Below are 72,089 nucleotides of genomic sequence, written 5' to 3'. Positions count from 1 at the left end.
TCAAGGTACTTCCTGCTTCTGTCCTGCTGCTGGTGACCTCATCAGTGAGAGCCTTCATAAGGAAGTGCTGTGCTGGCATTCTGGGCCTTTGCATAAGTGTTATGCTCTTAGGCCAGGTCAGGTTAGTAAGTGTCTGCTGCACTACTGCTTAGCCGCTCTCTGGGTTCCAGCCCAGCTTCTTTCTGTGTCTGTGTCTGTTGTCTGTCTGTGGGGGGTCTTCCCTGCCTCTGTCTGTCTGTGGACTGCGGGTCCTTCCTGGCTTACCCTGTGTTTGGGGTGAAGCCTCTGCTCCAGGCTTTCCCTGTGTTGGGGTGAAGCCTCTGTTCCTGGCTTACCCTGGGTTTGGGGTGAAGCCTCTGCTCCAGGCTTACCCTGTGTTGGGGTGAAGCCTCTGTTCCTGGCTTACCCTGGGTTTGGGGTGAAGCCTCTGTTCCTGGCTTACCCTGGGTTTGGGGTGAAGCCTCTGCTCCAGGCTTACCCTGTGTTGGGGTGAAGCCTCTGTTCCTGGCTTACCCAGTGTTTGGGGTGTAGCCTCTGTCCGTGTTTGTTCTCTGCCTGCCCAAGACCCCTGGCCTGTTCCTCCTGGTTTTCTCTGTCTGTTCTCCTTGGCTGATATTCCTGGTTACTCTGTTTGCTCTGCTGCCTGCCCAAGACCCTTGGCCTGTTCTTCCTGGTTTACTCTGTGCGCTCTGTTGCCTGCCAAGACCCTTGGCCTTTATTCCTGGTTTCCTCTCCCTACTCGCTGTCTGCCTTGACCCCTGCTATTCCTGAACCCTGCTTGTATATCCTGAGTATCTAGCCTGTACCCTGCTTGTATATCCTGTGTGCATATCCTGAACCCTGTTTGTATATCCTGAGTGTATATCCTGAATCCTGTCTCTGTCTAGCTAGTGTGTGTTTCCAGGGCATGGCCCCTGTTTCCTGCTGCTACCTAGCTAGTGGGTTTACCCGCTGGGTATTCCCTGATCCCCAGTCTGCCTTGCTTGCATGTTGCCCTAGTCTTTGTTCCTGCTAGCTTTTGTATGTCTTGTCTCTTGCTATGTCTTCTGGTTCTTGCTAGTGGCAGTGCAGCAGCTCCCTGTCTGAGTTTAGTTCCTGGTCTAGTCCCCCTCGTGTATCCCAGACTCGGGGTGGGTCCTCGGGATCTTCAGTTCCTGCGTATCCTGCAAGTCCTGCCGGCCACCTGCACTTCGGAGCTCAACTCCGGAGGAACGGTGGCTAAGTGCAGGTGAAGCTGTTCCTGTTTCGTCTGTTCCAGTTGCCTGCCTTGTACTACTCCAGTCCAGAGTTCCAGTACTGCTCTTCCGTGTATCCCGTCCCAGGGTGGTCTTGCCTGCCGCTGCCGCTCCTCGGCAGTGGCCCAAGGGCTCACGAACTCCAGTTCCACCTCGAGGACCTGATAGAATGCCGAGGTCCTCGAGAACGCGACAGCAGGCCCTACATTAGGTCAATCTGTCAGTGATCCTGTTTCACGTAAAGGCTAGTTCCACCTTCCGCTTTAGGACTAGATGACATCAAAGACAATGGTAAGCAGGAAGGACAAAGGAAGACTTCAACAGAGCAACGTGAGCAGCAAAGTAACTGACAGAAATGAGAAGCTGAATGGAACAAGCGGGGGAGAGTGGAGGAGAGAGGGGAAGGCAAGCACTGGTGGGGTCGAGAGAGGAGAAAGGATGCTGGTCCTGGGGCCAGAAGAGGATGGTATATGTCCAGGATAAAGGTAATGGAGTCGGGCTGGAGAGGGGGCAGTTAGCAGGAATGAGAAAAATGAAAATCCTGTGAATTTCATGAGTCTGCTAGTTTAGACTATATTTTGAACAGAGTACTTAATTTTGGGTCGTGCGCAGGATTTAACCACTGTAAAAAAGATTGGAAGGATGAATGTCTAGAGAATTTATTTATGCAATAACATAAAGATTCTTATATTCTGCAGCAAACAAATGAGTTCAGTGTGGATTACACTACTACTACTACTACTATTTAGCATTTCTATAGCGCTACAAGGCGTACGCAGCGCTGCACAAACATAGAAGAAAGACAGTCCCTGCTCAAAGAGCTTACAATCTAATAGACAAAAATAAAGTAAGCAAATCAAATCAATTAATGTGTACAGGAAGGAGGAGAGGAGGGTAGGTGGAGGCGAGTGGTTACAAGTGGTTACGAGTCAAAAACAATGTTAAAGAGGTGGGCTTTCAGTCTAGATTTAAAGGTGGCCAAGGATGGGGCAAGACGTAGGGACTCAGGAAGTTTATTCCAGGCGTAGGGTGCAGCGAGACAGAAGGCGCGAAGTCTGGAGTTGGCAGTAGTGGAGAAGGGAACAGATAAGAAGGATTTATCCATGCAGCGGAGTGCACGGGAAGGGGTGTAGGGAAGGACGAGTATGGAGAGATACTGGGGAGCAGCAGAGTGAGTAGATTTATAGGTTAGTAGAAGAAGTTTGAACAGGATGCGAAAACAGATAGGGAGTCAGTGAAGCGACCTGAGGAGAGGGGTAGTATGAGTAAAGTGACCCTGGCGCTTTTTACAGTAAAAAGCTACCATATCTAGGTATTACAGAAACATAATTACCACCTAACATTTTTGGATGTTAATTAACATTTAAGAAATTTCTGCTAAGAAAGCCAGACTTTCATCACAATCGGACTATGACAGTGATATTCGAATCAGATGCAGTGCAGACTTTTCCCACATCAAACAATCCAGCCTGCATGTAGGACTATTTGTTTTGTAATAGTCTCAGACTTCATTACTCTAGAAAGCCACCGTAATACAGCTGAAACATTAAAAGGATCAATTATACCCGTTCAATGTTTCTACCTATGGCCACTTTTATGTTGGAAAGTACAGCAGCTGGAACCTTAAAATTTACACGTCATGTAAAACACCAGTGAGAATGAGAAATCATACAGTAGAGACATGAAATAATTTGCTCCTAAATTCAAAGTAAACAACTTAATTTCATTAGGGGTCAAAATGACGTCTGTGATAGTTTTTGTGTTAACTACGCTAAAATTAAATTTTACCTCACTTTAACAGGACAAACTTCACAGAACAGGAACACGGATTTGTTTTGTGGTCTGTACATGAAAAAGAGACATTTTAAGCATATTAGACAAAATAAATTTAGATCAGAGGTTTTCAACCCAGTCCTCCAGGCACACCTAACCAGTCGGGGTTTTCAGGATATCCCCATTGAATTCTCAGTGGGGATATCCTGAAAACCCTGACTGGCTAGGTGTGCCCCGAGGACTGGCCTGAAAGCCAGCAGCATTTATCAATCAAAATTAGGCCCATCTAGTCTGCCCAGTATACTGCCTTTTAAGCCTATTTGCACCGGGGGCCTCAAATATCCCAGCCATCGCTGGTTCTAATAAATCCTCTCCTTCAGACTGTTTTGCTTTTCAGTTCTCCAGAAGTCGTTACACTGGAAACTGGAAAATTCTAACAACGATGGGGTCAATATTCAGTGTGGTTTAACCAGGCAGTGCAGCTGATTATCAGCTCAGACCACACAGGCCAAACACGGGCAGTGCCGGGAGAGGCGTCATGGAGGAAATGGAACTTGTGTGGGCTCAGCCCCTATTCAGGGTTGGTGCCTGCAAAACTAATTGGCCAGACAGTACTGCACAAAAGGCTGCCTATCTTTTGATGCTTAGATATGGGAGTGCCTGCTGTCTGAGAATTGGACAGCATCCACAAAAATTCAGAGTCGCAGATCTGATCTCCCCAGTCCCCCTCTCAGCTCCCCTAATAACCCCAAGTCCTTGATTCAACTCTTCACCTGGTTTTGATCCCAGCTGCGCTGGACCCAAGCCACTCTCAGGACGTACCCTGATGTGATCCATGGTTTATATTGGGCAAGTGTGAAAACAATTTCCCTGTGCTTTCTTCCCTATATGGCTTGGGGTTCCAAAATGGTGGTGATGACCCCTACCCGTAGTCTCGCAGTACTAGGGCTAGGGGTCCACCTTCCATATAAAAACCAAAGAATCCCCCTCAAAATCTTTCCCAGTAATGAAAAATTGATTATAATTATTGAAAAATCAAGAATGGAACCTGTCTGCATTCCTTTCTAGTTAGATTTAGACATATGGCCCTGAAGCATGACACTAGTCCAGAGCAAAGCTGCAGACTAATGCTTGTAACCATCTGCAGGAGACAGAGAATACTGGGGAGGTGCAGCTGCACAGTATCTAACATAGGGCACAGCTCACAGCTCTACATTCTCTGTCTCCATCTGCTGGCTGATGAGCATAACCCATTTGTTCTGGACTGGTTTGGTGGGGCGAAAAGAAAGAAATATCACTGGAAATATTTGGAGCATTTCATTCTTGATTATTTCTTAATGTTTTAATTAACCTGTAGTTTCCTTATTGCTCTAATTTAAAATCTTACCTTAAAAAAACATTCTATGCAACAGGAACAAGGACTGGAACAACGTCTAGTAAAAAGAGGAACATAGATCTTCTATCACTTCTTAAATTTTATATAATTACAAACAGATTAGGCAAAATCAATTTAGATCAACAAAGCCAGTAGTATTTACATCTTGTCATAAATATTGCCCTAGAAATTCATCGGTCAAAATTAAGGCCCATCTAGTTTGCCCAGAACTTTCCCATTAGCCAGAAAATACCACTGAAAATTTCTACAGACCACCCCAGTGCTTTGCAGCCAATACCAGGGCTGTTGACATTTGGAGCCTGGAAGGAGCTGGGACTTATTGTAAGGTGTACACTTTCTTCTTAGAGAGTTTACATTTTGTATCTGAAGCAATGGAGGGTTAAGTGATTTGCTCGAGATTACAAGGAAAAGTTTAATCCACAGATTTCAAGATATATTGTAAGCTACATTGAGCCTGCAAATAGGTGGGAAAATGTGGGATACAAGTGCAGCAAATAAATAAATAAATTTATATAGATTAAGCTCCTTCCTGGATCCAAGATTCAAGTCAACCCAGTGGCGTTCCTAGGGGGGCGGACACCGAGGGTGGTGCCCCGCCCCCCCGGGTGCAGCACCCCCCCGATGCAGCGTGGACCCCACCCCAGGTGCAGCACCCCCCCCGATGACGCGCGGACCCCCCCAGGTGCACGCCGCTGGGGGGGGGGGGGTGCCGCAGCGCACGCCTGCTCAGAGTTCCCTGACTTCGCGCGTTCGCTGCAGCTCCCTCTGACCCGGAACAGGAAGTAACCTGTTCCAGGGCAGAGGGAGCTGCAGCGAACGCGCGAAGTTAGCAAACTCAGAGCAGGCGCGCGCCGTGGCACCCCCCCAGCGGCGTGCACCCGGGGTGGACCACCCCCACCGCCCCCCCCTTGGTACGCCACTGAGTCAACCTATGGTGAAGAATCAGATGTCATTGCAGTTGCAACTCAAGAGATCGTAAGAATGCAAACCACTGATGGACCATTGCCAGACAGCAGCAGCAAAGCCATGGGTGGAGATTGCTCACACATTACCGGCTGTTCCAGAATTTGGAAGACGGGATGTGGATAAGACACGACAGAAACGTAGCTTCTAGGAAACAGTGGAATATACCAATGTTTCAGCTAAGAAAGCCAGACTTTCATCACAATCAGACTATGACAGTGATATTCGAATCAGATGCAGTGCAGACTTTTCCCACATCAAACAATCCAGCCTGCATGTAGGACTATTTGTTTTGTAATAGTCTCAGACTTCATTACTCTAGAAAGCCACCGTAATACGGCTGAAACATTAAAAGGATCAATTTTACCCGTTCAATGTTTCTACCTATGGGCCACTTTTATCTTGGAAGGTACAGCAGCTATAACCTTAAAATTTACACGTCATGTAAAACACCAGTGAGAATGAGAAATCATACAGTAGAGACATGAAATAATTTGCTCCTAAATTCAAAGTAAACAACTTAATTTCATTAGGGCTCAAAATGGCGTCTGTGGTAGTTTTTGTGTTAACTACGCTAAAATTAAATTTTACCTGATTGTAACAGGACAAGCTTCACAGAACAGGAACACAGATTTGTTTTGTGGTCTGTACATGAAAAAGAGACATTTTAAGCATATTAGAGAAAATAAATTTAGATCAGAGGTTTTCAACCCCGTCCTCCAGGCACACCTAACCAGTTGGGGTTTTCAGGATATCCCCATTGAATTCAGTGGGGATATCCTGAAAACCCTGACTGGCTAGGTGTGCCCCAAGGACTGGCTTGAAAGCCAGCAGCATTTATCAATCAAAATTAAGCCCCATCTAGTCTGCCCAGTATACTGCCTTTTAAGCCTATTTGCACCGGGGCCTCAAATATCCCAGCCATCGCTGATTCTAATAAATCCTCTCCTTCAGGCTGGTTTGCTTTTCAGTTCTCCAGAAGTCGTTACACTGGAAACTGGAAAATTCTAACAATGATGGGGTCAATATTCAGTGTGGTTTAACAAAGCAGTGCAGATGAATATCAGCTCAGACCACACAGGCCAAATACGGGCAATGCTGGGAGAGGGGTCATGGAGGAAATGGAACTTGTGTGGGCTCAGCCCCTATTCAGGGTTGGTGCCTGCCAAACTAATTGGCCAGACAGTACTGCACAAAAGGCTGCTTAGATATGGGAGTGCCTGCTGTCTGAGTATTAGACATTATCCACAAAAATTCTGAGTCGCACATCTGATCCTACCGATCTCCCCAATCCTCCTCTCAGGTCCCCTAATACCCCCAACTCCTCGATTCGATTCTTCCCCTGGTTTTGATTCCTCCATTCCCTTACCCCCAACTGCCCTGGACCCCAGCCACTCTCAGGACTTACCCCGAGGTGATCCATGGTTTCTCTTGGGCAAGTGTGAAAACAGTTTCCCTGTGCTTTCTTCCCCATATGGCTTGGGGTTCCAAAATGGTGGTGATGACCCCTACCCGTAGTCTCACAGTACTAGTGCTAGGGGTCAGACTTCCGTATAAAAACAAAAGAATCCCTCAAGAATCTTTCCCAGTAATGAAAAATTGATTATAATTATTGAAAAATCAAGAATGGAACCTGTCTGCATTCCTTTCTAGTTGGATTTAGACATATGGCCCTGAAGCATGACACTAGTCCAGAGCAAAGCTGCAGACTAATGCTTGTAACCATCTGCAGGAGACAGAGAATACTGGGGAGGTACAGCTGCACAGTATCTAACATAGGGCACAGCTCACAGCTCTACATTCTCTGTCTCCATCTGCTGGCTGATGAGCATAACCCATTTGTTCTGGACTGGTTTGGTGGGGCGAAAAGAAAAAAATATCACTGGAAATCTTTGGAGCATTTCATTCTTGATTATTTCTTAATGTTTTAATTAACCTGTAGTTTCCTTATTGCTCTAATTTAAAATCTTACCTTAAAAAAACATTCTATGAGACAGGAACAAGGACTGGAACAACATCTAGTAAAAAGAGGAACATAGATCTTCTATCACTTTTTAAAATTTATATAATAAAAGAGATTACAAACAGAATAGGCAAAATAAATTTAGATCAACAAAGCCAGTAGTATTTACATCTTGTCATAAATATTGCCCTAGAAATTCATCGGTCAAAATTAAGGCCCATCTAGTTTGCCCAGAACTTTCCCATTAGCCAGAAAATACCACTGAAAATTTCTACAGACCACCCCAGTGCTATGCAGCCAATACCAGGGCTGTTGACATTTGGAGCCTGGAAGGAGCTGGGACTTATTGTAAGGTGTACACTTTCTTCTTAGAGAGTTTACATTTTGTATCTGAAGCAATGGAGGGTTAAGTGATTTGCTCGAGATTACAAGGAAAAGTTTAATCCACAGATTTCAAGATATATTGTAAGCTACATTGAGCCTGCAAATAGGTGGGAAAATGTGGGATACAAGTGCAGCAAATAAATAAATAAATTTATATAGATTAAGCTCCTTCCTGGATCCAAGATTCAAGTCAACCTATGGTGAAGAATCAGATGTCATTGCAGTTGCAACTCAAGAGATCGTAAGAATGCAAACCACTGATGGACCATTGCCAGACAGCAGCAGCAAAGCCATGGGTGGAGATTGCTCACACATTACCGGCTGTTCCAGAATTTGGAAGACGGGATGTGGATAAGACACGACAGAAACGTAGCTTCTAGGAAACAGTGGAATATACCAATGTTTCAGCTAAGAAAGCCAGACTTTCATCACAATCAGACTATGACAGTGATATTCGAATCAGATGCTGTGCAGACCTTTCCCACATCAAACAATCCAGCCTGCATGTAGGACTATTTGTTTTGTAATAGTCTCAGACTTCATTACTCTAGAAAGCCACCGTAATACGGCTGAAACATTAAAAGGATCAATTTTACCCGTTCAATGTTTCTACCTATGGGCCACTTTTATCTTGGAAGGTACAGCAGCTATAACCTTAAAATTTACACGTCATGTAAAACACCAGTGAGAATGAGAAATCATACAGTAGAGACATGAAATAATTTGCTCCTAAATTCAAAGTAAACAACTTAATTTCATTAGGGCTCAAAATGGCGTCTGTGGTAGTTTTTGTGTTAACTACGCTAAAATTAAATTTTACCTGATTGTAACAGGACAAGCTTCACAGAACAGGAACACAGATTTGTTTTGTGGTCTGTACATGAAAAAGAGACATTTTAAGCATATTAGAGAAAATAAATTTAGATCAGAGGTTTTCAACCCCGTCCTCCAGGCACACCTAACCAGTTGGGGTTTTCAGGATATCCCCATTGAATTCAGTGGGGATATCCTGAAAACCCTGACTGGCTAGGTGTGCCCCAAGGACTGGCTTGAAAGCCAGCAGCATTTATCAATCAAAATTAAGCCCCATCTAGTCTGCCCAGTATACTGCCTTTTAAGCCTATTTGCACCGGGGCCTCAAATATCCCAGCCATCGCTGATTCTAATAAATCCTCTCCTTCAGGCTGTTTTGCTTTTCAGTTCTCCAGAAGTCGTTACACTGGAAACTGGAAAATTCTAACAATGATGGGGTCAATATTCAGTGTGGTTTAACCAGGCAGTGCAGCTGATTATCAGCTCAGACCACACAGGCCAAATACGGGCAGTGCCGGGAGAGGGGTCATGGAGGAAATGGAACTTGTGTGGGCTCAGCCCCTATTCAGGGTTGGTGCCTGCCAAACTAATTGGCCAGACAGTACTGCACAAAAGGCTACTTAGATATGGGAGTGCCTGCTGTCTGAGTATTAGACATTATCCACAAAAATTCTGAGTCGCACATCTGATCCTACTGATCTCCCCAATCCTCCTCTCAGGTCCCCTAATACCCCCAACTCCTCGATTCGATTCTTCCCCTGGTTTTGATTCCTCCATTCCCTTACCCCCAACTGCCCTGGACCCCAGCCACTCTCAGGACTTACCCCGAGGTGATCCATGGTTTCTCTTGGGCAAGTGTGAAAACAGTTTCCCTGTGCTTTCTTCCCCATATGGCTTGGGGGTTCCAAAATGGTGGTGATGACCCCTACCCATAGTCTCACAGTACTAGTGTTAGGGGTCAGACTTCCATATAAAAATAAAAAAATCCCTCGAGAATCTTTCCCAGTAATGAAAAATTGATTATAATTATTGAAAAATCAAGACTGGAAAGTAGTTCATGACCTGTCTGCATTCCTTACAAGCTGAATTTAGACATATGGCCCTGAAGCATGACACTAGTCCAGAGCAAAGCTGCAGACTAATGCTTGTAACCATCTGCAGGAGACAGAGAATACTGGGGAGGTGCAGCTGCATGGTATCTAACATAGGGCACAGCTCACAGCTGTACATTCTCTGTCTCCATCTGCTGGCTGATGAGCATAACCCATTTGTTCTGGACTGGTTTGGTAGGGTGAAACGAAAACAATCACTGGAAATCTTTGGATCATTTCATTCTTGATTATTTCTTAATGTTTTAATTAACCTGTAGTTTCCTTATTGCTCTAATTTAAAATCTTACCTTAAAAAAACATTCTATGAGACAGGAACAAGGACTGGAACAACGTCTAGTAAAAAGAGGAACATAGATCTTCTATCACTTTTTAAATTTTATATAATTACAAACAGATTAGGCAAAATAAATTTAAACCAACAAAGCCCTAGATATTTAACAGTCCAAATTAAGACCCATCTAGTCTGCCCAGTACTTTGCCTATTCACCCCATTTGCAACGGGGCCTCAAATATCCCAGCTATTGATGGTTTTAACAAATCCTTACATCTTAGAGCTGTCTCCTTGCCTCAGTTTTAGTACAGTTTGTGATACGACAGAGAGTTTTCATTGATAAGCAATATCCATGTGCTTTTCTATGGTGTCTTCATTTATTTCATGTTTTGTGTAGGGTGTTGGTCTAGGAAGTTTCTCAAAGTAAATTTTTATTGGGCCTAGTCTTCCTGTAGCAGAAATGTTATCAGTTACTTCCCTTGCAGTTCTGTCATAACAAATTGACTTTTTGCTGACTAGGAACATATACATTATATAATCTTCCAATCTCTCCAAGAACCTGAAGAGATTGTCCAAGAACTTGTGGACATCGTCTTCAACAGGTTCTCTTAGATCTATGGGATGGCTGACCACGTCCACACTCACATGCAATTCTGAGGGCCTCAAATCATATCCCTCACTTTCTGAAAGACTGTTGTCACTATCCAAAATACTTGGGTTAGGCATGTATTCCTCATCTCTCTCAGAATCTAATCAACCGTTATCTGTGCTTTTTTCATCTAATTCTTCTTCATCCAGATCTTAGAGTTGTTTTACAACTTCAATTGTACCATGACAACTATGAGGCATGCTTTACAAAAACTAACGAAGGCATGACATGGGTCAAACAGAGTACGGAAAGTTCTATGATGCTATAAACTAATAGAATTAAAGAGCACCTGACAGAAATTTTCTAGTAGAAATTAGCGGTGTCCACTTTTAGTCTAAGCAGAAAGCGTCAAAGATCTCATCATAAACAAAGCCTGGCAACCACTCATACAAAAGGAAAATCTAAGATCGAAAAACAGACCAATCACCTTATTTTAATGCTCAAATTATTCATTGACCTTTTCTTCAAACTGAATAGACAAAGACCTGCTCCCCTCCTTTTCCTCTGGAGGTACTAAATTTATCAGACAGACGACAGTGACTTTTCCCACAGCAGACAATCCACTACGTTACTGTGAAGAAAGCCACAGTAAGATGGGTGAAATGTCAAAGGGGTCGATTTGGTTCCTTCAGTGCTGCAGAGATCTCGGAAAGTACAGTAGCTGTAGCACCTTGAAATTTCCATGTCATATAGAACATCAATGACCATGAAGAGTCATACAGTAGATGCATGAAATAATTTGCTCATAAATTAAAAGTAACCCCTGGAATTTTCCTATTGCTATAAGTTAAAATCTTACCTTGAACTAACAACATCTACAAAAACAGGAGCGGACACTATTCCACATAATTTTCAGTCTGTATATAATAAAACAGATACAAACAGATTATTTTAAGCATGTTAGGCAAAATAAAATTTAGAACAAAGTCAGCAGCATTAACATCTGTTAATCAAATATAGCCCAAGGAATTTATCGGTCAAAATTAAGCCCCATCTAGTCAGCCTAGTACTTTGCTGTTCACCTTTTTTGCACCGAGACCTCAAATATCCCAGTCATCACTGGTTCTAATAAATTTCTTAGTTTTCCAGAATCCACTGTACTGGAAAGTGGAACAGGAACCTGGAAGAATCACTCTGAGGTGGATATTCAGAGACTACAGCCCACTTAAACCCCACAGAGCGGGCCGAGCGCTGACATTTTTCAGCACCTAACTGGGTAGTGCTGCTGTGGAGGGAGAGTGGGGAGCTGGCACTTATGTGGGCATAGGCCATATTCGGGGTTGGTGCCTGCATAGCTTCAGGGTCGCCAATCTGTCCTCCCCCCCCCCCCCCCGATCTCTCCAATCCCCCCACTCGGATCCTACAAACCCCTGGCTTCTTAAACCAATCCCACCCGATATCCTCGATCCCCCAATGCCCCCGGTTCTTATCTTTTTGGCTCCCCCACCCGATCCGATCCAACATGTAACTAAGCTGTGGAATTCACTACCAGAAAATATAGTAAAAGCTATTAGTGTAGCAGGGTTTAAAAAAGGTTTAAACAAGGTCCAAAAAGAACAGCCCATAAACCATCGATAAGATGGACTTGGGAAAATCCACTGCTTATTTCTGGGATAAGCCACACAAAATAAAATCTGTTTCACACTTTGGGATTTTCCCAGGTACTTGTGACCTGGATTTGCCACTGTTGGAAACAAGATATTGGGCTTGATAGACCTTCTGTCGGCCGCAAAGCTTATGCATTTACTACTTATATCATGGACTCCTGGGCAAATTCATTCCAACTGAAACTGAACACTGAAAAAACACACTGCCTCATCCTCTCCTCTCAACATAACAAGTACAAACCCACAACAATAAACACCTCAGGCCTCACCCTCCCTACCTCAGACAGCCTAAAAATACTTGGCGTCACACTCGACCCCAACCTTACTCTCGAGAGCCAAGTCAACTCTGTAATAAAGAAAATGTTCTATTCAATGTGGAAACTCAAACGAGTAAAACCTTTCTTTCCAAGGGAAACTTTCAGAAACCTAATACAATCAATGGTCCTAAGTCATGCAGACTATTGCAACGGAATCTATGAGGGATGCAAAGAACAACTCACAAAAAAAACTCCAGACCGCCCAAAACACAGCAGCCAGGCTGATATACAGTAAAACCCGATTCGAAAGTGCCAAACCCCTCCGAGAAAAGCTGCATTGGCTCCCAATCAAAGAACGGATCATCTTCAAAATCTGTACTCTGGTCCACAAAATTATATATGGCGTAGTCCCAGGATACATGATAGACCTTATAGATCTACCATTAAGAAACAGTATCGGATCATCACGATCCTACCTAAACCTACATTACCCAAATTGCAAAGGACTTAAATACAAAACAACCTACGCATCTGGCTTCTCCTACATAAGCGCAAAACCCTAAAGCTGTGAAAACAATCCATGACCACCTGAACTTCAGGAAATCACTAAAAACCAACCTCTTCAAAACGGCCTACCCCAATGATCCAACGTAAACCCCTTCATCCAGCAACACAGCATGACCAATGATCGTACTGGACAATATACAATCTTCATTCTTTCGACCCTTACAACTACCTCATTCAATCACTTTATAACTTTGTAGTTGTTATCAACCGACTTGGCGAACACCTTTGACGGTACTATGTAAGCCACATTGAGCCTGCAAATAGGTGGGAAAATGTGGGGTACAAATGTAACAAATAAAATAAATATCCCCCCTCTGTTCCCCAACCCCTTCCCCCCCGGACTTACTACGAGGTGATCCTTGGTTTCTAGTGGGCTATGTCTAGCATGGGGCAGTTTCACAGTACTACGGCTATGGGGGTCAAGCCTTTCACACAAGGGAAAAGAATCCCATAATAAAACTTTCCCAGTAATGAAAACATTGACTTTAATTACCTGTTTCTGATTCGTCTCAATCTCCCAGTTCGTCTAGAAAGAAAAGAATAGAAACTAGTTTAGCCTTTGTTATGCTGCCTTTCTGTGGTTACAAAATGAAAGCAGTTTACATATTATCTACAAGTAATTACTTCTGCTGGGAGCCAGGGTTTATAGGTTGTGGCTTGTGATTTACCTCTTGCATAGGTTTCGGTGGTAACAAAAGGCCACATGGGAGGAGGCGGAGGTGGCATTTGATGATAATTGCCCTCACTCAAATCTTATCATTAGTAATTGATTTTATTGGAAAGTACTAGGTGATATATGATTTAAATGAACGTAATATTATTTATGCTTTTCTATTTCCCCCCGGTGGCGTACCAAGGGGGGGGCGGTGCGCCCTGGGTGCCGTGTGCCTGTTGGCTCTGCTGGTTCCTGCTCTCTCTGCCCCGGGGCAGAGGGAGCAGGGCCAGCGGAGCTAACAGGCACGCGGCTGCTCCCAGCAGCCAAGAAGGCACCCGGGGGGGTGTTTGATGCGCCGAGGGGGGAGTTGATGCACCGGGGGGGGGGGGGGTGTCGTGCTACACCCTGGGGGGACAGATGCCACTGCACCCGGGGGGGGGGGGGGGTTGGGAAACGATGATCCGCCCCGCGTGGCAGCCGACCTAGGATCTCCACTGTTTGCCCCTCTTTGTTTCTGGAATCTCTGTTCTTAGTGTAACCTGTGAGTTGTTAATGGAAGACGGACTGCCTGTATATCACCGAGCAGCGAGTGTTTTCTACGAGGTATTTGGAGGACTAGGAAGGAGCCGACTCTCCGATGCCCAGCTTGGTCAAACGAAGGAAAGAGATTTTCCCCTTAGGATGGTGGAGAGTGAGAGAGGCAGGTGGATCTGAGGAAGGTCAGGAGACAGAAGCCACTAAAAGACATTCTTAGAGGCAGCAGGGGCCAAGGGACTCATTCCAATCGTTTTCAGGGAGTCTCCATCTGTAGGTGAGTGGGACAGAAAGGTACCTTCCAGTTCAATGCTTGAGAAGACTGGTTCTGTTTGTCAGGGATCGGTTTCCTAGGTGCATCCCAAGCACTTAGACAGGGAGTGATTTTTTTTTTTTTTTGAAGAAGTAATTTAATGAGTTCCTATTTCTTCTATTGGGGGAGACAGATTTGTTTCCCTATTTTTATTTCTCCCCATAGGAGATATCAGTTGAGGAGTGATTTCAGGACAGAGGGCCGAAGAGAACTGGCAATGGCGTTAAAGATTCTGGATTAGCACACTGGGAGAGTGTTGTGAGAGGGTTTTCCCTGTAAAGTGTTTTATGGGACCTTCCGGAAGAGGCTGGGGTACCCAGCTTGGAAGCCTGAAGGGAGAAAAAGAGTAAGAGTGAAATGAGAGACCTATTGAAGGAAAGGATCCTCAGGAGCTTAACCGAGATTGGATAGCAGAGCCGGTAGTGGGAGGCAGGGCTGGAGGTTGGGAGGCGGGGATAGTGCGGGGCAGACTTATACGGTCTGTGCCAGAGCCAGTGGTGGGAGGCAGGACTGGAGGTTGGGAGGCAGGGATAGCGCTGGGCAGACTTATACGGTCTATGCCAGAGCCGGTGGTTGGGAGGCGGGGCTAGTGCTGGGCAGACTTATACGGTCTGTGCCCTGAAGAGCACAGGTACAAATCAAAGTAGGGTATACACAAAAGTAGCACACATGAGTTGTCTTGTTGGGCAGACTGGATGGACCGTGCAGGTCTTTTTCTGCCGTCATCTACTATGTTACCATCCAGCTTATAATCGAACGAGAAAAACGCCCAAGTTCCGACCTAAATCGGGAGATGGGCGTTTTTCTCACAAAAACAAATAAAGCGGTATAATGGAAAGCCGAACTTTGGACGCTTTCAACTGCACTCCGTCGCGGATGCAGACAAAGTTGACGGGGGCGTGTCGGAGGCGTGGTGAAGGCGGAACTGGGGCGTGGTTATCACCCGAACAGAGATGGGCGCCTTTCGCCGATAATGGATGCGTTTGTAGGTAGAATTTAGGGCACTTTTCCTGGACCCTGTTTTTTCACGAATAAGGCCCCAAAAAGTGCCCTAAATGACCAGATGACCCCCAGAGGGAGTCGGGGATGACCTCCCCTGACTCCCCCAGTGGTCACTAACCCCCTCCCACCACACAAAAATGATGTTTCACAACTTTTTACTTTCACCCTCAAATGTCATACCCTCCTCCCAAGCAGCAGTATGCAGGTCCCTGGAGCAGTTGTTAGGGGGTGCAGTGGACGTCAGGTAGGTGGACCCAGGCCCATCCCCCCCCTACCTGTTACAATTGTGCTGCTTAATGCTACTAGTCGTCCAACCCCCCCAAACCCACTGTACCCACATGTAGGTGCCCCCCTTCACCTCTTAGGGCTATAGTAATGGTGTAGACTTGTGGGCAGTGGGTTTTGAGGGGGATTTGGGGGGCTCAACACCCAAGGGAAGGGTGCTATGCACCTGGGAGCTCTTTTACCTTTTTTTTTGTTTTTGTAAAAGTGCCCCCTAGGGTGCCCGGTTGGTGTCCTGGCATGTGAGGGGGACCAGTGCACTATGAATCCTGGCCCCTCCCACGAACAAATGCCTTGCATTTATTCGTTTTTGAGCTGGGCGATTTCATTTTCCATTATCGGTGAAAAGCAAAAACGCCCAGCTCACACCTTGGCGAATAAAACATGGGCGTCTATTGTTTTTTGAACATACGGTTCACTCCGCCCCTTCACGGACCCGTTCTCGGAGATAAACGCCCATGGAGATAGGCGTTTCTGTTCCATTATGCCCCTCTATGTATTGCACATTTTAAAAGGTACCTGAAACAGGTATACGGGGCTGAGTAAGTCATTGAAATGTTTGAGACTAACATGTGACTTTTTTTTCTGGAAATGAGCTATTATTCAGTATTGATTATTATAAGGTCCTGGAAAGTTGAGCAAACTAATTAATTTTTAGAGTAATGAGTAGAGGAGAAAAGTCACAGCCTGTATTTTAATTTTGTTTTTATGGTACATTTTATGGATTTATTAAGTTTGTCTTGATTTATTATCTTTTTTAATTGTTATCTGCTTAGAATATCAATAAGTATTATATTATTGGTGAGAATACCACTAAAACTATTTCTGTATCTTCACTGGGTCTTACCTCAGGTCACAATGTTTTCGATCACTGAATGGGAAAAGAAGAGAATATATTTCAGGTTTAAAAACACATAATGATTTGATATTATAGATAATATGGTTTACACTTTATTTGGGGTCATTTTTACTAAAGCTTAGGGGATTCATCGAGGTGTAGTAAAAGTTTGTCCTTTACTGCACCTTGATGCCCTGCGGGATTCAGCAACCTGAGGGATCCTTGTACCAAAGTTTGCAAAATCCTGGGCCAAGGGAATAACACTGCCTGTGAGCCACCTCGCAAGACGCATTATTTCCACCATCTGGGAACATCGGACCATGCAAAGCTTTGACCTGATGTTCCTGGTCTCCCCCCCCCCCCCCCCCCCCCCCCCCCCCGATGTATTGGTGGTACACGTCTATTAGTGCAGTAAACTTAAGCAAAAGGATCCCTTTCTTTGCTATACCAACTTTTATGACAGGCAAAGCAAAGTGGTTTACAACTATATAACAATCAAGAATTGAAGTTACTTACCTTTAGCAGGTGTTCTCCAAGGACAGCAGGCCAATCATTCTCACAAATAGGTGACATCATCTGAGAGAGCCCGGTGTGGATGCTGCCCAGTGATCTGTCTCTTTAAGACACTTTTGGCAGCATTCCACCCTGCATGCGCGGGTGCCTTCCCACCCAACATGCAAGCACAGGACCAGCAGTCTAGTGATATAGCTGGAAAAGACTCCAAGGGGAGGAGGGAGGGTTTATGAGAATCCTTGGCCTGCAGTGCTCAGAGAACATCTCCTACAGGTAAGTGGGAGCCCCGCCTGTGTCCCACCCTTGCTCCTCCCCTGGGTCACCCCCCTGTAAATACCTGCTATGTAAGTTAAGTGAGGGGCATAATCGAACGCGAATGCCTATGTGTAACAACGTCTATCTCCGATAACGGGTCCGTGAAGGGGCAGGCCGAACCGTATTTTCGAAAAATATGGATGTCCATCTTTTTTTTAACGAAAATACGGTTTGTACCAGGCGAATGCATTGGATGTGGGCGTTTGTTTGAGCTGGGCGTTTTCGTTTTTTAGCGATAATCGAAACCGAAGCAGCTCTAAAACAAACAAATACAAGGCTTTGGGTCGTGGGAGGGGCCAGGATTCGTAGTGCACTGGTCCCGACATGCCAGGACTCCCACCGGGCACCCTAGGGGTCACGTTTAACATTACAATACCTCCCAGGTGCATAGCTCCCTTCCCTTGGGTGCTGAGACCCCCAAATCTCCCCCAAAACCCCCTCCCCACAACTCTACAGCATTACCATAGCACCTAATGGTGAAGGGGGCACCTACATGTGGGTACAGTGGGTTTGGGGGGGGGGGGGTTGAGAGGGCTCCTATTTACCACCACAAATGTAACAGGTACAGGGGGATGGGCCTGGGTCCAGCTGCCTGAAGTCCGCTGCACCCACTAAACACTGCTCCAGGGACCTGCATACTGCTGTGATGGAGCTGGGGATGACATTTGAGGCTGGCATACAGGCTGGAAAAAAAAGTGTTTAAAGTTCTTTGTTTTTTGGTGGGAGGGGGTTAGCGACCACTGGGGGAATCAGTGGAGGTCATCCCCGATTTCCACCGGTGGTCATCTGGTCATTTAGGGCACTTTTTTGGCACCTGTTCGTGAAAAAAACGGGTCTAACAAAAGTGTCCTAAATTCTCGCTAAAAACGCCTTTATTTTTTCGATTATTGGCCGATCGCGCACATCTCTGCTTGGCCGATAACCACGCCCCAGTTCCGCCTTCACCACGCCTCCAACACACCCCCGTCAACTTTATTCGTTCCCGCGACGGAGTGCAGTTGGAAACGTCCAAAATCGGCTTTCGATTATACCGATTTGGGCACACGCGAGAGAAAGACATCCATGTCCCGATTTAGGTACATAAATGCTCGTATTCTAAACAGTTAAGTGCACATTAACGTGAGCTGAAATGTGAGCGTCTGGGGAACAGAATTGCATTTAAAGTGTTTAATTCACTTTAGTAAAGGGCCTTTCTGCGACTTTTTCTCTAGAATGGAGCAGAATATTCATTGCACTTACCTCGTGCATTCATGACCCTCCACTCTGAATAATAAAGAGAGGGAGAGACTCCATTAGACACGAAACAAAGTCCTTTCACATTAAAAACAGTGTATTGTTTCAAAGTAGAGATATGTGGTAGCCGTGTTAGTCCACTTTTAAAGGTACTCAATAGAAATAGAATAAAATAAAACATAGAAAAGAAAATAAGATGATACCTTTTTTATTGGACTAACTTAATACATTTTTTGATTAGCTTTCGAAGGTAGCCCTTCTTCGTCAGATCAGAAATAGGCAAAGTTTGATAAGTAACAGCATATATAAGTGAAACAACAAAGTATTTCAGTGACGGTCTGAAAGGATGAGGGAGGGGTGGTTAGGTGAGAAACAGAGAGGGCTGAGAGTATGAGGGATCAGAGGGTGACAGAGCAGTGGAATTTCAAGACCTTTGAAGTCAAAATGATTGAATATTTTGACACCCACCAGACAGGACTTAAAGATTTGGGTTTTCTAGCCCAATATAAACCATGAAATTCCACTGCTCTGTCACCATGCATATCTCCTTGTCCAGCGAAGGACAACTCTCACTCTAGGGGTTAACCCTGCTGACCTCAGCCATGGAGAAGGATGACTAGGATTGTACAAACTGTTATGGAGAGGTAAGCATGTGTCATCAGAGAAATAAAAAGCACTTCTTTCCTCACAAGTGTTACAGGCCAGCAGCGACACTGCAGACAATGTGAAGGCCACAGGAGCACATAGAGATGAGAAGCTGAGAGAAAACAGACAAGGGAAACAAAGACCGGTGGGGCTGAGAGAGGAGAACGGACGGACGTGGGTGCCAGGACCCAAAGAGGATGTCACATATCCAGGACGGAGGAAATGGAGTCAGGCTGCAGAGCGGGTGGTTAGCAGAAATGAGACAAATGCTGAATTTCACAAGGCATCCTCTAGTGTATTCTACATCTGCACAGGGTACTCACGTAGACTGACGTGCTTCTCTCGCTCCTCTCTGCAGAAAAAATATGCAAGACAAATTGGAGAGATCAGTATCTGGAGAATTTATTATTCAAAGTTCAAGCAAACAGCATGTACAATTTGCAAACATTATCACATTACACAGATAATTATGACTCTACTCGTTAAACCTGTTATAGCTTCCATCTCTTTTCCCGTTCTGGTCTACTATATGATTTTGTAGCCTTGTGAAAACAAAAAAAGGGGTGGGGAAAATAGGCTCTATTCAAACAATGGGGCAAATTCTTCTTAAGATTGTGATGGTGATATTACTTTTATGGATTTACTCTGTTGTTTACATCTATATATGTTCATTTGGCTTTAACTCATATATATGTTTTGAGATGTTCATTTAGTTTATACGTACACTGATATATTTATTTTGTATGCAGTATTTATGTATTATTTCTGTCATTATATTTGTTTTTATAGACTCCTGAGGAAGGCGCTACGGCGCCGAAACACGGCTGTGTTGAGTCACCTATTCACAATAAAAATCATTGTTTTAATTAATTTATACATCTGCCCCATTGTTTGAATAGAGCCTATTTTCCCCACCCCTTTTTTTGTTTTCGGTTTTTTGTCCCGTGGGGATCAAGTGCACCTCCACACTCCGTGTGGTTTTTCTCTGATTTGTAGCCTTGTGGACATAGGTGCAGAATAATGGGGTCCTCCTTGTCATTGATCAATGTTTTGTTTAGGAAGGCAAAGCTGAGGTCTTAATCGGTTATCCAGTCTTTTATCATTTCCGATCTGGCGTTAAATGTAACCCACTGGTATTGGTAGATAATCAGAAATGGGTTTGGGGGGGGGATGGGGAAGAAGCCAAGGAAGAGTCGAGCGTTACTCGGTACTGGTGATATTTGGCTCCAACATCTGGATAAACTATCTGCATAACTTAGAACAGCAAATTAACTGTCCTAAATTATCCAGAAGGTTATCTAGGCAGCAGTGCAGAATATCACTATTATCCACATAATTATGATTCTTCTCGTTATACCTGAATATTCTTCAATGATATCCAGATAGCGCCAGGGGAGAGTGGAAGGTTATCCAGGTAACAGTGGTGAAAATCACCATTATACCTGAATATTGGTTTATCGTTTATTAAAATGTACTAAATCTGCCTTTATCACTAAAGGAAATCTGCATCAATAAAACTTACCACAAACACAGATGTAGAAACAAAATACTCAGTGGAAGGGCCTCCATCACTCTCACGGGACATGTAACAATTTGTACAGATGTTACGTGACGTACTTAAATTAATAAAATTTGTTTCTGTAAAACATAAGTACATAAATACGTAAGTACATAAGTGTTGCCACACTGGGACAGACCGAAGGTCCATCAAGCCCAGCACCCTGTTTCCAACAGTGGTCAATCCAGGTCACAAATACCTGGAAAGATCCCAAAACAGTACAGGTGATACTGAAAACTATGGGATGAGATCAGAGTACCAAGGGAAGAAGTATAGATGGAGAAAAGAAGAGGTCCCAGGACAGATCCCTGAGGTACATCAACTGACAGTGGGATAGAAGTGGAGGAGGATCCACCAGAGTATACACTAAAACTACAATAGGAGATATGAGAAGAAAACCAGGAAAGAAAAGAACCCTGAAATCCAAGTGGGGACAGCTTATCAAGGAGTAGGTATCAAAAGCAGCAGATAGATCAAGAAGGATGAGGATAGAATAGAGACCTTTGGAACTGGCCAGGAACAGGTCATTGGAGACTTTAACAAACACTGTTTTAGTTGAATAAAGAGGGCAAAAGCCAGATTGAAGTGGATCAATAGCTTGAGATGAAAGAAAGTCAAGAAAAGGGCCAACAGCACATTCAAGTATCTTGGATAGGAAAGGGAGGAGGGAGATGGGGCGATAGTTAGAAGGATAGGTGGGGTCCAACAAAAGTTTTTTGACGAGTGGTGTAACTACGGTATGTTTGAAGGCATCAGGAACAGTCACAGTGGAAAGTGAAAGATTGAGGTTATGACAGTAGAAGGGAAGACAGTAGGAGATATAGTGCTAAGTAGATGGGCGGGAATAGGATCAGAGGAACAGGTAGTTAGTTTTGAGGAGGAAAGAAGATGTGTAGTTTCCTCTTCAGTGATGTCAGAAAAGGAGGCAGGGTTGAAGTTTATCTGCTTGGAAGAGGGATGGTTGACACAAGACTTCACACCTCCCTTTCGGAGTTATTGAATGTAAACTCTTTATTAGCCATTTCGGCTTGGGAAAGCCACTGCTTATGAGAAGGAATGAATCTACTCTTTAGATGTTGTGTCCTGCGTTGACCACTGCTGGAGACAGGACACTGGGCCTGATGGACCTTTGGTCTGACCCACTATGAAACGTCTGACTTGTTATTTAAGTTTGGTTTACCTTTTACACCACACTCAGCACATTCGGTTTTTTCAGAATTATCATACACCATCTTCTGGAATTTAAATTCATCCACATACATATTTGTCTTGAGCATTTTCCACGTGAAGCTATGACATCTTTTCATAGCTTCCATCCATCTAAAAAAAAAAGAGTATAATACTTTGTAGCTTAATGGTTTCCTTTCCTGTTTTATCTTACATTAAGTTATGTTATTAAAGATTTATCACCCACCTACTCCTCAATTTGAGATTGTAGGCGAGAATAAAAGAGAAAAAGAAATACTGATACAGGAATACAGTAGAATAAAACATCCTAACCAGTTAGCTAAAACAAGCATCGTATTATCTTACTAAATTCAGAATGTTACGAAAAGAATAATAACATAATTCCCACATATTCCCTTCTCATCTAGTTTTTACCACTTCTGCCGGAGTGAGGCATGCCACAGTAATGACAAGACATAAGATTTATAAATTCACTCCCTGAAGTCCTAAGAAAACATGATACGCTTTAGAGGAGGAGCTGAAGAAACTGTTACTTACGAATCAATAAACTCTTCACTCCCTCTCATAAAATAGGCTCTTTCAGCTGTGTGGAACAGAAAAACAAGAACTAGTTAACAAAATCTAATCCGCACTTGATTACTAAACAGTCCTATGGCTGCTGTTTTTAAATCAGGAATGAGAAAACGTTTTAACAGAAACTTACGTGTAAAGATTGAAAATACTCCCATACAATCGGTTCTTTCGAACTTGCAATTCATACTATACACTATATATGGTGGCTCATCACCCTAATTAAAGAAAAAAAAAGACAGGAATCAGTAGACTGTTCTAAAGCAGCGGCGTACCAAGGGCGGGGCGTTGGGGGCCGTCCGCCCCGGGTGTACGCCGCTGGAGGGGGTGCAGAGAGCAGCCGCGCCTGCTGGCTCCGCTGGTTCCCTGCTCTCTCTGCCCCGGAACAGGTTACTTCCTGTTCCGGGGCAGAGGGAGCAGGGAGCCAGCGGAGCCAAGAGCCGCGCGGCTGCTCCCAGCAGCTAAGAATGCACCCGTGTGTGTGTGTGTGTGTGTGTGTGTGCCACGCTGCACCCGGGGAGGGGGGGGGGTGCGCATCAGCGATCCGCCCCGGGTGGCAGCCGACCTAGGATCGTCACTGTTCTAAAGAAACCCCAGTTGGCTGGAGACGGCTGGTTGAATACGATGCCTCGCTATAAAAGTGGAAGGAATGAAGAGGGTCTCATGCTCAGATGTGTTGCTGTATTGTAATATGCTTGCTTATATATTGTTTTATTAGCATTATTGGTATACTAGTAAAAAAGGCCCGTTTCTGTTTGAAAGGAAACGGGCACTAGCAAGGTTTTCCTCTGAGTGTGTATGTTTGAGAGAGTGTATGTGAGAGTAACTGTGAGAGAGAGGCTTCTGTTCCTGCTGCTGTGCATTCCCCGTGTTGTGCTGATTCGCTGCTCCCTGTATCGTGGCTCCGCCCCTCTCCCTTCTACTGGCCAATCTGGTGTGGGTTGTGTGACGTCACTATTATCTACTACATGAGGGACACCACCTCCAGCGGAAACAATGGTTCCAGGCAGCCTCAGAATGTCGGAGGTGATAATTATTATATAGGAAATGTATTAGAAAAAAAACAAGGTGTTCATATTTACTTGAGACAAAGGACTAGAGAATGCAAAACTACCAACTCCCTTGAAAACGATCAACGAATTAAATAGCTTCCGCAAAGCTTTGAAAACCTATCTCTTTAACAAAGCCTACCACGAGAATCCATAATGACTAGAACACAACCCTACACTCCTTTATGCAGAATGTCTCACTGTATAACTACATAACCTGATACTCTTGTCTTCTTTTATCCCTTTGTAACACCAATTGTATTCCTTCTCTGTTACGGAGATGCCATAACAGATCTCTCTAAGCCACATTGAGCCTGCAAATAGGTGGGAAAATGTGGGATACAAGTGCAATAAATAAATAAATAAATAAAACAAGCTGCAGTCCCTTCACGAAATCCACGTTGGCTCTGTCTCATTAATCCATGCTTTTGAATATGCTCTGTAACTTTGTTCTTCATAATAGTCTCTACCATTTTGCTCGGCACCAACGTAAGACTCACCAGTCTATAACTTCCCGGATCTCCCCTGGAACCTTTTTCAAAAATTGGCGTTGCATTGGCCACCCTCCAATCTTCCGGTACCACGCTCCATTTTAAAGATAAATAACATATTACTAACAATAGCTCTGCAAGTTCATTTTTCAATTCTGTACCACTATGGCACCATTTATGTTCGTCTGCTTCTGGTTAGATTCAGGGTAGAACTTTCCTTTAGCATGAATTTTTGAGCATCGGGCTATGAAAGAAGAAGGGAGCAATTTGGAGGTATGAGAAAAGAAAATGGGCCGGCAGCCCCCACTTCTTCTGACAATCCCAAAAGGATGGTATCGTCCCTGCCCCCAATTCCAAAAATTGTCCCACATATCTGCACCCCCCTCGACGCCATAGCTCCCATATACTAAAACCCTGGCCCGCAGGGAAATCGGGATTCTTTACTAATTCCAAGAAAGGCGAGGATCCCACAGCACCTCCCTGTTTTGAGCGCCACCAGTCCACGCTCTGCGCAATGGTTTTAATAATGGCGATATAGTAGACCCCCCACCCCGGATATGGAGTGCATTGTTTCCAGAGGCCTACCGGAGCATATCTTGATTCCCCTGTGTGCAATTCATGCAACCAATGAAACGCGGCTGCTACGTTATATAGACGCAAATCTGGTAGATTTACTCTTCCCCTCTCTACTACTACTACTATTTAACATTTCTAAAGCACTACTAGGGTTACGCAGCGCTATACAAGTTAACATAGGACAGTCCCTGCTCAAAGAGCTTACAATCTACATAGTAGATGACAGCAGAAAAAGACCTGCATGGTCCATCCAGTCTGCCCAAGACAAACTCATATGTGTATACCTTACCTTGAATTTGTACCTGTCCTTTTCAGGGCACAGACCATATAAGTCTGCCCAGCAGTATTTCCCGCCTCCCAACCACCAGTCCCGCCTCCCATCATCGGCTCTGGTACAGACCGTATAAGTCTGCCCTCCCCTATTCTAGCCTCCCAACCACCAACCCCTCTTCCCCCCACCTGCTCCGCCACCCAATTTCAGCTAAGCTTCTGAGGATCCATTCCTTATGCACAGGATTCCTTTATGCATATCCCACGCATGTTTGAACTCCGTTACCGTTTTCATCTCCACCACCTCCCGCGGGAGGGCATTCCAAGCGTCCACCACCCTCTCCGTGAAAAAATACTTCCTGACATCTTTCCTGAGTCTGCCCCCCTTCAATCTCATTTCATGTCCTCTCGTTCTACCGCCTTCCCATCTCCGGAAAAGATTCGTTTGCGGATTAATACCTTTCAAATATTTGAACGTCTGTATCATATCACCCCTGTTCCTCCTTTCCTCCAGGGTATACTTGTTCAGGTCAGCAAGTCTCTCTTCATACGTCTTGGAACGCAAATCCCATACCATCCTCGTAGCTTTTCTTTGCACCGCTTCCATTTTTTTAACATCCTTCGCAAGATACGGCCTGCAAAACTGAACACAATACTCCAGGTGGGGCCTCACCAACGTCTTATACAGGGGCATTAAAACCTCCTTTCTTATGCTGGTCACTCCTCTCTCTATACAGCCTAGCAATCTTCTAGCTATGGCCACCGCCTTGTCGCACTGTTTCGTCGCCTTCAGGTCCTCAGATACTATCTCCCCAAGATCCCTCTCCCCGTCCGTGCCTATCAGACTCTCCCCGCCTAACACATACGTCTCCCTTGGATTTCTACTCCCTAAGTGCATCACTTTGCATTTCTTCGCATTGAATTTTAATTGCCATACGTTAGACCATTCTTCTAATGGACAAATGTACAGTCAGTCAAGTAGGGGCAGTCAAATTGGGGCAGTCTAGATTTCCTGAGAGGTATAAATGTCAGGTGCCGAACATTGAAGAGGTGGGCTTTGAGCAAGGATTTGAAGATGGGTAGGGAGGGGGCTAGGCGTAGGGGCTCAGGAAGTTGATTCCACGCATAGGGTGAGGCAAGGCAGAATGGGCGGAGCCTGGAGTTGGCGGTGGTGGAGAAGGGTACTGAGAGGAGGGATTTGTGCTGAGAGCGGAGGTTCCGGGCGGGAACGTAGGGGGAGATGAGGGTTAGGGGGAGATGAGGGTGGAGAGGTAATGAGGGGCTGCAGACTGAGTGCATTTGTAGGTGAGAAGGAGAAGCTTGAACTGTATGCGATATCTGATCGAAAGCCAGTGAAGCGACCTGAGGAGAGGGGTTCTCTCTGGGGCTTCTCAGCTTAGAATATCCTATGCGCACCCTGCGGTTGGACCAGATGAAGGAAGTCACTGTTCCCCTAAACACTGCCTCATCTTTCCTAGTAACCCAAAGGGGCATCATCTGGAGGGAGTACAGTATTTTAGCCAATATTACCATCGTCACCAAAGCAGAAACAGGGACCTAGGTGGTATTTTTTATTTTAATATTTTGTTTATTAGGCAATCGAACATTCAAACAAGGAAAGACATCAGTTTACATATTTATGAGGATAAGCGTGTTGCCTTACTAATTTACATTCTTAATGTCTCAACTCTCTTTGCTCATTTAGTTAATTACGTCAAACTCTATGATCTAGTGTAATATAACAAAGCTTAATCCTAGTTAGAAACATTCTAAGCCTATCATGTAAAACATTCCTTAAACTTCAAACTCTCTGATTCCTCCCTCCCCTTCTTACACCTATATCTTCCCCTCTATCTATGCTTCCCCCCCCCCCCCCTTTCCTTCCTGATATCTGTCAGTAGATGATCTAGTTGTGGTAGTCAGTTACATGTTGAGGATACGGTCTCTACCCCCAAGGGGTACAGTCTGCCAAAACGGAGTCCATACATGATAAAATTCATTTTCCTTGAAACTCAAGTCTTGTTGGTTAACCGCCACTCTGTACTCGAATCTCATGTACTCTATCATATAGCTGCGCCATTGCTGGACTGAAGGTGGTTTATTTGTAATCCATTCCAGGAGAATCAGTTTTTTAGCTATCATCACTGCTCTGCGTGTGAATCCCCTGAATCCAGCCGGGATAGGTCTCAGCAAAGTGAAGTGTCCAAAGGGACCTAGGTGGTATACTGACATATACACGCATATGTGGTAGTGTTCTGAACAGTTATGTGGGTAACCCAGGAATAAATCTTAGTTTATAGATTTACCCCTGATACTATGTAAAATACTTACCAAACATACTGTCAGATACGCATTGAACAGATCAATTTTCATACTCTGCCACCCTGGTTCGCTAAAAATAAATAAATAAAGTCAAAAATTCCACAGAATAATAAAGTTCAAGCAATTATTTCATTCATTAAATTTGCAGTCTTTACTTCAAAGTATTAGATGGATTTCAAACAAATGTAGGTAATCGTTAATCATATTTTTATAAGGAAAATCTACATACCACAACTCTCTTTCCACATTTTCACAAGCCTAAACAAATTGAAAAGAATATATTAGAAACCGTGCATAATATCAGCAAATAAACTACCACTGGCAGTGATAATAAATTGCACCATGTTTATTTGCCAATAAGCTCATTTAGTTTATTTAGATTTAGCTCATACTTTTTCAGTGACTCAAGGGAGGGAGGGTGCAGATAGACTGGCTTGATGACACAGGCAAGCACAGCACAGAGGGCAGAGAAACCCTGAATTATGGGAAAGGTAGTTCCTGATCTGGAAACTAACCAGCTTATTTTCGAAAGAGAAAGACGCCCATATTTCGAACCAAATCGGGAGATAGGCGTCTTTCTCCCGTGGGTGCCCAAATCGGTATAATCGAAAGCCGATTTTGGGCGGCTTCAACTGCAATCTGTCGCGGAAACGACCAAAGTTGACGGGGGCGTGGGGCGCGGTTATCGGCCGAGGAGCGATGGGCGCCCTCGGCATAGGCGGTCGGTGGCCCAACTGTTTGGGGAGGCTAAAGGGGGGGGGGGGTTTAGGGGTGGGGCCAGGGGTGGAGCTTAAATCCATAATTGTCTGATAACACACAGAAAAAATAAATAAATAAAAATAAAAGTCACAATTAATACCTTTTATTAAATTTAGATATTAGCTATGTATCATATGTCAAAGAATAAAGTGGTTGCTCAAAGCATATTCTAACCACAATCGCTCAACTGCAAAACACTATGCACAACTGTGCAAAAACACACTCAGAACCTTACTGTACCATAAATATTACACTGGGCAGAACTAATACACCAATATACCACCCATACGGAAAATGCAGACCGTCAACAATATGAAACAAGGGATCATAATATCACAATTCTCATATACAGCCACAAAACACCCTAATTCATGTTTAATGTGGATAAAATGCCATAAATAAGTAAATAAATATAAACTTTTAATGTTGAGCACCTGATTCTCAAAGTGGACATATTCCAAACACTATAATGAAAATAAAATGATTTTTTTCTACCTTTGTTGTCTGGTGACTGTTTTTCTGATCATGCTGGCCCAGTATCCGATTCTGCTGCTATCTGTCCGTTTCCAGGGCTTCCTTTCCATTTATTTCTTTACTTTCCGCCTTTCTTCTTCATTTCTTGCCTTACATCCGTAAGTAAAAGCTGGGTCCTCTGCAGACTTGACTGTCCAGTGGATCCAGCTTCTGCCTATTTTCTCCATCGATGTGCAGGTTTTCTCCCTTTTCCCTCATCTCATCTCCTTCTTCTGTCTTCCCTCTCCTCCATGCATGTCCAGAATTTCTGCCCTTCATTCATGTGCATCTCCTTCCTGTCTTCCCGTCTCGCCATCCATGTCCAGCAACCCTCTTCTCCCCTCTAGCCACCCATGTCCAGCAACCCTCCTCTCTCTCCCCTGCCCTCCCCTCCATCCACCCATGTCCAGCAACCCTCCTCTTCCCTCTAACCACCCACCCATGTCCAGCAACTCTACTCTCTCCTCCATCCACCCATGTCCAGCAACTCTACTCTCCCCTCCATCCACCTATGTCCAGCAAATCTCCTCTCCCCTGACCTCCCCTCCACCCATGTCCAGTAACCCTCCTCTCTCCCCTGCCATCCCCTCTATCCACCATGTCCAGCAAACCTCCTCTCTCCCCTGCCATCCCCTCTATCCACCCATTCCAGCAACCCTCCTCTCTCCCCTGCCATCCCCTCTATCCACCCATTCCAGCAACCCTCCTCTCTCCCCTGCCATCCCATCCACCTATTTCAGCAACCCTCCTCTCCCCTGCCCTCCATGCATATCCAGTAATTGAATTCCCTTCTGTCCCCTGCCCCCCTCCATCCATACCCAGCGCGATTCTCCTCTCCCCTTTCCCTCCCCTTGTTTACTATCTGCCCCGCGCCATCTTTAATTTACCTGCTTCCCAGCGTCGGCCCGCCGCGTCATTTCAAAGCCCGCCCTGCTGCCTGTCTCTATTCTTCCCTCCCTTCGTGATGTGATTCGTTCCGCAGAGTTCCGCCTTCTGACATCATTTCCTCGAGAGCGGGACTCTGCGGAACGAACACGTTACGAAGGGAGGGAAGAATAGAGACAGGCAGCAGGGCTGGCTTTGAAATGACACGGCGGGCCGACGCTGGGACGCAGGTAAATTAAAGATGGCGCGGGGCAGATAGTAAACAAGAGGAGGGAAAGGGGAGACTCACGGCGCCGCTCGCCCGCCCAAACCACCCTCCCCCGATGCCTAACCCTTTCCTGCTGCGGCTGGGGAGGCTTATACCGGGCGCCTATGGCCCTCGGCCGATAATCGACAAAAGAAAGGCGTTTTTAGTGTGAATTTGGGTCACTTTTTTTGGACCCTGTTTTTTCACAAACAAGTCCCCAAAAAGTGGCCCAACTGCCCAGATGACCACCGGAGGGAATCAGGGATGACCTCCCCGGACTACCCCAGTAGTCACTAATCCCCTCCAACCCAAAAAACCCACTTGAAAAACCTTTTTTGCCAGCCTCTATGCCAGCCTCAAATGCCGTACCCACCTCCATGACAGCAAAATGTGTTCTACCCTGTGACAGCCTTTCCCTGGTTCTGATGTGGCTCTCAGGTGAGTGTGACACCTTTTCTGTTAAGGGCACTGCACAGTCACATCAGCAATGCATTGTGGTGGGTGTAGGGTATTGGGCTCCGTGATTCCACTAGCTTGTGTTAAATGCTCACGATGGTGGTAGGTGATAGGCTCTACTCCCATGGTGCTTTTCCCCCTGCCTACTGGGTCAGAGTCTGCCCCGTTTTGTTTCCGGTAGTCCATGAGGTAGTGGCCATTTTTGTAAGCCAGTTTTAGATCCCTTTCATGTGTTAGCCACGTTACAGAACTTAGTTCTTACGTTGAATGTTGCTGAAAGAGGGCATTGTACAGCATTCTACCAGCTCTGACCTACTGCTAATCTCAGTACCAGGGAGACTCGTTGCCAGTGGGGCACAACCTCTGATCTGCAGTTAACTGTGAGTAAACGTGCTTATTCCAATAAAGGATGTTTTCGGAGCGATTAGTCTTCAGGTGTCAACTGGTGTGCCAAGGTTATACAGCAGCAACGTCCTAGAGGCCTGCGTGTATGCAGGTCCCTGGAGCACTTTTAGTGGGTACCGCAGTGCACTTCAGGCAGGCGGACCCAGGCCCATCCCCCTCCCACCTGTAACACTTGTGCTGGTAAATGGGAGCCCTCCAAAACCCACTGTACCCACATGTAGGTGCCCCCTTCACCCCTAAGAGCTATGGTAGTGTTGTACATTTGTGGGTTTTGGGGGAGGGGGGTTGGGGGCTCTGCACCCGTGGTAAGGGAGCTATGCATGTGGGAGCAGTTTCTGAAGTCCACCGCACTGACCTCTAGGGTGCCCAGTTGGTGTCCTGGCATGTCAGTGGGGCCCAGTGTACTACGAATCCTGGCCCCTCCCATGACCAAATGGCTTGGATTAGGACGTTTGTGAGCTGGGCGTTTTTAGTTTCCATTATCGCTAAAAAAAACAAACGCCCAGCTCACAAACGACTAAATCCATGGCATATTTGGTCCGTACAAACCGTATTTTTGAACCGAAAGATAGATGCCCATTTTTTTTGAAAATACGGTCTGGTCCTCCCCTTCATGTACCCGTTTTCAGAAATAGTCGCCCATGGAGATGGGCATTCGCCTTCGATTATGCCCCTCCACGTAACTCTGACCTAATCCCAGGACTATGGCAATGGGGTGGGGCATGGAAACTTCCTGAACCCAGCTGGGAACTATAATAGGCAAACATGGCTTTCCAGCTCAGGTGATTCTTGCTGCCCTGAAAAGACTCCCTCCGAATACAGGAAGACAGGGGAGCAATGAACCCTACTGCTGAGCTGGAGAGTAAACATCCCCTCTTCAGGGCAGGGTCCATCAGTGGAGACCGAGACAGGGAACAAGCCAGAAATCTCCAAAGGCTGAACTAAAAAGGAACTGTCAGTTCCCCTACCAGACTTTTGCAAAATATAGGCATATGAGCAGCAGAATGAACTCGGGTGGGGGGGGAGGGGGATCAACAGAAGCGGCAGCAGCAGAAGAATTCAGCGGGAGACTTTCCCACTTTGGCGGGAGTGCGGGAGATGACCCGCCAAAGCGGGAGTCTGTTGGCAGGTATGCTGATTCGGGGGAATTGTTTTGTGCCCAGATTTCTTCCTCCTTTTTCTCCACGTCCACTGGTTGGTGGCTTTTGCCCCCTCAGCATTTGTCTGTAGTCTGCCCCTTTTGAGGGTTTCTTCGGGTACAGTAATGGTTTTGGCACCCTCTGCGGTAGATCTGCTGTTCTAGGAGAGGTGGCTGGGTGCCGTGTTGGAAGTGGGGTCATTGGGATCCCTCTCTGGTTTCCCCTTGATAGCTTCAGGCTTGGGGGTGTTCTTAGGCCCATCTCGAGCGGATGGGTTCTAGACCGCAAGGTTTTCCAGAAGGAATCTGATGGTCTTTCTGCGGTGCATCTAGTTTTTCGGGATGCACATCAGCCAGCCAATCTGGGGGGCTGGGGGGGGGGGGCATGTACTAAAATCTCCCTCTCAAACATTTGGACCCCTTGGCAGCTCTGAATCAGGAGAGGTTGGTGCAAAGCCTGAAGGTACCCATAGCACAGGTGAAGCCGCCAATGCAGCCAACAGCTGGAAAGCGGAAGCCACATCGGGAGGCGCCTACAGAAAATGGCGCATGCACCGCGGGAATCCTGTTTGAGAGAAAGAAATCCCTGGTGCCTGCCTGTGCTTCTGTGCACCCGGCAACACACGTCCCCGCTGCCGCCAACGCTTGCTCAGAACACGAGTCTCCTATGGTGGCCTCTGCCACCAATACCGCGCATCCCCCAATGGCAGAAAAAAAATGCACTCACCGGAGACGCGCGGCCAGACTTCCCGCCGCCAGCGGGACTTCCCAGGCAAGGCTGCCACTAAAACGGCTCAGCAGGCTTCTCATACACACAGCGACTCCAGAGACGCTGCCCCGAAGGCTTCTCTTAGCAACCTGCTGCCCTGTTGCAGCTGCAAAGCCTGTGTCCCGAACTGCTGTTTTGTTTTTTGTATTTTACAGCTGATAGCAGCAAACAGAGGTCTGTTGTTGACTAGAAGTTTTTTTTTGTTGTTGTTTTTTTAGTGAGGAAGGCTACAGTCCAAACAACAGTCCAAACTCTAGGAGGAAAGGGACCACGGAATGAGGCAGGGACCCAGGCCACCAGGTATGCCCCTAAAGTTGGCACAGAGCCCAAACACCCCCTAAGCTCAACTGGCCAAAAGGCCCAGGAGCATGCCCAAGAGACAAATCCAGGAGCTGCAGACACCGTCTACAACCTGCTAGAGATAGAGATATACTGAAGTGAAGGAGGCGCCAACCATCTGGTATCACTGCCTTCAGCTTTGTAATCTCTATCTGCACCTGCTGGTAGATAGACACAACCCACCAGTTCCTGGATTCATCTGCTGCATACGCTAAGAAAAAAATATATATACAATACTTACAGTCAGATGTCTTTAAACTATCGGAACAGTACCTTCGTTCCCTTCAGCTGGATATCCTCAGTCCCCGAAGGACTGGCTCACCTCATTGAAGCAATGCTAGAAATTGAAGTCTGCTTTACAGTGGTCTTGAGAAAGACCTTTGTTCTAAAATGTTAGCCGGATCACTCGCGTGAGCGTCTTGCTTCAATCTGGATCATCGCTATTTTTCTTCACTTCAGAATTGAGACTCCTGATGTAGGCCTTTTGGCCGAAACACAACGTTGTGTCGAGTCATTATATTGATTAATAAAGTTTGGTTCATCTCTACTCTGGCACTCCTGGTTTTTTACCCACTGCCTTGCTGTATTACATTCCAGCTTGTTCCAGTTTCCCAGTAGTGGGTATATTGGTATATACGGTGTGAAATAGTCTGACAGCAAATCATATGTCAGATTTAATATCAATAAATTTATTGGGATAATTGTTAACAGATTGGGATCCAACTTCATTTGTTAAAATTACTACTACTATTTAGCATTTCTATAGCGCTACAAGGCGTATGCAGCGCTGCACAAACATAGAAGAAAGACAGTCCCTGCTCAAAGAGCTTACAATCTGTGTCTCTCCTCCACGTGCAGCATATCTTTTACCCTTCCAGTGTCTTCCCTCATGCAGCGTCTCCTTCCCCTTCCAGCATCTCCAGTTTCCAAAGGAGGGCCCCAGGCCCCCTCGTGGCTATGCCTACTCCTTCCTTCTCTCTCCCCCCCTCCCCCAGCATGGTTCGACGTCTTTCTCTGCATGCCCTGCATTGCCTGTTTGCTCTCACTCTCTCACCTGTTCTGAAATTTTTGGTGCTGCAGCACCAGCGGCATCCTTACTCACTGGCTGCCTCCAGCATGCAGAGGACCTTTCCTTCTGACCCGTTGTCCTGCCCTTCTGACAAAAAAAGCGATGGGTCAAAGGGGAAGGGCCCAGTGCATGCTGGAGGAAGCCAATGAGTAGGGCTGCCACAGGCGCTGGACCCCGTCCCCCCGCCCACAGTCCCCCTCACCCACCCTCCCGCAGCCGCTTGCTCACCGTTCCACCGCCCTCCCTCTCCTCTCCGACTCCGGCCATGGTGCACGACGATTACTACACACGAGCAAGGAAGCCCATTGGTTAATCTCTGTTTCCACTCCCCAACACAGCCGTCATTCCCATACACTCAAAACCAAGCACACAGACGTTTTTTTTCTTCTTCCGAGGAGCACACACACACACATTCACTCTCTCTCTCACACACAGTCACTCTCACATACACTCTCTCAAACATACACACTCCAAGGAAAACCTTGCTAGCGCCCGTTTCATTTGTGTCAGAAACGGGCCTTTTTTTTACTAGTAAATATATAAAACGCTTAGAAATACATAAGAACAGCCATATCACATCAGACCAATGGTCCATCTAACCCAGTATCCTGTTTCCAAAAGTGGCCAGGCCAGGTCAAAAATACCTTGCAGAAATCCAAATAGTAGCAACATTCCATGCTACCAATCTAAGGGCAAGCAGTGGCTTCCCCATGTCTGTCTCAATAGCAGACCATGGACTTTTCCTCCAGGAACTTGTCCAAATCTTTTTTAAAACCCAGATATGCTAACCACTATTAACTATATCCTCTGGCAAAATGTTCCAGAACTTCACTAATTCATTGAATGAAAAAAAAAATCTCCTTCTATTTGTTATAAAAGTATTTCCATGTAACTTCCTTGAGTGTTCCCTAGTCTTTGCACTTTTTGAAAGAGAGAAGAAATCGATTCACTTCTACTCGTTCTACACCACTCAGGATTTTGTAGACCTCAATCATATCTCCCCTCAGCCGTGTCTTATCCAAGCTGAAGAGTCCTACCCACTTTAGCCTTTACTCATATGAGAGGAGTTCCAGCCCCTTTATCATTTTGGTCACTCTTCTTTGAATCTTTTCTAATTCCGCTATATCTTATTTGAGATATGGCGACAAGAACTGAATGCAATACTCAAGGTGAGGTCGCACCGTGGAGCGATACAGAGGTATTATAGTATTCTCGGTCTTAATTACCATCCCTTTCCTAATAATTCCTAGCATCCTGTTTGCTTTTTTGGCTGCTGCTGCACACTGGGCAGAAGATTTCAGCGTATTCTCTACAGTGACACTTAGACCCTAGCATCAAGTAACTATGATTTGAATTCTTTTTCCCGATGTGCACCACTTTGCATTTGTTCACATTACATTTCATCTGCAATTTGGATGCCCAGTCTTCCAGTTTCCTAAGGTCTTCCTGCAAGTTTTCACAGTCTGCATGTGTTTTAACAACCTTGACTAGTTTTGTGTTATCTGCAAATTTAATCACCTCACTCGTCATTCCGATTTCCAGATCAGTTCCAGTACAGATCCCTGTGGTACTCCATCATTCACCCTCCTCCATTGAGAGAAATGGCCATTTAACCCTACCCTATGTTCTCTGTCCAATAAACAATTCCTAATCCACATCAGATCATTGCCTCCTATCCCCATGACTCTAATTTTCTCAGGATTCTCTCATGAGGGACTTTGTCAAAAGCTTGCTGCAAATTTAGATACATTACATCAACCAGCTCACCTTTATCCACGTGTTTATTTACACCTACTAAAGCTTAGCGTGAGTTGTCCGCAGTAGGGCACGTAGGAATAAAATAGGCCCTGCTACAGATAACTCAAGTAAAGCTTTAGTAAAAGACCCCTCCTTCCATGTTTTTCAAGGAGTTCTGTAATTTTATTCTTTATAATAGTTTCCACTATTTTTCCTGGATCACCCTAGAAGCCTTTTTAAAAATCAGCGTTACATTGGCCACCCTCTAATATTCAGGTACTATGGATGACTTTAACAACAGGTTACAGATTACTAAGAGCAGATCAGCAATTTCATGTTTGAGTTCTTTCAGTACCCTCGGATGCATGCCAGTGTCCCCCCCCCCCCCCCCCAACAACTGCCGCACATGGAGTATCAGTAAAAGTTCTTTCTGCGAGGACAAGCAGGCTTACAATTCTCACAAGTGGGCAGACGCCGTCTCTGCGTTGTCTGGTTCGGCAATATGCCATAGAAAAAAATGAGAACTTTTTGGAGCGGGAGCAGCGCTCCAGTGAGCATGCGCGAGTGCCTTCTCGCCTGCAGTGCGAACACACCGTCTTAGTTTCGCTTTTTCCACGTGAGGAGCAGCTGCTGCTTTTTGTGGTGGCTCCTCAAACGTCTGGTCAGAGCGTTCTGTGTCTTTTCAAGTGCCTTTGGCGGTTATTAAAAGTTTTCCTTTATTTCTTTAGTTTTCTTTTGACCCGCATGTAAGTTTCCTTTATTTTTCGATGTGGGCCACTTTTAGGCCTGCCCGATTGGGCTGTTTTTCTTTGTGCCTTTTTTCAGGCACCAATGCATCTTTTAATTTCGCCGCTGCGGTTTTTCCTTCCATGTCCATGAAGACTCCCAGTGGCTTCAAGCATTGTACTCGGTGCAACCAGACCATTTCAGGAAAAGACACCCATTCATGGTGTCTTCAGTGCCTGGGGCCTGACCATAGCCCTGCTAACTGTGTCCTTTGTGTTCATATGAAAAAAAGGACTGAGGTTTCCCGAGAGATTCAATGCTCAAAGAGTTTTGGAGCCCAGTCCGGTCCCTCGACGTCGGCATTGGCATTGAGGTCAGAGGCATCAGCATCGATGTCAAGCATTGCACCATCAGGAGTACAAGTATAGATGGCTGCTTCAAGGCCTCGTGACACTGGGAGCAGTGACCGACCCCGAGGCAAAGGGAGGATTCCACGTCATCCTCATCGGCACAGAGGAGCATGGGTGGCATACATCGGGTGAAGGCCAAGAAGCACCGACACTGATCTCCTTCGATGCATGCTGCCGGGAGCTCTGGGGCACCGAGGGAGTTGGCACCTGAGAATAGTCAATGCCAGGAGGACCACTGCCGCTCTATCCAGGAGGTGCCAAGGCGACTGTCTCCAAGCAGCTGGAATCCTGCTCCTGCACCGGACCCAGTGATTCTGCAGCCTGCACCTCAGCCGAAGCCATAGTCTTTCCCGATGGTGGCCCTCGATGATCACATCCCGGGCCTTGCTCCCTGAGCTGCTGGATGGCCTAATGCAGCAGTGTGCATCGGTATCGGGGGTGCTGGCGCCCTCCATACCTCCCGCTGCAGTCCTGCCTGGCCCTTAGCCCGCGGTGCAGTCTCCAACACTGGCACTGCTTGCAGCACCGTTGTCGACAGCCACCCAGACCAGCATCCTCTCGACAACAGTGGAGGAAGCTTTGCTGGAGTCGAGGCATGAGCCAGTTTTTCGACGTCACTCTCGAAGACAGAGGTTCTTGTCATCAAGGTGGGCCTGATCTCGGACATCCCTTAAGGAACTCTTATCCGACACAGAGGAGGAGCATTCATGGGTGTCAGACGAAGATCCCAGGTACTTTTCCTCCGATGAGTCCTATGGGATTCCTTCTGAGCCATCCCCACCACCTGAGAGGAGAATGTCTCCACCTAAGAGAATCTTTTTCACCTCCTTTGTACGGGAAATGGCTGATGCCGTTCCATTCCCCGTAGGAGGATGAGCCCAGGGCGAAGATGCTTGAGGTCCCTAAAGCTACACCTCCCCTCCTAAATTGGCAGTGACAGCTCCTCTCCACGAGGTACTCAAGGCAGTCCTCTTTAGGAACTGGGCATCCCCTCTGTCCCTGTGGTCCCCAAGAAAATTGACACCCAGTATCAGATCCACGGGGAACCTGGTTTAGTGAGGTCTCAGTTACTAGGGACTATGCCTTGGCTCCCCCAGGCAGAGAAGCTAGAACTCTGGATTCTTTTGGGAGAAAGATGTATCAGGCCTCTACGCTCATCGCCTGTATCCAGTCATACCAGCTCTTCATGAGAGTACTTGCGGAACTCGGTGAGGCAGCTGTCAGACTTGGTCGATGCGCTCTCTTCGGAGCAGGCTGAGCTATTTTGCCAGTTGGTCAAGCAGCGGAAGGCATGTCGCAACTTCTTGACCAGGGGCAGTTAAGACACTTTTGATGTGGCATCCAGGATCTCTGCCCAAGGTATAGCGATGTGCATACTCTCATGGCTGCGTGTTTCTGACCTGGAACATGCTGTTCAGCAGAGGTTGACGGATGCCCTTTGCTGGGGGGATAACCTCTTTGGAGAGAAGGTTGAGTAGGTCACTGACCAAATCAAGAAACATACAGATACTATATCCTCTCTCCCGACAGGTGACTTCTGCATCTGCCTCCTCATCTAGGAGGTATTTTGGGAAAACGCAGAGTGCCCCCTATTACTATTCTAGGCGTAAATACGCTCCTGCGGCTCAGAAGCCTGCTCAGGCTCAGCCCCAGCACGCTCGTTCTCGTCAACAGCGTGCGCCTAAGGCCCCTGCTGCTCCCCAGCAAAAGCAAGGGACGAGCTTTTGACTGGCTCCAGCAAAGCATAGCCACGGTCAAAGTGTCCATCCTGGATGATTTGTCGGTTGGGGGGAGGTTAAAGTTTTTTCACTAAAGGTGGCCTCTCATAACCTTCGATCATTGATTGGGTTCTTCAAATAGTCTAGTTCGGATACACCCTCAATTTGCTTGCCAAACCTCCAAATTGTCTACCGTGAGCCCATGCTTTCAGATCTCAGCATTAGCAAGTAATTGCAGAGGACCTCTCCGCCCTTCTCAAGGCCCATGTGGTCGAACCCGTTCCCCCAGGGGAAAAAGGGCAGAGATTCTATTCCAAGTACTCCCTTGTGCAGAAAAAGACGGGGGGGGGGGGGGGGGGGGGAGGCGTGCATCCAAGCCTAGACCTAAAGGCTCTGAACAAATTCCTAGTCCGCGAAAGAAAGGTTCAGGATGGTTTTCTTGGGCACCTTTCTTCCCATGATTCAGGAAAACAATTGGCTATTCTCTCTGGACTTGAAGGATGCATATACACACATCCCGATAATTCCATCCTACCAGAATTATCTTTCGGTGGGGAATTCATCACTTTCAGTACCGCGTGTTGCCTTTTGGCCTCGCGTCTGCTCCCAGGGTCTTTACCAAGTCTCTAGTGGTATTTGCAGCATCGCTGTGCAGACTGGGAGTTCATGTGTTCCCTTATCTTGACGATTGGCTGGTGAAGAGCACCACAGAAGACAGTCCTCTGGAGTCCATGCAGATGACTATTCAGGTGCTGGAGCTACTAGGGTTCATTATAAACTACCCCGACTCATCTCCACCTGTTCAACAATTGGAATTCATAGGAGCCCTTCTGGACACGAGCACTGTTCGAGCCTACCTCCCGGAGACATGTGCAGACAATCTTGTCTCACTAGTGTCCAAGGTTCGGGCATTGCAGCAGGTAACAGCTTGGCAGATGTGAAAATTGTTGGGCCACATGGCTTCCACAGTGTATGTTATACCCATGGCACGCCTGCACATGAGACCTGCTCAATGGACCCTAGATTTTCAGTTGTACCAAGACACAGGGAATCTAGAGGATGTCATCCAAGTGTCCCCAGAGCTTGTACGCTCTCTTCAGTGGTGTGCAGTTGGGTCCAGTTTGATCTTGGGACTTCCATTCCAAATTCCTCAGCTGCTAAAAGTGGTGAAGGATGGATTTCTCTTAGATGGGGAGCTCATATGGACGGGCTTCACACTCAAGGAGCTTGGTCCCTCCAGGAATTGAACATCCTGTAGATTCTCTGTGTCTTGGTACAACTGAAAATCTAGGGTCCATTGAGCAGGTCTCATGTGCAGGTGTGCCATGGGTATAACATATACTGTGGAAGCCATGAGGCCCAACAATTTTCACATCTGCCCAGCTGTGACCTGCTGCGATGCCCGAACCTTGGACACTAGTGAGACAAGATTGTCTGCACATGTTTCCGGGAGGTAGGCTCGAACAGTGTTCGTGTCCAGAAGGGCTCCTATGAATTCCAATTGTTGAACAGGGTGGAGATGGGGTAGTTTATAACGAACCCTAGTAGCTCCAGCACCTGAATAGTCATCTGCATGGACTCCTGAGGACTGTCTTCCGTGGTGCTCTTCACCAGTCAATCGTTGAGATAAGGGAACACATGAACTCCCAGTCTGCACAGCGACGCTGCAAATACCGCTAGAGACTTGGTAAAGAAACTGGGAGCAGACACAAGGCCAAAAGGCAACACGCAGTACTGAAAGTGATGAATTCCCCGCCGAAAGATAATTCTGGTAGGATTGAATTATCGGGATGTGTGTATATGCATCCTTCAAGTCCAGAGAGCATAGCCAATTGCTTTCCTGAATCATGGGAAGAAAGGTGCCCAAGAAAACCATCTGAACTTTTCGCGGACTAGGAATTTGTTCAGAGCCCTTAGGTCTAGGCTTGGATGCACCCCCCCCCCCTGTCTTTTTCTGCACAAGGGAGTACCTGGAATAGAATCCCTGCCCTTTTTTCCCTGGTGGAACGGGTTCAACCACATAGACTTTAAGGGCGGAGAGGTCCTCTGCAATTACTTGCTAGTGCTGAGATCTGAAAGAATGGGCTCATGGTGGACAGTTTGGAGGTTTGGCAAGCAAATTGAGGGTGTAGCCGTACTAGACTATTTGAAGAACCCAATGATCAAAGGTTATGAGAGACCACCTTTAGTGAAAAACTTTAACCTCCCCCCAACCGACAATTCATCCGGGATGGACACTTTAACCACCGTTATGCTTTGCTGGAGCCAGTCAAAAGCTCGTCCCTTGCTTTTGCTGGGGAGCAGCAGGGGCCTTAGGCGCACGCTGTTGACGAGAATGAGCATGCTGGTGAGCCACAGGAGCATACTTACGCCTAGAATAGTAATAGGGGGCACTCTGCGATTTCCCAAAATACCTCCTAGATGACAAGGCAGATGCAGAAGTCACCCGTCAGGAGAGAGAAGATATAGTATCTGTATGCTTCTTGATTTGGTCAGTGACCTCCTCAACCTTCTCTCCAAAAAGGTTATCCCCCCAGCAAAGGGCATCTGTCAACCTCTGCTGAACAGCATGTTCCAGGTCAGAAACACGCAGCCATTGAGAGTCTGCACATCACTATACCTTGGGCAGAGATCCTGGATGCCACATCAAAAGTGTCATAACTGCCCCTGGTCCGCTGCTTGACCAACTGGCGAAACAGCTCAGCCTACTCTGAAGGGAGCGCATCGACCAAGTCTGACAGCTGCCTCACCGAGTTCCGCAAGTACTCTCGTGAAGAGCTGGTATTACAGGATACGGGCGATAAGCATAGAGGCCTGATGCATCTTTCTCCCAAAAGAGTCCAGGGTTCTAGCTTTTCTGCCTGGGGGAGCCAAGGCATATTTCCTAGTACTCCTGGCTCTTTTGAGAGCGGCATCCACTACCATGGAGTCGTGAGGTAACTGAGACCTCACTAAACCAGGTTCCCCGTGGATCTGATACTGGGTGTCAGTTTTTTTGGGGACCACAGGGACAGAGGGGATGCCCAGTTCCTAAAGAGGACTGCCTTGAGTACCTCGTGGAGAGGAGCTGTCACTGCCACTTTAGGAGGGGAGGTGCAGCTAAGGACCTCAAGCATCTTCGCCCTGGGCTCATCCTCATATGGGGAATGGAATGGCATCAGCCATTTCTCGTACAAAGGAGGTGAAAGAGATGCTCTTAGGTGGAGACATTGTCCTCTCAGGTGGTGAGGAGGACTCAGAAGGAATCCCATAGGACTCATCGGAGGAAAAGTACCTGGGATCTTCTTCTGACACCCATGTGCTCCTCCTCTGTGACGGATAAGAGTTCCTTAAGGGATGTCCGAGATCAGGCCCGCCTCAATGACGAGGACCCATGTCCTTGAGAGTGACGTCGAGAAACTGGCTCATGCCTCGACTCCAGCAAAGCTTCCTCCACTGATGTCGAGGGGATGCCGGTCTGGGTGGCTGTTGACAACGATGCTACAAGCGGTGCTGGCGTTGGAGACTGCACCGCGGGCTGAGGGCCAGGCAGGGCTACAGCAGGAGGTATGGAGGGTGCCAGCACCCCCGATACCGATACACATTGCTGCATTAGGCCATCCAGCAGCTCAGGGAACAAGGCCCGGGATGTGCTCATCAAGGGCCACTATCGGAAAAGACTATATCATCGGCTGAGGTGCATGCTGCAGAATCACTGGGGCCAGTCCTTTAAATTTAAATTTAAATTTAAATGCTTTACTTTTTGTCTATTAGATTGTAAGCTCTTTGAGCAGGGACTGTCTTTCTTCTGTGTTTGTACAGCGCTGCGTACACTTTGTAGCGCTCTAGAAATGTTAAATAGTAGTAGTAGTAGTAGTGTAGGAACAGGATTCCAGCTGCTTGGAGACAGTCGCCTTGGCACCTGCTGGATAGAGCGGCAGTGGTCCTCCTGGCGTTGACACTTCTCAGGTGCCAACTCCCTCAATGCCCCAGAGCTCCCGGCAGCATGCATCGAAGGAGATCAGTGTCGGTGCTTCTTGGCCTTCACCCGATGTATGCCACTCATGCTCCTCAGTGCCGACGAGGATGACGTCAAATCCTCCCTTTGCCTCGGGGTCAGTCACTGCTCCCAGTGTCACGGGGCCTTGAAGCAGCCATCTATACTTGTACTCCTGATGTCGGTGCAATGCTCGACATTGATGCTGATGCCTCTGACCTCAATGCCAATGCCGATGTCCAGGGACTGGGCTCCAAAACTCTTTGTGCGTTGAATCTCTCGGGAAACCTCAGTCCTTTTTTCATATGAATGCAAAGGACGCAGTTAGCAGGGCTATGGTCAGGCCCCAGGCACTGAAGACACCATGAATGGGTGTCTTTTCCTGACATGGTCCGGTTGCACCGAGTACAACGCTTGAAGCCACTGGGAGTCTTTGTGGACATGGAAGGAAAAACCACACCAGACAAATCAAAAGACTCAATGGTGCCTGAAAAAGGGGGAAAAGGCACAAAAGAAAGAAGCCCAACCAGACAGACCTGAAAACGGCCCACGTTGAAAAATAAAAGAAACTTATAAGCGGGACAAAAAACTAGAAATTAAAGTTTTTTTGTTTTTTAAAAAAAAAAACAAAAGAAAAAGAGAGGGTAAAGAGAATTGCCAAAGGCACTCAAAAATAAAGAAATGCACTGACCAGGCATGTGAGGAGCCACCACAAAAAGCAGCTGCTCTTCACAGGGAAAAAGAGAAACTGAAGGGCGGGTGGGAAGGCGCTCGTGCTGGACCGTGGCTCACGCTCCTAAAAGCTGTAGTTTTTTTCTATGGCAATTTTGCCAGGCCGGGTGACGTGGGACTGCGTCTACCCACTTGTGAGAACAACAGAGCCTGCTTGTCCTCGGAGAATATAAAGTTAGAAAACAACCAACTATTTAGACACATAGTATATGTTGATTGATATTGGGTAGCAGCTTGGACAGTCCCCAGTGTATGACAAGCTTATCCACCCTCGATAGTGCTCTACAGCATTTGATAACTATTCATGTGTATGGTTAGAGAAGTGCACAAAGAGATTTACACACCCACTTAGTAGTTCATCACAACCACTGATGGGTGACATAGCATTTCATTCATTGTGGCCACTCTCTCTTCATAGGGTAGTGCAAAATGTGCTCTGACAATTTCTCAGGCAATGACAAAAACCAACATTGGCTAGCTTTTCATAAGGAGTTCAAAATACAAAAGTATGAGACCCGTGTCAGAACTACCTGACGCCAAGGGCTCCTTAAAGGCTTTCACTGAAAATTCTTCTAAAAGGACTGCTCTCTCCTGGAACTTCACGACACGCCCGACACCGCGGGTTTCAATCAGCTTTCTTAAAGGACTCGAGTAAAAAGATGTCTCTTTCCAAACCGCTGCCAGCATTAATAGCAATATTAATAGCACATTTTGCAGTACCCTATGAAAGACAGAGTGGCCCAATGAATGGCCACTCCTCTATACATTGTGACAAGGCTACATCCCAGATGTATAACAATGAAGCAGCAAAACCCTAAACTACATCTCCCAGAAAGCATTTCCAGTCCCAGCAGTGAGAGCCCAGGGGATAGGCAAGCTGGCCATATACCGTCTCTCACCACAAGAGGGAGGGAGAATGAAGGAGCCCAGTTCCCCTGGACCCGCAATCAGTATATCATGCTGCCCACCTGTAATAGGGAGGGGTGGGTGAGAAGCAGGAGGAGGATTGGATGGAACAGGGGTTAATCAGGCTGAGCAGGGACTCAGGGAGAAGAAACCAGAAGGGAATAGGAGCTTGAGAGCCTGGGGAGAGCAGCACCTGAAGGTTTGAAACTATATTGTTTTGGAAGGTATTTGGAGTTAAACGCTGCTTAAAGAATGAAGCCTGTTTTCTTTTGGGAGACCTGTTTGCTGTGAGGAAACCCTGACTGTTGGGGGAGGTTGCTGGAAGAGTTATAAGCCTGGTTCCCCCCAAGCTACACCCTGATTATTTTGGAAGGACTATGTGGAATCTGAAAGACTTGTTTGGGCAGGAGGGGGAAACCCTGCTTGGAGGCAAGTACTGATTTTGCTACTGACTTTGAAAAGGAGGGACTTTCAAAGGACTATTGCAGCCCTTCAAGAAAGGAGCAGAGACTCTGTGTTTGCTGGCTTGTACCCCAAGAGAGGCAGAACAGCCCTGCCGGGAAAGCCCTAGCCCAGGGCTCTGGACTGAAGTGTTTGTCATTAACTTGAAAAATAAAAGAATATTTTAAAGTATCCACTGGTGTCAATTTGTGGTGATCTGTCTATTCGTGGGAGGCGGCTTCCTCCCCCCACATACTGGAACAGCGGGCCCATTTACAATGGCACCCCAGATGGGACCTAAACTGTGAGCCACACGGATAAGAGGGACAGAGGACCCTGGTCGGTCTTTATTACTGCACAGACCAGCAGGCACCTCAGGTAAGTTGTACCTAGGGGGGGCAAGGCTAGACAAAGAGCAGGGTAAGTGAAGAGAAACCAAAGGGTGGAGAGCCCAGGCAGAGTAAAAGGGGACCCACTTAAAAGATAGCGCACTTGGGTCGTATGTCTGGTTGCTTCACAGGATCTTCCTCATTGCCAAGGATGGAGCCGAAGGAGTGGGTGCATTGGATGGCTGCCCAGCTCCAGAAGCAGCAGGAGAGCTCGCAGCACGTCTTACATCAATTGGTAGAAGCATCCAAGGAACAACAAGGGCCTCTCCTAAAAGCCCTACAGACCCAGATGCAAGCCCTGGAGGTTCCTGAAGCCCGTCAAGGGGGCCAACGCTGATAAGGCGCATTACTCGCCTACCCAGCTAAAGGGTACCTAGGGGGGAGGCGAGGGAGGATCCAGGAAGCTGAGAAGCGCAGTTCTTGTAAATGATAGAAAGGCTTGTTCTGTGTGATTTCTGGTACGAGTTTAAGAAGTAACGCAAGTGTAGGACCAGGGAAACAGGCAGTCCGCACTTGGATACTTTTCTTATGTTGCAGGCTGCATCCCATCAGACAGTCGAGGAGGACGTCGGAGCCATGGGAAGGCGGAGATGGTTCAGACCGGAGAAAGAAGTCCAGAGGCCCGAGGAGCCGGAGTCCAAGTCACCAGCAGAAAGAATGGACATGGCAGAGAGGGACACCATGATCCAGGTTCTGGGACTGGGAGGGGGACTTTGTTTCGAGACTGGTGGGACTATGCTTAAGCCTGAAGGGGTATCTTGGGAAAACAGGACCCCGAGGAGAAGAAAAAAAGATTGAGCCAGTATGTTACCAATGTGGGGAAATGGGCCATGTTAGAGTGGTGTCTGGCAGTATGCAGTTCAGAGGATGAACTGGGAGACTGGGAGGAGATAGGAAATCCTACAGTCAGTTGGTGGGGGTTAAGTGACATGGCAGGCAAGAGGAAGCCCAAAGGCCATGGGAGTCGGGAGGTGACCCATTCCTCAGGGGCAGACTTCATGGTTAGGCCGGGAACCCAAGGGGAAAGAGGTGTGTGCATGGAAGAGGGTCAGGAGGAACCCGCTGCAGGGAAAGCACCCAATGTCCCAGGGAGAGGGGAGGCCACAAACCTGAAAAGTGCCAAGAGGGAGGAGGGGTGCCTAGACAAGGAGGAAAACCCCCAGTTGCAGGATAGTGGTGGTCCTGGTAAGAAGGGAAAACCCTCTAGGAAAGGGAAAGGGGGTGTAGGCCCCGGTGAGAACTTCCCAGGTGACAGGATAAAAAGTACTCCTGATTGTGTAGGGGAAGTCAATGGACAATGTGAGCAGGGGGGTGAGACAGCTAAAGAAAAAGTAGGCTGCCCATGTTATGGTGAGGAACTGGCAGTATTTCTGTGTGGTGGGAAACCAGAGAGAGTTGCCCCAAGGGAGAAATACTGGGAAACTCAGGGAGTAGAAGATAGTAAATCTATTACCCTTGAAAGGGAATAAAGGAATTTCCCAAAGATGACCTTGAGTGGGGTAAGAAACTCCGAGAGGAAGCCCAAAAACAAAATGAGAACCCGCTGTTAAAAACCCTTAAAGAAAGTATCTGGCAGGTAGAAGGAGTTACAGGCCCTATGTAAACCGGGGAAACTCTATAGGCACCCTGAGCAACATCTGAGGGAGGTCCCTGAACTAAATAAGGGACTGATGTTAAGTTTAGTGGGCAATATACAGCAGCAGGAGGAGTCCCATAAGGTACTACTACTATAAATCGCTTCTATAGCGCTACCAGTCGTAAGCAGCGCTTTACAATTGAAGATGAAGAAAGACAGTCCCTGCTCAAAAGAGCTTACAATCTAAATCAGGACAAACAGACAGGATCAATAAGGATAAGGGAAGGACAGACAGAAGGACACAAGGATAAGATAAAAGTGACAAGTCAGGAGGTAATGGAGAATAGTCTTAGGGAGACTGAACAGAAATGGGTCCTATTCGAGTCAGCATGTAGGAGAGAAATGGCTGCTTCAGTGCATGCCTTGGAGGCCAAACAGGCAGAGTCCCTCTAAGCAGAAGGAAGGCTGTGAGGCACTGCTAGCCACGGTTAGGGCGGAGCTGCTCACAGAATGTAAGCTAAGGGCGGAAAGGGAAGCAGAAGTAGCCCATCTTACAGCTACCCTGAAAGAGACCCAAGCCTTAAATGAGACCCGATTAGCAAAGCTGCAGTCCACACATGAGCAAGAGATAAGGGACCTGACAGACAAGTTGCAACTGGACCAGGAGCAGAGGGTATCCCTAGTTAAAGCTGAGTTCCAGAATGCTCGCCGGGAGTGGCATAAAGAGCAGGAGGCCCTAAGGGAAAGTATAATGGAACAGCAAGCCTGGGTTCTACTCCAGAAGCAAAGGGAAAATAAGCTCGTCACCTCTGTAAAGGCAGAATTAGAAGAAGCCAAGCAGGAGGTGAAGCAGAAGGAAATGGAGTGGGCTAAGAGGCAGGAGAGTGTTAAGGAGATGGGTAAACTACAGCAAACAGCTATAGGAGAGCTGAGGGGGATCTTAACCCAGGTAAAGGCTGGGCTGGGAGAATTGAAAGGCCAACAGGAAAGCCAGCTGAGGGAAGTGCAGCAGGGACATACTGAGGTGGTGGCTCAGTTAACAGTGGCATTGCAGCAGACCCAAGCTGAGGCCAGGGTCCTGAATGAGCTTAATAGGGAGAAGGTAATCCAGATAGAAGACCTGCACAAGGGATACACCCAAAGGATAGAGGGTTTATTGGTGGAGAGGCAGGCAGCCCAGGAAAGGGTAGGGTACCTTACTCAGAGGAACCTTGAGTTGGAAACTCAGATAAAGGAGTTGCAACTGGTTCAAGCACAGGGGGCAGCTGAGGGGGCTGTAGAGAGACAGCGGGCTAAGGAAACCCTAGAAAGGGCAGAAAGGGGCAAGGAGGCCCTGGAGGAGAAGTGCAGGGTTATCCCTAGCGGTAGATGTCTTCTTTCAGGATGGGCAGAGAAGACTAAAAGAGCTTCAGGAAGCCCAAGCCTGCATTGTAGACCTCCAGAAAAAGCATGAGGAAAAGAAGGACCCAGGAGGGGTTAAATTAACTAAACTATCCCTGAGTAAGGATCATGATAGGGAGAATCAGAAGGGCTCTGTTAAAACCACAGTGAGAGGTGGTGTAAGGGTTAAAGATGTGCGAGACCCCAGAAGGGCAAGCAGAGAAGGGAAAGGCTGCCCAAGGGAGGGGAAGACCCGGACCCCAGAAGAAAGGGGGGATCCTAGGTCCCACCTACCGCACTGAAGAGTTGGGTAAGAGAAGAGTTCCCGGGGGGGGGGGGGGGGGGGGGGACACACCGGCTCAGGGAGGGTGCCAGGGGGATACTAGATCACCCAGTAGCTGGGGTGAGTCCTGTACCAAAAGTGGTTATCCTATACCAAAAGGGAGGGATAGGAGACGCCTAAGAGGCTCAGGGAAAAGGAGACTTAGGACCCTATACACAACCCACAAATACCAATCGGGGCCTAGTAGGCGAAGAAGTACAGCCCAGGGTTGTAGCCATGAGAGGGGTAGGACTAGAAGTTCCCCTGATGTGATAAGGGGATTAGGCCTGAGGAAAGTACGCCAAAACCCCATAGTGGGGAAGGGGGTGTACCCATGGGTCAGGAAAGGGGGCAAAGAAATTAGACGCTGAGGCCTAGGGAGGCGTAAAAAGAAAGGACTAAGGATCCTGGGGGTTCTGTCTAGAATTGCGAATCCCTGGGAGGGTCCCAAAGGGACTCGCAATTTCTAGAGGGAGGGGGTGTGTGACAAGGCTACATCCCAGATGTATAAAATGAAGCAGCAAAACCCTAAACTACATCTCCCAGAATGCATTTCCAGTCCCAGCAGTGAGAGCCCAGGGGCTAGGCAAGCTGGCCATATACCGTCTCTGACCACAAGAGGGAGGGAGAATGAAGGAGCCCAGTTCCCCTGGACCCGCAATCAGTATAACATGCTGCCCACCTGTAATAGGGAGAGTTGGGGTGAGAAGCAGGAGGAGGATTGGATGGAACAGGGGGTTAATCAGGCTGAGCAGGGACTCAGGGAGAAGAAACCAGAAGGGAATGGGAGCTTGAGAGCCTGGGGAGAGCAGCACCTGAAGGTTTGAAACTATATTGTTTTGGAAGGTATTTGGAGTTAAACGCTGCTTAAAGAATGAAGCCTGTTTTCTTTTGGGAGACCTGTTTGCTGTGAGGAAACCCTGACTGTTGGGGGAGGTTGCTGGAAGAGTTACAAGCCTGGTTCCCCCTAAGCTGCACCCTGATTATTTTGGAAGGACTATGTGGAATCTGAAAGACGTGTTAGGGCAGGAGGGGGAAACCCTGTTTGGAGGCAAGTACTGATTGTGCTACTGACTTTGAAAAGGAGGGATTTTCAAAGGACTACTGCAGCCCTTCAAGAAAGGGGCAGAGCCTTTGTGTTTGCTGGCTTGTACCCTAAGAGAGGCAGAACAGCCCTGCCGGCAGGGCCGTGCTAACACGGTAAGCGAGGTAAGCATGGCAGGGGGGCACTTCCCTCTGGGGGGCGCCGCCGCACCATGCTCACCTCGGTTCCCTCCCGCAACATCCCTTTTCTTTTCTTTTTTTTTTCTTTTTAAATTTACCTCCGTGGTGGCGGTTCCGCCTTCTTCTGACGTCAAGGAGAGAGAGGGAGATAATGAACCGAGGGTGGAGGGAAGGAAAAAAAGGGATGTTGGACTCGGGGGGGGGGGGGGGAGAGAGGGGATAGACAGAAATAATAGACCTGGGGGTAGAGGGGAAGGAAGTGGAGGAAAATGGAGGGAGGAAAGAGAGAGAGAGAAAGAGATATGTTGAGCTCAGAGAGAGAGAGCGAGAGACGAGACTAGACCTGGGTGGAGGAAAGGAAGAAAAGAGAGAAGCGTTAGACTCAGGGTGGGGGGAGGGTAGGGAGAGAAGGAAGAGAGAGATAGGGGTAGTAAGGAACAGAGTTCGACCTGGAGGCGGAGGAAATGCATAGCACAGGGGAGGGAGCTTGAACACCTGGGCCCCCTCCTTTGGGCTTAGGGCCCCCTCTAAAGATGCAGTAACTTGTTCAATGGCTGGTAGGGGGACTTTTGGCTCAGGCCCACCCAGCATCGGAGCACACTTTACAGTGTCAGCACCGGAGGGAGCAGGCTGGGCTCCCATGATCCTATATCTCACTCTCTCCCCGGTAGCGGCAGTGACTCCCACATGCTGCCTGCCGCTAACCCGGAAGCCTCCCCACTGCCGTGTCCTGCCCTCCCCCCATGTCGCAACTTCCTATTTCTGCCGGGCAGGTCATGAGGCAGAGGGGAGGCTTCCGGGTTAGTGGCAGGCAGCGTGTGAGAATGGCTGCCTAACAGAGAGGGAGGGAGATTCAGGGTCGTGGGAGCCTAGCCTGCTCCCTCTGACTCTGGCACTGTTAAGGGGTGCTCTGCTACTGGGTTTTCCAAAAGAGAGATGCTGCAGGAGAGGGGAGGGGAGCAGTGAGAGGGAGAATTGTTGGACATGGGGTGGAGGGGGAGGAAGGGAGTGATGCAGCAAAGGGGTGAAGAGGGGCAAGAAAGGGAAAAATCTTGCATATGGGAGATGAAGGTAAGGGAGAGATGCTGCATAGAGGGGGAGAAAAACGAACGAGGGAGAAATGATGGACATAGGGGTGGTGGGGAGGGAGAGATGGTGAAATGTTGGACATGACGATGGAGGAGAAGAAGTGAGAGGTGCTGCATGGGGAAGGGAAGAGAGAGATGTTGGATGGGGCACGAGGGAGGGAGAGAGAGACAGACAAGGTGGGCAGTGGGAGAGAAACAGAAATGTTGGACATAGCAGTGGAAGGCAGGAAAGGTGAGAATGGTGTATGTGGGGAGGGGGAAGAGAGATGTTGGACCCATGGCACAAGAGATGGCGAGAGAGATGGTGGACAATGAGAGAGAGGGAGAGATGTTGGACATGGAGGTGGATACGAGGGAGGGAGAGTTACACGGGATGTGGAGGGGGAGAAAGGAGATGTTGGATCCAGGAGCAGAAGGGAGTAATGGAGAGAGGCCGGACAGTGGGAGTGAGGGGAGAAGGAGAAATGTTGGACCATGGGGGAGAGGGCAGGAGAGAAGAGAGAAGGGGCAGAGAGATGTCAGGCTATAAGAGTGAGGAGGGGAAAAAGAGGCAGCAGATGTTGGGCTAAAGGATGGCGGGAGGAAGACACTGGGAATGGTGGAACCATGTGGGAGAGGCCTGAAGGGGGAGGAAGGGGGAGGCAAGGAAATTAACGAAAGGATAGTGATTATAGAGGGTAGAAATAGGGTAATGGCGACTAGATTAAAGATGAAAGGTCATGGAAGGCTGGGAAAGGAGTGAGATGGGGAATGGGAGAGCTAGTGGGTGAGAGAAGATGGAAATTTGATAGGTAGCTGTAAAGTAAAAAGGAGGAGAAGGGTGAGAGATGGTAGAGGCAGAAAGAAAAAAAAGAGAGAAAGAAAGAAAGAAAGAAAGAGGAAAGAGCTAAAAAGGAACGATCAATATGTAAGGCAGGTTTAGTGAGGGTAAAAAAGACAAATGTGCATCTGGTATTATTTCTCCAGTGTTGCAGTACAGGCTAAGTTTAATTTCTTGGTGTTCTCAGTTCAATTTTTGTCTAAATATTTTTATTTCTAATTTGTGATCCCTTGTTCTGTATTTGGTGAGGGTCTGTCGGTGTGATAGTAATGGCAGGTGGGGAAATCAGAGGGAGAGGGGATCGAGGAGGGGGGGGCCCTCTTTGTTCTGACCTGGGCTCTAGCATGTCTAACACTGGTTCTGACCCTTGCTGTCTAGCTGGTAGGGACCAAAGCCTTACCAGCTGAGAACCTCCTCCAAAGACGGCCAGAACTTCCTTCTACCAAACTCCATGCTTAGCCACCGAAAGCTAAGCATGCATGGAGTGCCGGCATCAGTGGCTTAGGGACGTTGCTGCTGCCTGCCGAGCTTGGTAAAAGGGAGTTCTGGCACCTTCAGAGAAAGTCTTCAGCAGACAAGAGCTTGGGATCCTTATTAGGTGGGGTAGGGTGGGGCAGAGACAATGTTGTGCCCACCCACTTTGGGCTTTGGCCCATCCAAAACTGGCTGTCTGGCTACGCCACTGATGGCTGGTGGGGTAGCTGAAGCCCTGCCAGCCAAATAAATCAGCTGTCTTGAGTCACCCCTTCCTCCTCGTATCTCCTCGGAAGCGAGGAAGTCAGGGACATGCCTCCATCTACCGATGATTGCACCCCCCCCCCCCCCCATGTCCCGGTCTATGCTACTGTCATGTGTCCTCCCTTACAAATACCTGCCGTGTAAGGTAAGTAGGCCCCATCCATGCTCCACCCACGTGTACCCTCTGTTATAAATACCTGCCATGTTACTTTAATAAATGACTTACCTCTGACACATGGTGTGTCAAGCAGACTCCATTCATCTTGCATGTTCTCTTGGCCATTCTGGTGGGGGAAGAGAAATAATAGTTTTAAAAGACTTGATATACCACCCCTTCTCTTAACTAAAGAGTCAGACTGGTTCACAATATATAAAAACCAGAAAAGAACAGCATTTTATAATAGGAAAGGTTACAGCCAAGATCATTCACACCAAATTAAAATACATACAGTATAAAACCCACTTTCTCCTTATCTCTGCAAATAAGAAATACAATTAGCAGTTAGCCTCTCACTTCTTCCTCTTCCATCTATTAAAAAACTTACATATTGTACTGCCAAACTGGACTTTACTCATTCAAAGTGGTTTACAAAATCAACAATATAAAATAACAATCATACCACTAACACCGCAATTCCTAACCCAGAGTCACCTGACACTAAAGCCATACAAGAAGCTGATTCCGGGAGACCCTAAGGCCCTGATGGCGAACCTATGACATTTTCGATGACACGCGGCCGCATGTGGCCGCATACAGAGAAGCAGCGGCGTTCCTTGCTGACACCCGGGCAGATCGCCGATGCGCCCCCCCCCCCCCCCCCCCGGTGCATGTTTACCTGTGTGCGCTCCTATTGGCTCCCTCCGAGTCCTCCGCTCGTTCCCTCCCTGCTGCTCCCTCTGCCCCGGCTCCTGCACGGCCGTTTGACCTCACTTCCGGCCGGCGGAGCAGAGAGCAGCGGAATGCCGTGGGGCACGCATCTCTGAGGGCCCTGTGATCGCCATTACCAGCAACCACATAACCACAGCAACCATCATCCAATCTACTGTTCTGGGGTGTCGTGGATTTCTAATTGACCATCATTGCTGAGATAGGTGAGGGGGAGGCTGGGAGAGGCGAGGGCATGTGCTATGGGTGCCGTTTCCCGCCATTAGAAATAGCGGCAGCCATCTTAATTTACATAAGGTGGTCAGTTAGGCTAGTTAACCCCTAATTGCCTGCAGGGCTAACAGGCTATCTATAATTCTATCTTCTGTCACTGCCCCCCTGATGGAGAACCCAAAAAATAAAAAACCAAGGTTAAGTAAAGGAAGTGGTAGTAGCAGTAGCCGACCCTTTCAAGAGACATGGAACGAGATGTATGGCATTATAGAAAAAAATGGCAGATCATTTTGCGTTCTATGTACTGAAACGGTAGTAAGCAGAACGTGGAATATAAATAGACATTTTGAAACTAATCATTCCCAGCTCTTGAAAAAAAGTGAGGATGAAAGGAAGGAATACATTTCCAGGCAGCTACACTTTTATAAGAGCCAATCTAATTCCATCCTTACATTTGTAAAAGGTTCTACAAATTTAACATCTGCAAGTTTGAGCATTGCTCACTCCATAGCTCAGCATGGAAAAGCATTCAGTGAGGGAGGATTTATTAAAGAAACTCTCCTAAGATGTGCACCAGTTCTATTTCACAATATGCAGAATAAAGATGCAATTATTAAGAGAATATCTGAGTTACCAGGAAATTTGGAGTGCCTGGATCCGATTACCAGACACTTTTAGCACCCTGAAAAATATAGCAATGGCTTTACTCACAATTTTTCCCTCTACATACTTTTGTGAATTCTTATTCTCAGCGTTAAATAATATCAAAACCAACAAAAGAAACAGATTGACAGATGAAGTTAGTAGCGCTTGCTTGGGCTTGAAGTGTACAAAATACCAACCTTCAATTGAAGATTTAGCCAATGAAATTCAGCAACAAAAAAGTCACTAATAGGCAGATTAGTTAAAGAATTCCCCCTCCCCCTCACTTATCTTAGTTCACGGCACCCCACACAAGTTAAATAATATCAAGACCAACAAAAGAAACCGACTGACAGATGAACAAAGAAGTCACTAAGCAGGTAAGTTAAATAATTAGGTTTTGGTTTACTAATACAGTTATATATTACAATTATACATTTTTGTTATTTAAACTATAAATATCGCGAAATTATGGTTTTTTTCTTGAAGTGACACACCACCCGAGTTATGCTCGGTTTTTTGGCGAATTTTGACACACCAAGCTCAAAAGGTTGCCCATCACTGCCCTAAGGTGTCCCCAAAGCTGACAAGATCCTGCACAATTAACCTTCCTCCCCCCACTATACTAAGAAAACTTATTACCTTTCTCCTTTCGTAATCGCAATGAACTCGTGAAAAAAACACAGTTCACCAGTCGCGTGCAGAAAAAACTGCACCGAGCTGCAATTGAAAGCTGATTATATCTGACCCCAGCCATGACAACGTGAGTCCTGTCAGAATAGAGTCTTTCTGACATCATTACTCAAAACCTGGTGCTGAGCTTTCAAATAGTTTTTTTCTGGTTTTGTGTTTTAAAGTGAAGTTTGCAGTGAAGTCTTGTACAAATCTTTTAAGGGCTGGGTTTTAACACATTTGGGGGGGGGGGGGGGGGGTGGGACCGTCTGGAAAGGGTCTATTTGAACCTACAGGTTTTACTTTCCATAAGACAACTAGTGACCAAAGATCAAGTTTTCACAAACAGTTGTAAAAGATGCTGTTGGCTCTTTTTTTTTTAAATAGTTTCAAAACAGTAGTTTAACTGAGGGTCCAACAGTCTATGCTGCAGAGAGAAAGGGTTTTGCATCCTATATTCCTAGCTACTGCTTCCGCCTCCCCCTGCAGCCTATTGGCTGTCCGTCTCCACGGCCATACTTCCTGCCTTCAGCAGCCAATGAGGAGAAGGAGACCTGTAGACAGGAAGAGACAGTCAGATGACTTTGTCACATGACAAGGTCACATGAAGGTAGAAAAGACAGAAGCAGCTCTGGGAGATGAATAGAGAAGTTAGGAAATGATAAAAGGAGAGAGAGAGAGAGACAGGATGTGTGAGGGGAACAGAGGTTGGGTAATAGTGACAGGGGCTGGGAGAGAGAAATAGGGGTAAGAAACGGAGGAGGGGAAGGCAGAGGGAAAGAGTTCTTTTTTGTGGAATTGGAAGAGGATGATCAGAACATGCGCTGGGAGATGAATAGACAAGTTAGGAAATGGGAAAAGGAGTTATTGCCTGGGGGAGAGAGAGAGAGACAGAAAGGATGTGTGAGGGGAACAGCGGTTGGGTAATAGTGACAGGGGCCGGGAGGGAGAAATAGGGCTAGAAAGGGTGGAGGGGAAGGCACAGGGAACTTCTCTGGAAGTGGAAGAGGATGATCAGAACATGCGCTGGGAGATGAATAGACAAGTTAGGAAATGGTAAAAGGAAAGAGAGAGAGAGAGGCAGAAAGGATGTGTGAGGGGAACAGAGGTTGGGTAATAGTGACAGGGGCCGGGAGGGAGAAATAGGGCTAGAAAGGGAGGAGGGGAAGGCAGAGGGAAAGCGTTCTTCTCTGGAAGTGGAAGAGGATGATCAGGACATGCGCTGGGGGATGAATAGACAAGTTAGGAAATGGTAAAAGGAGTTATTGCCTGGGGGAGAGAGAGAGAGAGACAGGATGTGTGAGGGGAACAGAGGTTGGGTAATAGTGACAGGGGTTGGGAGAGAGAAATAGGGGTAAGAAACGGAGGAGGGGAAGGCAGAGGGAAAGAGTTCTTTTTTGTGGAATTGGAAGAGGATGATCAGAACATGCGCTGGGAGATGAATAGAGAAGTTAGGAAATGGGAAAAGGAGTTATTGCCTGGGGGAGAGAGAGAGAGACAGAAAGGATGTGTGAGGGGAACAGCGGTTGGGTAATAGTGACAGGGGCCGGGAGGGCGAAATAGGGCTAGAAAGGGTGGAGGGGAAGGCACAGGGAACTTCTCTGGAAGTGGAAGAGGATGATCAGAACATGCGCTGGGAGATGAATAGACAAGTTAGGAAATGGTAAAAGGAAAGAGAGAGAGAGAGAGAGAGGCAGAAAGGATGTGTGAGGGGAACAGAGGTTGGGTAATAGTGACAGGGGCCGGGAGAGAGAAATAGGGGTAAGAAAGGGTGGAGGGGAAGACAGAGGGAACTTCTCTGGAAGTGGAAGATGATGATCAGAACATGTGCTGGGAGATGAATAGAGAAGTTAGGAAATGGGAAAAGGAGTTATTGCCTGGGGGAGAGAGAGAGAGACAGGATGTGTGAGGGGAACAGCGGTTGGGTAATAGTGACAGGGGCTGGGAGAGAGAAATATGGGTAAGAAAGGGTGGAGGGGAAGGCAGAGGGAAAGAGTATTTCTTCTCTGGAAGTGGAAGAGGATGATCAGAACGTGCTTGGAGATGAATAGAGAAGTTAGGAAATGGTAAAAGGAGAGACAGAGAGAGGCAGAAAGGATGTGTGAGGGGAACAGAGGTTGGGTAATAGTGACAGGGGCCGGGAGGGAGAAATAGGGCTAGAAAGGGTGGAGGGGAAGGCACAGGGAACTTCTCTGGAAGTGGATGATCAGAACATGCGCTGGGAGATGAATAGACAAGTTAGGAAATGGTAAAAGGAGAGAGAGAGAGAGAGAGAGAGGCAGAAAGGATGTGTGAGGGGAACAGAGGTTGGGTAATAGTGACAGGGGCCGGGAGAGAGAAATAGGGGTAAGAAAGGGTGGAGGGGAAGGCAGAGGGAACTTCTCTGGAAGTGGAAGAGGATGATCAGAACATGCGCTGGGAGATGAATAGACAAGTTAGGAAATGGTAAAAGGAGAGAGAGAGAGGCAGAAAGGGTGTGTGAGGGGAACAGAGGTTGGGTAATAGTGACAGGGGCCGGGAGGGAGAAATAGGGGTAAGAAAGGGTGGAGGGGAAGGCAGAGGGAACTTCTCTGGATGTGGAAGAGGATGATCAGAACATGCGCTGGGAGATGAATAGACAAGTTAGGAAATGGTAAAAGGAGAGAGAGAGAGAGAGAGAGGCAGAAAGGGTTTGTGAGGGGAACAGAGGTTGGGTAATAGTGACAGGGGCCGGGAGGGAGAAATAGGGCTAGAAAGGGTGGAGGGGAAGGCAGAGGGAAAGTGTTCTTCTCTGGAAGTGGAAGGACATAGAGGGGGCTAGGAAAGGTAGAGGGGGTTGAAAGGGAATAGAGGGGGCTAGGAAAGGCTAAAGGGGATTGAAAGGGGTTCCTGGCAGAGGGATCTGAAACAGGGACTGGATGATCAAGACATGCACTGGGAGTGGAGCTGTGGGGTGGAAAATAGATGGGGTATTGGAAGAGGGAGAGAATTCTACTGTGTATGCGGAAGAGGGACTGCATAATCAGGACGTTTACTGGGAGTGGTACAGAGGGCTAGGAAAAGGTAGAGGGTATTGGAAGGGGTTACAGGCAGAGGGAGATAATTTTGTGTAAGTGGAAGAGAGAGGCTGGATGATCAGGACATGCGCTGGGAGTGGAATGAATACAGGGCTCAAGTTAAGGGTAAAGGGGACTGACTGGCAGAGGGAACAAATTCTGCTGTGAAGGGCTGGAAGAGGTAGAATGCAGTTGTAAAAGGAAGAGAGCTTGGATGAGGGACAGAGAGTGGGAGAGGAATAAAAACAGGTTGTGAGGGTGAGATGAACTCAAAAGAGGGAGCATGGGCTGTGGTAGGGGAAGGCAGATCCTGATGAAGGTGAGGCAGGAGGAGGTGAGATCAGAACCACTTCAAATGAGCAAAACTATAGGCTATAGGGAGACAAAAACATATGGAGGAAAGAAAATGACGAAATGGGAGGAAGACTAGAAGATAATTCTGACTGGTAGCGCTGTAGAAATGATTTGTAGTAGTAGTAGTAGTAGTACTTAAAAGAGAAGGAACGTGAGGGTAGAGAAGTTCTGAGAGGAGGACATTTCTTTGGGTAAGTCACATTATAATGCCTTTGTATCGGTCCATGGTGCAACCGCACCTCGAATATTATGTTCAGTTCTAGTCACCGCATCTCAAAAAAGATATAGTGGAATTAGGTACAGAGAAGGGTGACAAAAATGATAAAGGGGATGGGACGACTTCCCTATGAGGAAAGGCTAAAGCGGCTAGGCCTCTTCAGCTTGGAGAAAAGACAGCTGAGGGGAGATATGATAGAGGTCTATAAAATAGTGAGTGGAGTGGAACAGGTAGACGTGAATCGATTGTTTATTCTTTCCAAAAATATTAAGACTAGGGGGCATGCAATGAAGCTAGAAAGTAGTACATTTAAAACGAATCGGGGAAAATGTTTCTTCGCTCAATGAGTAATTAAACTCTGGAATTTGTTGCCACAGACTGTAGTAAAAGCAGTTAGCTTAGCGGGGTTTAAAAAAGGTTTGGATGGCTTCCTAAAGGAAAAGTCCATAGACCATTATTAAAATGGACGGGGGAAAATCTACTGCTTATTTCTAGGATAAGCAGCATAAAATGTATTCTACTTTTTTGGGATCTTGCCAGGTACTTGTGACATAAGAACATATGAGAAGCCGTACTGGGTCAGACCAATGGTCCATCTAGCCCAGTATCCTGTTTTCCAAACAGTGGCCAAGCCAGGTCACAAGTACCTGGCAGAAACCCAAATCGTGTCAACACTCCATACTACAAATCCCAGGGCAAGCAGTTGCTTCCCATGTCTGACTCAGTAGCAGACTATAGACTTTTCCTCCAGGAGTTTGTCCAAATATTTTTAAAACCCAGATATGCTAACTGCTGTTACCACATCCTCGGCAAAGAGTTCCAGAGCTTAACTATTTGTTGAGTGAAGAAATATTTCCTCATTTGTTTTACAAATATTTCCATGTAACTTCCTCAAGTGTCCCCTAGTCTCTACTTCCAGGATGCTGGGCTTGATGGACCTTCAGTCTGTCCTAGTATGGCAGTACTTATGACAGTACATCAGAGAGGGCGGGACACAGTAGAGAGAAGGCTCTGGGGATGGCGGCAGGCAGTGAATGTGAATCATCGCTGGTGAGTCTGAGAACACAAGATAAGCAGACAAGGGGGAAGAGAGGCAGGCTTGGTTGACAGAGAGTGAGATGGCAGACTGGGGAGAGAGGGGGCAGTTGAGAGAGAGTCAGATGCCAGATGGTGTAGGGGGGGGGGGGGGGGCTGGTTGAGAGAAGATGAGATGGCAGACTGGGGAGGGAGGGGGGCAGTTGAGAGAGACTGAGATGGGAGAGAGAAGGAAGAGAGATACTAGGCAATAGGAGAAGAGAGGCATGGAAGACAGAGGGAGAGATGTTGGGTAATGGGAGGGATGGAGGGAAGAGAGAGGGAGAGATGTTGGACCACAGGAGGTGTGGGGGAGGGGGGAAGGGTAGCAGGGTAAAGAAAGGGAGAGAGGCTGAACCACAGGGGGAATGGGGGGAAGTACAGCTGGAAGGAGCTAGGAGGAGATGCTGGACTATGGAGAGGACAGCAGGGAAGAGAGATGGGGAGGAGAGAAGAGCATTGGTGGTGGGAGAAGAAAGAGAAGGACAGATACTGTTTGGGGGGAAACATGGCCATATGCAGGGGAAGGTGAAGATGGAGGAGGGGAAAAGGGAAAAAGACAGAGGACAACATAAGAACATAAGTATTGCCATACTGGGACAGACTGAAGGTCCATCAAGCCCAGCATCCTGGGAATATGACAATTAGAGGGGGAGACACTGAATAAGAGCTAATCCAGACAGTGACCTCCCTCACCTTAGTTCAGCAGGCTCTGATCCTGGCTACATGGGTTCAATTCACAGTGCAGCTCCTTGTGACCTTGGGCAAATCACTTAACTCTCCATTGCCCCAGGTACAAATAAAACTTAGATTGTGAGCCCTCTAGGGATAGAGAAACTACCTGCATATACAGTGGGGGAAATAAGTATTTGATCCCTTGCTGATTTTGTAAGTTTGCCCACTGACAAAGACATGAGCAGCCCATAATTGAAGGGTAGGTTATTGGTAACAGTGAGAGATAGCACATCACAAATTAAATCCGGAAAATCACATTGTGGAAAGTATATGAATTTATTTGCATTCTGCAGAGGGAAATAAGTATTTGATCCCCCACCAACCAGTAAGAGATCTGGCCCCTACAGACCAGGTAGATGCTCCAAATCAACTCGTTACCTGCATGACAGACAGCTGTCGGCAATGGTCACCTGTATGAAAGACACCTGTCCACAGACTCAGTGAATCAGTCAGACTCTAACCTCTACAAAATGGCCAAGAGCAAGGAGCTGTCTAAGGATGTCAGGGGCAAGATCATACACCTGCACAAGGCTGGAATGGGCTACAAAACCATCAGTAAGACGCTGGGCGAGAAGGAGACAACTGTTGGTGCCATAGTAAGAAAATGGAAGAAGTACAAAATGACTGTCAATCGACAAAGATCTGGGGCTCCACGCAAAATCTCACCTCGTGGGGTATCCTTGATCATGAGGAAGGTTAGAAATCAGCCTACAACTACAAGGGGGGAACTTGTCAATGATCTCAAGGCAGCTGGGACCACTGTCACCACGAAAACCATTGGTAACACATTACGACATAACGGATTGCAATCCTGCAGTGCCCGCAAGGTCCCCCTGCTCCGGAAGGCACATGTGACGGCCCATCTGAAGTTTGCCAGTGAACACCTGGATGATGCCGAGAGTGATTGGGAGAAGGTGCTGTGGTCAGATGAGACAAAAATTGAGCTCTTTGGCATGAACTCAACTCGCCGTGTTTGGAGGAAGAGAAATGCTGCCTATGACCCAAAGAACACCGTCCCCACTGTCAAGCATGGAGGTGGAAATGTTATGTTTTGGGGGTGTTTCTCTGCTAAGGGCACAGGACTACTTCACCGCATCAATGGGAGAATGGATGGGGCCATGTACCGTACAATTCTGAGTGACAACCTCCTTCCCTCCGCCAGGGCCTTAAAAATGGGTCGTGGCTGGGTCTTCCAGCACGACAATGACCCAAAACATACAGCCAAGGCAACAAAGGAGTGGCTCAGGAAGAAGCACATTAGGGTCATGGAGTGGCCTAGCCAGTCACCAGACCTTAATCCCATTGAAAACTTATGGAGGGAGCTGAAGCTGCGAGTTGCCAAGCGACAGCCCAGAACTCTTAATGATTTAGAGATGATCTGCAAAGAGGAGTGGACCAAAATTCCTCCTGACATGTGTGCAAACCTCATCATCAACTACAGAAGACGTCTGACCGCTGTGCTTGCCAACAAGGGTTTTGCCACCAAGTATTAGGTCTTGTTTGCCAGAGGGATCAAATACTTATTTCCCTCTGCAGAATGCAAATAAATTCATATACTTTCCACAATGTGATTTTCCGGATTTAATTTGTGATGTGCTATCTCTCACTGTTACCAATAACCTACCCTTCAATTATGGGCTGCTCATGTCTTTGTCAGTGGGCAAACTTACAAAATCAGCAAGGGATCAAATACTTATTTCCCCCACTGTACGTGCACAGCGCTGCGTGCGTCTAATAGCGATATAGAAATGATTAGTAGTAGTAGTAGTAGTAGACAGTGAGAGAGGATGGAAATAAGGTCGGTAAAAGGAGGAATGGGAGCCTGGATAAATGGGTCCTGTCTCCTCTGATTTACTTTTCAAGTTTATTTAGGTCTTGATATACCTTTGAAGAGTGAACTTTGGAAGCTACATTTCTTAGCGGTTTACAATTGATAAATGGCTAATATTAGAATATAGAAAGGAACCTCAATCATTTGACAGGAAAGAAATAGCCAAGTATAGGTAGCATTGAGTTATAGGATTATTAGATAAAAAGAAAAAAAATCTCTGGTCCTCGAGAGGAGTGAAGGTCGGAGTATTTGAAAGAGGGAGGAGGGCTATTCAATGTACAGTATATATTCAATGCAGTTTTTTTTGCCGAATGCATTATGAAATAAGAAGTCTTTAATTCTCGTTTAAAGTTCAGGTGGGAATGTTCTACACTCAGAGGTTTGAGCAAGGAGTTCCCTAGGAGCTGCTACACTGAAAAATCTTGTTCTAATGCTGTCAAGACCAGTAGTACAGAGAGAGCTGTATTGTGATAACCAGTCAGTAACCAAGAAAGATATAATGGTTGTCCTGAATGGTTAATGTTATGGGTGAGAGCAAGAATTTCGTGGGGAACTGGCAACTGGTGTTCCTGACAAAGTAAGGGGGTTATAGGGTCATATTTACGTGAGTTATTGATAAGTTTAACAGTCAGATTTTGGACTATTTGTAGTTGCTGAATGTCAGATGTGCGAGCACCATTCAAGAGGGCGTTGCAGTAATCAAGTTTGCTGATGACGAAGGTATGAATTAATATCCAAAGTGCTCCCTGAGTGAACGGATGTCTTACAGAGTAAAGCTTCCTCAGTTTGTTCACTCGTCCTCTAGATTGTTCACTTGTCTTTAGATTGTTTTCTTGTCTTTTAGATTGTAAGCTCTTTGAGCAGGGACTGTCCTATGTTTAAATTGTACAGCGCTGCGTAACCCTAGTAGCGCTTTAGAAATGCTAGTTAGTAGTAGTAGTAGTTTGTAAAAGCAGGAGCATACAGTATTAGATATTTACAGCCTAAAGTTTAAGCTCTGGTCTAAGACGATGCCTAGAAGTTTAGTAGTTGGTCTAAGTAGATCCTACAATGCTAACAGGTTCAGGGTTACCTTTCCAAGAAAATATGACACCTTAGGGATCATTTTCAAAGCAAAATACGCCTCCACGTAGAAGTGTCATCAGGATTTATTTTTAGTTTATGCGATGTCAGCATAACAACTTCCTGTTTCATCATGGTGGGAGGATAGGAGCAGAGAGGCACAGGGGAGAAATACTGGACAGGGTGGATAGCAACACAGAAGGAAGGGAGTAATAGCAGAAACCAGGAACTAGGACCAACATGATTAGAAAAATAAAATGACCAGATGATTAGAATATGTCAATTTTGAATGTACATCTTCTAGAGCTGGTTTTAGGCATGGCTGCATATCAGCTGCGGGATGGGCCTCCCTTGGCATCTCTGGGGACTGGGGTGAGGGAAAGAGATGAAAGCTGGATAGTGTTGAGGTGGCCAGAGGACATATTCAGGGATGTAGTGCCGGAGTTACCTCTAACCCAAAGGAGGTGCCAATTTCCATTTTTGCAGAAGATGCTGCTTACCCTAAAGTTAGCCCTGACTCAGCTCCTCAGGCCAGGCACTTAATCTGTCAGCATTAGAACTGTGGCAGGTTGTAAGTGCTCCACCCTGGAATGCTGAGGGACATTTTATATCAGGCTGCCTACAATTAAATTCCTTAGGGCACCTGGTAGGATCCTATTCTATAAGGGAAAGTAGGCACTTGGTTTCCTGTGTAGAATACAAGCTTTACTGTGTCTATACATGCTTTTGCACATAGGTGAGTCATAGATTTGGTGTAAGTGTTTGCATCTAAATGCAAGACATATGCACATAACTTACAGTATCCTTCAATTTATGTGCCTACTTGGGAGCCCCACTCATGCTGCACCATAGCTCCAGCCCTGATTACACCCCCTTGCAAATACAGTGGTGGAAATAAGTATTTGATCCCTTGCTGATTTTGTAAGTTTGCCCACTGACAAAGACATGAGCAGCCCATAATTGAAGGGTAGGTTATTGGTAACAGTGAGAGATAGCACATCACAAATTAAATCCGGAAAATCACATTGTGGAAAGTATATGAATTTATTTGCATTCTGCAGAGGGAAATAAGTATTTGATCCCCCACCAACCAGTAAGAGATCTGGCCCCTACAGACCAGGTAGATGCTCCAAATCAACTCGTTACCTGCATGACAGACAGCTGTCGGCAATGGTCACCTGTATGAAAGCCACCTGTCCACAGACTCAGTGAATCAGTCAGACTCTAACCTCTACAAAATGGCCAAGAGCAAGGAGCTGTCTAAGGATGTCAGGGACAAGATCATACACCTGCACAAGGCTGGAATGGGCTACAAAACCATCAGTAAGACGCTGGGCGAGAAGGAGACAACTGTTGGTGCCATAGTAAGAAAATGGAAGAAGTACAAAATGACTGTCAATCGACAAAGATCTGGGGCTCCACGCAAAATCTCACCTCGTGGGGTATCCTTGATCATGAGGAAGGTTAGAAATCAGCCTACAACTACAAGGGGGGAACTTGTCAATGATCTCAAGGCAGCTGGGACCACTGTCACCACGAAAACCATTGGTAACACATTACGACATAACGGATTGCAATCCTGCAGTGCCCGCAAGGTCCCCCTGCTCCGGAAGGCACATGTGACGGCCCGTCTGAAGTTTGCCAGTGAACACCTGGATGATGCCGAGAGTGATTGGGAGAAGGTGCTGTGGTCAGATGAGACAAAAATTGAGCTCTTTGGCATGAACTCAACTCGCCGTGTTTGGAGGAAGAGAAATGCTGCCTATGACCCAAAGAACACCGTCCCCACTGTCAAGCATGGAGGTGGAAATGTTATGTTTTGGGGGTGTTTCTCTGCTAAGGGCACAGGACTACTTCACCGCATCAATGGGAGAATGGATGGGGCCATGTACCGTACAATTCTGAGTGACAACCTCCTTCCCTCCGCCAGGGCCTTAAAAATGGGTCGTGGCTGGGTCTTCCAGCATGACAATGACCCAAAACATACAGCCAAGGCAACAAAGGAGTGGCTCAGGAAGAAGCACATTAGGGTCATGGAGTGGCCTAGCCAGTCACCAGACCTTAATCCCATTGAAAACTTATGGAGGGAGCTGAAGCTGCGAGTTGCCAAGCGACAGCCCAGAACTCTTAATGATTTAGAGATGATCTGCAAAGAGGAGTGGACCAAAATTCCTCCTGACATGTGTGCAAACCTCATCATCAACTACAGAAGACGTCTGACCGCTGTGCTTGCCAACAAGGGTTTTGCCACCAAGTATTAGGTCTTGTTTGCCAGAGGGATTAAATACTTATTTCCCTCTGCAGAATGCAAATAAATTCATATACTTTCCACAATGTGATTTTCCGGATTTAATTTGTGATGTGCTATCTCTCACTGTTACCAATAACCTACCCTTCAATTATGGGCTGCTCATGTCTTTGTCAGTGGGCAAACTTACAAAATCAGCAAGGGATCAAATACTTATTTCCACCACTGTACATGCTATGCGAGATACATTAGCGTGTCTGTTTGTGTGCACATACCTGTATATAGGCCATTATTCTAAACATGAATGTTCATAACACTTGCATAAATGTTAGCACTTATGGACTCCATCCCTCCTTTATGCTCAGGGTTTAATTTCTAGACAAAGGAAGTAGAACTGTAGATATGGAGCTTTTCAGAACTTCCTCATGAGAGATTGCTGAGAAAATTAAAAACTCAATGTTCTGTTGTGGATCAGGAATTGGTTGTTGGACAGAAAACAGAGGGTAGGGTTAAATTTCCATTGCTCTCAATGGAGGAGAGTGAATAGTGGAGTGCCACAGGGGTCTGTACCGGGAATGGTGCTATTTAACATTTATAAATGATCTGGAGTAAAGTGGTGTGTTAAGCATGTTAGTCCACTTTTAAAGGTAATAAATAAAACAGAGAAAAGAAAATAAGAGACCTTTTTTTTCTTGGACTAACAAATTATTTTTATTGGATTTACAACCCTTCTTCAGATCAAAAATAAGCAAGTAACATAGTAGATGACGGTAGAAAAAGACCTACACGGTCCATCCAGTCTGCCCAAGATAAACTCATATGTGTATACCTTACCTTGATTTGTACCTGTCTTTTTCAGGGCACAGACCGTATAAATCTGGCCAGCAGTATTTCCCGCCTCCCAACCACCAGTCCCGTCTCCCATCACCGGCTCTGGCACAGACCGTATAAGTCTGTCCTCCACTATCCACACCTCCCAACCACCAACCCCTCTTCCCCCCACCGGCTCCGCCACCCAATTTTAGCTAAGGTTCTGAGGATCCATTCCTTCTGCACAGGATTCCTTTATGCATATCCCACGCATGTTTGAATTCCGTTACCGTTTTCAACTCCACCACCTCCCGCGGGAGGGCATTCCAAGCATCCAGCACCCTCTCCGTGAAAAAATAATTCCTGACATCTTTCCTGAGGCTGCCCCCCTTCAATCTCATTTCATGTCCTCTCGTTTTACCGCCTTCCCATCTCTGGAAAAGATTCGTTTGCGGATTAATACCTTTCAAATATTTGAACGTCTGTATCATATCACCCCTGTTCCTCCTTTCCTCCAGGGTATACATGTTTAGGTCAGCAAGTCTCTCTTCATATGTCTTGGAACGCAAATCCCATACCATTCTCGTAGCTTTTCTTTGCACCGCTTCCATTTTTTTAACATCTTTCGCAAGGTACGGCCTCCAAAACTGAACACAATACTCCAGGTGGGGCCTCACCAATGTCTTATACAGGGGCATTAAAACCTCCTTTTTTCTGCTGGTCACACCTCTCTCTATACAGCCTAGCAATCTTCTAGCTACGGCCACCGCCTTGTCGCTCTGTTTCGTCGCCTTCAGGTCCTCAGATACTATCACCCCAAGATCCCTCTCCCCGTCCGTGCCTATCAGACTCTCCCCGCCTAACACATACGTCTCCCTTGGATTTCTACTCCCTAAGTGCATCACTTTGCATTTCTTCGCATTCAATTTTAATTGCCAAACGTTAGACCATTCTTCTAGCTTCTTCAGATCTTTTTTTCATGTTTTCCACTCCCTCTGGGGTGTCCACTCTGTTGCAAATCTTGGTGTCATCCGCAAAAAGGCAAGCTTTACCTTGTAACCCTTCGGTAATGTCACTCACAAATATATTGAACAGAATCAGCCCCAGCACCGATCCCTGAGGCACTCCACTACTCACCTTTCCCTCTTCCGAGCGAACTCCATTCACCACCACCCTTTGGCGTCTGCCCGTCAACCAGTTCCTAATCCAGTTTACCACTTCGGGTCCTATCTTCAGCCCATCTAGTTTATTCAAGAGCCTCCTGTGGGGAACCGTGTCAAAAGCCTTGCTGAAATCTAAGTAGATTACGTCCATAGCACGTCCTTGATTTAATTCTCCTGTCACCCAGTCAAAGAATTCAATGAGATTCGTTTGGCACGATTTCCCTTTGGTGAAACCATGTTGTCTCGGATCTTGCAACTTATTGGCTTCCAGGAAATTCACTATCCTTTCCTTCAGCATCGCTTCCATTACTTTTCCAATAACCAAAGTGAGGCTTACCGGCCTGTAGTTTCCAGCTTCTTCCCTATCACCACTTTTGTGAAGAGGGACCACCTCCGCCGTTCTCCAATCCCTCGGAATCTCTCCTGTCTCCAAGGATTTATTAAACAAATCTTTAAGAGGACCCGCCAGAACCTCTCTGAGCTCCCTCAATATCCTGGGGTGGATCCCGTCCGGTCCCATGGCTTTGTCCACCTTTAGCTTTCCAAGTTGTTGATACACACTCTCTTCCATGAACGGTGCTATATCCATTCCATTCTCAGATGTACTTTTGCCAGTCCCTCGCGGTCCTTCTCCAGGATTTTCTTCAGTGAAAACAGAACAAAAGTATCTATTTAGCAAATTGGCTTTTTCTTCATCATTATCTACATAGCGTTTCGCTGTATCTTTTAGTCTTACAATTCCCTTTTTTGTCTTTCTCCTTTCACTAATATACCTGAAGAAGTTTTTGTCTCCCCTTCTTACATTTCTAGCCATTTGTTCTTCCGCTTGCGCCTTCGCCAGATGTACCTCTCTCTTGGCTTCTTTCAGTTTCATCCGGTATTCCTCCCCGCGTTCCTCTTGAGATTTTCTATATTTCTGGAACGCTAACTCTTTAATCTTTATTTTCTCAGCCACTTGCTTGGAGAACCATATTGGTTTCCTTTTTCTCTTGCTTTTATTTACTCTCCTTACATAAAGGTCTGTGGCCCTATTTATTACTTCTTTCAGCCTGGACCACTGTCCTTCCACTTCTCGTACGTCCTCCCAGCCCATCAGCTCCTTCCTCAGGTATTCTCCCATTTTATTGAAGTCAGCTCGCTTGAAATCCAGGACTTTGAGTTTAGAGTGGCTGCCCTCCACTTCAGCCGTCATATCAAACCAAACCGTTTGGTCACTGCTTCCCAGGTGTGCACCCACTCGGACATTTGACACACTATCCCCATTTGTGAGCACCAGATCCAACGTCGCTCCCTCCCTCGTGGGCTCCATCACAATTTGTCTGAGCAGAGCACTTTTTTCACAATTATCAGAATATATAAGTGAAACACAAAAGCATTCTAATGCTTTGATTTATTTCTATTTATTACCTATAAATGATCAGGAAATTGGAACATGTGAGGCGATTAAATTTGCAGATGACACAAAACTATTCAAAGTTGTTAAAACTCATGCAGACTGTGAAAAATTGCAGGAAGACCTTAGGAAATTGGAAGACTGGGCATCTAAATGGCAGATGAAATTTAATGTAGACAAATGCAAAGTGATGCACATTGGGAAGAATAATCGGAATCATAGTTAAGCAATGCTAGGGTCCACCTTGGAAGTCAGCACCCAAGAAATGGGTGTCATTGTATACAATACGCTGAAATCTTCTGCCCAGTGTGTGGCAGCAACCAAAAAAGCAAACAGGATGCTAGGAATTATTAGGAAAGGGATGGGAAATAAGTCCAAGAAAATGCCTCTGTATCTCTCCATGGTGCGACCTCACCTTGAGTTTTGGCATTCAGTTCTGGTCAGAGGCGTAGCCAGACAACACATTTTGGGTGGGCCTAGGCAAGAAGTGGGTGGGCACCAAGTGTTCTCCCCCCCTCTCAAACAACAAAAAAAAAAATATTTCAGCTGGCGGGAAAATGCTTCTCTCCACCTTGGCAGTATGCAGCAGGCATGCGCTGAAAACTGAGCGTGTGCAGGTGCCAGTATCGTGGAGAGTAGCGTTTTTGTTACCATCGGGAGGAAGTCTTCAGCTGGCCTAGCTTGAGATCCCCATCAGCTACCGCTAAATGTCTGCTACTGTTGGGTGGGCCTGAGCACTAAAGGGGTGGCCCCTGGCCCACCCAGGCCCACCTGTGGCTACGCCACTGGTTCTGGTCGCCGTATCTCAAAAAAGATATTGCAGAATTAGAAAAGGTTCAAAGAAGAGGATAAATCTCCAAAGAGGTTGGGGCTCTTCAGCTTGGAAAAGAGACGGCCGAGGGGAGCTATGATTGAGGTTTACCCAATTCTGAGTGGTGTAGAATGGGTAAAAGTGAATCGATGTTCGTACAATGACCAGGGGACATTCAATGAAGTTACATGGAGAAATAGGAGGAAATTGTTTTTTCACTCCATGAATAATTAAGCTCTGGAACTCGTTGCTGCAGGAAGTGGTAACAGCGGTTAACGTATCTGAATTTTGAAAAAGGTTCACGGAGGAGAAGTTCATAGTCTGCTATTGAGATAGACAAGGGGGAAGCCACTGCTTACCTTACTACTATTTGGGTTTCTGCCAGGTACTTGTGACCAGGATTGGCCACTTTGGAAACAGGATACTGGGCTAGATGGACCATTGATCTGACCCAGTATGCCTATTCTTAGGTTCTTAGGATTAATATATGGCCCAGAGCAATTGTTCTGTGCTCTGCTGCGGGTTCACCCCTTCTCCCCTCTTCCAGCAGTCTGCCTGGAAGGGAAAGAACAGAACAGTCTGAGCTGCTCTGTTGTGTGAAAAGAAGTGAGGGAACTGTGTCCTAGGCTGTTTCCCCAGAAATTAAGGCTTCTCTTTTCTTATCCCCCATCTCCTACAGCAAAGACTCTACACAAGTTTCAGAAGAGGCCCTGCACAGAAAGCTCAGTTCTTCATATGTTCAGGCTTCACATATTTGTGAGTGACATTGCCGAAGGGTTAGAAGGTAAAGTTTGCCTTTTTGCGGACGATACTAAGATTTGCAACAGAGTGGACACCAGGGAGGGAGTGGAAAACATGAAAAAGGATCTGCGGAAGCTAGAAGAATGGTCTAAGGTTTGGCAATTAAAATTCAATGTGAAGAAATGCAAAGTGATGTACTTAGGGAGTAGAAATCCACAGGAGACATATGTGTTAGGCGGGGAGAGTCTGATAGGTTCGGATGGGGAGAGGGATCTTGGGGTGATAGTATCTGAGGACCTGAAGGCGACGAAACAGTGTGACAAGGCGGTGACCATAGCCAGAAGGTTGCTAAGCTGTATAGAGAGAGGTGTGACCAGCAGAAGAAAAGAGGTTTTAATGCCCCTGTATAAGTTGTTGGTGATGCCCCACCTGGAGTATTGTGTTCAGTTTTGGAGGCCATACCTTGCTAAGGATGTAAAAAGAATTGAAGCGGTGCAAAGAAAAGCTACGAGAATGGTATGGGATTTGCGTTACAAGACGTATGAGGAGAGACTTGCTGACCTGAACATGTATACCGTGGAGGAAAGGAGAAACAGGGGTGATATGATACAGACGTTCAAATATTTGAAAGGTATTAATCCGCAAACGAACCTTTTCCGGAGATACGAAGGCGGTAGAACGAGAGGACATGAAATGAGATTGAAGGGGGACAGACTCAAGAAAAATGTCAGGAAGTATTTTTTCACGGAGAGACTGGTAGATACTTGGAGTGCCCTCCGGCGGGAGGTGGTGGAGATGAAAATGAATTCAAGCATGCATGGGATAAACATAAAGGAATCCTGTTCAGAAGGAATGGATCCTCAGAAGCTTAGCCAAGATTGGGAGGTGGGGCTGGTGTTTGGGAGGCGGGGCTAGTGCTGGGCAAGACTTCTACAGTCTGTGCCCTGAAAATGGCAGATACAAATTAAGGTAAGGTATTGGCTGATAGAGGAGGGAGATATGTTATAGCTTCGGTGGTGGTGGAGAGACAGCCACTTCTGGTATGCAACATATATGCACCCAATACCTATGATAAGAAGTTTGTCACTCAAATCACACGCACAATCCATAGTCTGGGTGATATACCCTTAATGGTAGGAGGAGACTTGAATGATGTATTGGACCCGACTTGGGATAGGTCTCAACCAACTGGGAGGGATCTGGCCAGAAAGGAGAGAGGTAATTCCAGAATCTGTGACATGTTAGAACTGGTAGATGCATGGAGAATATTACACCCGGTAGACAAAGATTTTACGCATCTTTCCAGGGCACACCAAACGTTATCTAGAATAGACTATACATGGATTTCTAGAGAGTTACTAACAAAAGTGGAGGAGGCACAGATAGGTCCCATAACGATTTCTGACCACGCATGGGTGAGAGTTCAGATTAAAGTAGGAGAGGGAGGATATCAACTAGGATCTTGGCGGTTTCCAACTTATCTTTACCGTGACCCCCAGTTCTTGCCCTTCCTGGTGGAGAAATGGAGAGATTATAGCAACAACAATGAACAACATAAGATCGATCCAGTACTCTATTGGGAAGCGGGGAAGGCGGTCCTAAGGGGGGATATAATATCCTATCCAGCATTTAAAAAACGGGCCAGGAATAGGGAGGTGATGAGGCTGGAAAGACAGGTAGTAGCGCTGCGGAAGAAATATGGGGTACAACATGAACTAAGATTTAAAAGACAGTTACTGGAGACACAACAGGCCCTTAATGAACTTTTGCATGAGCAAGCGCAAACAACGAACATATATTATAAATACAAGCTGTATAGGTTTGCTAATAAAAGTGGTAGACTACTAGCTCGAATCGCTCATAGGCGATTTAGTGCCAAAAAAATACTTGTAATGGAGGATAGAACGGGTACACGGGTAAATACGGATGAAAGTATAGTTAAAATACTAGGGGACTTTTTCGGCAGCCTATACGCAAAACAAAAAGACCTAGTGAGACCTAGCGAGACTTATCTTCATAGTGTGGATCTGCCACAGATTTCAGAAGAGGATGCAGAGGTATTAAATGCTCCTATTACAGAAGAGGAGGTAGTCCT

The sequence above is a fragment of the Microcaecilia unicolor genome, chromosome 2, assembly GCF_901765095.1.
Source record: "Microcaecilia unicolor chromosome 2, aMicUni1.1, whole genome shotgun sequence".
NCBI lineage: Eukaryota > Metazoa > Chordata > Amphibia > Gymnophiona > Siphonopidae > Microcaecilia > Microcaecilia unicolor.
The sequence above is the reverse complement of the archived record's forward strand: the minus strand, read 5'-3'. Positions refer to the sequence as shown.